General features: G+C 33.2%; 4 protein-coding genes across 14 annotated transcripts in view; 2 read left to right on the forward strand and 2 right to left on the reverse strand.

Moving 5' to 3' along the window:
* Positions 1-1,127: 1,127 nt before the first annotated feature.
* On the forward strand, positions 1,128-19,981 carry LOC148609587 (deubiquitinating protein VCPIP1-like). Of its 3 annotated transcripts, XM_088540464.1 has the most exons (18): positions 1,152-1,272; positions 1,558-1,749; positions 3,302-4,204; positions 5,067-5,195; positions 5,862-5,992; positions 6,892-7,003; positions 7,229-7,438; positions 8,659-8,746; positions 9,598-9,741; positions 10,397-10,530; positions 10,755-10,918; positions 12,235-12,381; positions 12,958-13,089; positions 13,410-13,773; positions 14,765-14,955; positions 15,390-15,680; positions 16,791-17,021; positions 17,692-19,981. In XM_088540464.1, exons 3-18 carry the CDS (start codon positions 3,340-3,342, stop codon positions 18,154-18,156), a joined length of 3,798 nt encoding a protein of 1,265 aa, XP_088396590.1. In that variant the 5' UTR covers positions 1,152-1,272; positions 1,558-1,749; positions 3,302-3,339; the 3' UTR covers positions 18,157-19,981. The 3 variants fall into 3 exon arrangements, with proteins under 3 accessions (XP_088396588.1, XP_088396589.1, XP_088396590.1); XM_088540462.1 differs by lacking the exon at positions 1,558-1,749 and having other exon boundaries at positions 1,128-1,272; XM_088540463.1 differs by lacking the exon at positions 1,558-1,749 and having other exon boundaries at positions 1,142-1,265.
* A 2,026-nt stretch (positions 19,982-22,007) lies between these two features.
* LOC148609588 (calumenin-like) lies at positions 22,008-48,625 on the reverse strand. Of its 4 annotated transcripts, none has more exons than XM_088540465.1 (12): positions 48,437-48,623; positions 44,362-44,617; positions 43,040-43,289; positions 38,013-38,075; positions 36,163-36,264; positions 35,643-35,773; positions 34,982-35,172; positions 34,553-34,722; positions 33,703-33,763; positions 32,850-33,043; positions 31,995-32,095; positions 22,008-22,118 (listed from the first exon to the last, which is right to left on the reverse strand). In XM_088540465.1, the coding sequence occupies exons 3-12, from the start codon at positions 43,046-43,048 to the stop codon at positions 22,031-22,033; spliced, it is 1,110 nt and encodes a 369-aa protein (XP_088396591.1). In that variant the 5' UTR covers positions 43,049-43,289; positions 44,362-44,617; positions 48,437-48,623; the 3' UTR covers positions 22,008-22,030. The 4 variants fall into 4 exon arrangements, with proteins under 4 accessions (XP_088396591.1, XP_088396593.1, XP_088396594.1 ...); XM_088540467.1 differs by lacking the exon at positions 22,008-22,118 and adding an exon at positions 28,783-29,001 and having other exon boundaries at positions 37,208-41,429; positions 48,437-48,625; XM_088540468.1 differs by lacking the exon at positions 22,008-22,118 and adding exons at positions 28,783-29,001; positions 37,208-37,270 and having other exon boundaries at positions 37,786-43,289; positions 48,437-48,625.
* Positions 46,267-53,414, forward strand: LOC148609589 (uncharacterized). 3 transcript variants are annotated; one of them, XM_088540470.1, is made up of 5 exons: positions 46,267-46,374; positions 49,523-49,843; positions 50,165-50,280; positions 51,457-51,643; positions 53,160-53,414. In XM_088540470.1, exons 1-5 carry the CDS (start codon positions 46,317-46,319, stop codon positions 53,243-53,245), a joined length of 768 nt encoding a protein of 255 aa, XP_088396596.1. In that variant the 5' UTR covers positions 46,267-46,316; the 3' UTR covers positions 53,246-53,414. The 3 variants fall into 3 exon arrangements, with proteins under 3 accessions (XP_088396596.1, XP_088396595.1, XP_088396597.1); XM_088540469.1 differs by lacking the exon at positions 46,267-46,374 and adding an exon at positions 47,596-47,725; XM_088540471.1 differs by lacking the exon at positions 46,267-46,374 and adding an exon at positions 47,596-47,725 and having other exon boundaries at positions 49,523-49,702.
* A 17,253-nt stretch (positions 53,415-70,667) lies between these two features.
* LOC148609590 (calumenin-like) overlaps positions 70,668-72,089 on the reverse strand; it is a 13,391-nt gene continuing 11,969 nt past the window's right edge. For all 4 annotated transcript variants that reach the window (XM_088540477.1, XM_088540475.1, XM_088540476.1 and 1 more), the window contains one exon: positions 70,668-72,089. This exon is cut by the window's right edge and continues 1,794 nt beyond it. The gene's annotated coding sequence lies outside the window, so the exon portion shown is untranslated.

Consider the following 72,089-nt stretch of genomic DNA (forward strand, 5'->3'; position numbering starts at 1 on the left):
GTTGCTACAAGATTGAATTCATCCCTATAGAAGTTTTATGTTATGGTCGTCATCATGAAATCGTTGATCGCTATGGTGTATCCATCTGCGCCATGAAAACTGAATTGTTCAACGTGTCATGGTTTTCCTTTCCTCTTTCGTCTACCCCGGACTTGACTTTTTATGAGCAACTCGGTGGGTGTATCTAGAAAAGCAGAGGACGCTTACCCTACTGGCGCACCTGGTCCATGCTCCAAGTTTATAGTGGAGTCATAGTTGCTCATTTGCTTTTGTTAATTTGTATATTTGATTTTAACAAATTTCATGTTCTTTGTACGTCTGTTTTCCATGACTGGCCTTTGTCCCTGGATAACATTCTTCTTATTACCGTTATAACCGCAGTTCCCTTCACTTCTCTTTGAAGCAAAAGCAGTTGAGATGTTAAAGAATTCTTACAATAAAAAAATCAAGTCTTCAATTCCAAAACTTGATACTTTGGAAAAGTCTGATCAAAATCAAGCAGAATCAGACACAGCTCTTGAGATTCAAGACATTGGTAAGGATATTGAATCGTCAGCAGATAAGTCGGACCGATTTCATTTAAATTGTAAATGTTTTAGGTCCTGATGTTTATGTTGATGTGTGAACTTGATTTTACCAGAGATCATGCATGTGACAATGAAATAAAATGTTTTATGGTGGTAAAATATGTTTTAATTTGACTGGTGTAATGCTCTGTTTAACTAAAAATTTGGATCCCCCTTGAAATATATGTGCAAAAAACTGACCCCCCCTCTTTGAAGTTCTAAAAAAAAACTGAACCCCCTTTTCCACTTACAGAAAAAAATGACCCCCTGGTTATATGTACTTGCTTTTTTTAAATTTTCAAATGAATGTCTACGGTTTGAATATTATTTGTAAATTATTATATAAAGGATGCCGAATCTAGAGGCATAACCTAAAAAAAAAAAAAACAAAGCTGTTATGCACGTGGCTAATTACAATATTCGTTATGTTTCGGCTAAGTTTACAACCAATGAAATGAACATCTCGTTAGCGAGAACACAGCGTTACTTTATATATTTATCGGGCATTTTTAAAGAACCCAAAGCTTTTCCGAGAGGAAATAATCGCCATTTTCGTGCGGAATATTTCTCTGTTTTCTTCCCCTTTCCCTATGATATCCCCTGAATATGATTGTGAAAGTAAAAATATCGTAAACATGTAGTCTGGGCTTTTTAAGTTCCCATTTCCAGTAAATTGATATTGTCATCAAAGCAAAAATGGTTTGTAGTAAGTTGAACTAAATTCATTTTTAGTTTAATTCCAATTGGTTAGTTACATTGATTTAAAAAAATAAATACATAATGAATTGGACAACCGAATAAATGATTTTTTTTTTGGTTTCATTCAAGTTATACAATGCATGTACATTTGTATGTATTTGACATACATGTATTTTACTTTCAGGCTTAACTGCATTAAATTAATTTAACTTCAGACTTTCCTAACAAGTAAATCTTATAGTAATATTGACCTGCTGATGGTATCAGTCTGTTTGTCCTTTTATTTATTTAGTTACTTTTCCCCTGAGTTTGTTTGGCCTTGGTCCATTCTTCAGTTCACCTTATATTTACATTTGAAAAGAAATGAAAAGGAAGACCATGTTAGAAATGCTTACACAATTCAAGCATCATGATCGGTTGCTGCATAAAGAATATCTTGGGTGCCAGCAGGGAGTGTTAAAATAAGTCCCCAGCCTGTGAATGTGTATGTTATTTTTTCATCTATTGTTCAAATAATTAAAATATGTTTTAAGTAATTTTAAATTACATGTACTTTGATGACAATAAGTTAAGGAAAACAATCCTGAAATTGTATTGAAATCATTTGACATTACTTGAATTGACACTCATGGACGAGTTTATGTTTGTGAGTAATTCTGGTGTGTGTAATCAATTTTGTTTCAGTTACCTCTCATGTGTGTCTATATAAACAACCCACTAAACATAGTTAAGTGACACACAGTCATATTTTGTAAGTGGTAATTACAAAAACTTCGACTTCAGAAAAGTTATGTGAGCGGTCTCTTTAGACTTTTCTTAGAATTTATTTATAGACAACACTTACTTTCAATTTTTGAATACTACACTATTTCACAGTGTCTAATACAAATGTGTATGAATGAAAGTCAAACTGAAAAAAATATAAATTTAAACATACCTACAAATGTATAAAGAAAATAAGAGCTTGCATACAGCATTCAGCTCATTTTCGATATATATGGTTACATGCACTTAAGTGTGATTTTAAGTTTTTCATAGATTTTGCAACACAAAAAAAAGTTTTATAAAATACACTTGTATTTCTCTTTCTTGTTGTCATGGTTATGCATAATCCCATTAAGTTAATAAGGTATTCTTACTTAAACCATATAACTGGAAATTTTATATACATGTACATTGTATATAGTACAAACGGGTTCAGGGCAAACAAAATATAGCGTGGACAGCCCCATAACCTCTGCTGATAGATAGTCATTATGCAGGAAGGAAACATACAATGTATATATGTAATGGGATTTCTTATTCAAAATGTAATATGAGGCAGGTGCTTATGAAACACTCCCTAAGAAATGATAAACAATTAAACATTGGGACTTGCCTCTTCTACTCTTAACTCTAGAGGAGCTGTCATGTCTTAAGTCTATTCACTTGTTGATCAATCCTAAGTTGTTCCTGCCTCTTGATTTGACATCAATTTGATCTCTGTATTTAATTTATTAATTTAACCAGGAATCTTCATGAGTTAAAGATGCTGACAGATGGTAGAGTTTTATTTGAATCACTTATTTCTAATAATTCCCCTTTGTAAAAAATATCATGGCCAATTTGAGAGTGTAATAAAGGGATGCAGAATTTCCATGTCACCAACAGGTTTAAGAAAATGATTTATGAAGCCACATTTTCCATTGAAAATTTCTAGTCTTGCAATTTATCATCATAGATTAATAAGAAAATTATTTTAGTAAGAACCTTAGAACTATAAGTGTATATCATAGATTGTTCGTATGTAACATGTAATAAACCTTATTGTATTGCTCTTACAATAAAAAAAGAAAATGATTTGCAAACTTTAAATGTAATAATCAAACAGTGTCAGTACATCATTTTTAGAAGAATAACAATAATTTGATGAATGCAGACTTCAAAGAAAGATACATGTAAATAATGAGTTACCACTTAGTATTTGAATATGAAACTTAATAAAAGTAGTTATGATGCAATTTTACGTTTTGTACAATCATTTTATTTTCCTTCAGATTTTGGTTAAAAGCTGTATGTGGAAGCACATATAAACATGGATCGGGGGCTGACAAGGAAACGTGAAGATTACAAAGTCCTTTGTGGAACCTGTCCAGATGAACAATGTAAAGCTAAATTATTTTTCCCTGCTTATGATAAAAGTATTGAATGTACAAGCTGTGGACAGCGTCATGAAAAGTCTATGCTACAGAACATAGCTGAAGTGACCAACCCTAGTGTTGCACTGCATAATATTCTAAAAAATGTTCTGCTTGGAAATCTAAAACCAAAGAAAGGACCAGACAATGTAAAAGTTCTTGGCTTGTCTAATTATGTGTGTAAACTTGTATCTCCTATTCTCACTAGTTATGGCATGTGTAAAAAAACAGGAAAAGCTCAGTTATTATCTGAACTAGGGCAGCCTCCTGTTTTTGACTGCGGTAAAATTCTTGGTGATAGGGCATTTGTAATTGAAGAAGATAACTTATCTATAACTGGCTACGGTAGAGATAAATCTGGTAGCCTCAGATACTTATCTGGAACTTTAGATGTCATCAAAGAAGTCAATGAGGGTGAAGAACGGCTTGTTGCTATCCATGCTGATGGAGATGGACATTGTTTGGTGCATGCTGTATCCAGGGCTCTAGTTGGGAGGGAGCTTTTTTGGCATGCTCTTCGAGTGAATTTACAGAATCATTTTAACCAAAATTTAGTAAAGTACAAAGACTTGTTCAAGGAGTTTGTTGACCGTGATGAATGGGATGATATCATTGCTGAATGCCACCCTGAGTTCTGCCCTAAAGAGGGAGAACCTTTAGGACTTCGAAACATCCATGTGTTTGGGCTAGCTAATGTTCTGAAGAGACCAATCATATTGTTAGATTCTATTGAAGGAATGCAGAGTAGTGGTGATTATTCAGGTCTGTATAAATATGGGATACTTATGGTAACATTGCTTCTCACAATAACTACATGTATATAAAATTTGCTTCAATATACATCGTCATAGTTATATAATGACATAAAGTTAACAATACTCTCAATCCTGACCTCTCAAAAGTACTAAACAGTTTTAAATATGTCTTAAAGTGAAACATTGTAAGAAATATGGTGACCTCTACTATTTATACATGTATTTGCATTGTACTTATCCACTGAGCACATACATTAAAACTATCAATCGCTATTGAGATTGAAATAGCTGTGTATAGCATGGAATATGGAAGGCAGGAATCATTTTATCTCATTCTGTGTGAAAGAAACAAGATGCAATCTATTGAAATCACAACAGTCAGTATACCAACAATATATACATACACTTACTACTGTCAACACTTATTTTTATTTCTCCACTCTTCACAGTGGAGACTTTGTGTGTCAAGTCATAGTGTTTCCACCAAAACATTGGATTCACCATTTCAAAATTTGCTTGTAGTTAAATTCTTCTGTTTACATGACTAAATATATTTAATGATTTTTAAGGTTAAAAGCATTTGAGTAAATACAGAAAAAATAAACGAAAAGTACAGGAATGAAGCAATTTCATCTCAGTTTTGAATTTGTTGGAGACACATTGAAGTCACAGTGGATGAAAATGGAGACTCCACTGTAAGGAGAAGAAATCAAATGAAAATAAAAAAAACATGTAGGTCGATGGTAGTGTACCTGTTAAACTTTTGAACAGTAAATTGGGAGATTTTCCTTTACTTCTTTCATGTGGTAGCTTTTTTACCTAGAAGCAATTTGTTTATGTAAACAAATTAATGAATGTTTTACTTTCAGCTGTATTTCTTCCTGGTTTAATAAAACCAGAAGATTGTAAGGGTAAAGATGGAAGTTTGAACAAACCACTGTGTATAGCATGGAGTAGTGAAGGCAGGAATCACTATATACCTCTGGTGGGAATCAAAGGTAAACTGAAATGTCAGCTACTGTCACCAGGGAAATATATGTACAAAATGTAGTCAAACACACGTGCATGTAATACATGTATAAAGATAAGATGTGAAGGGGTTGATATCCATGAAACAACCACTCCTGACATGAAGTCATGAAACAAATAAATTGAAGACTGAAGTCTTCAAAGTCACTAATCGTCAAATATTTTATGCCACTGATTTTGGCTTGCTTTCAACATCTGAAATGGCACAAATGGGATATGCTTTAAAATCGGGTGACTTCTGCTAGAATCTTGGTTCTCTTCATATGATTACTCTTTCGTAACTGTGATGACACAATGTTTTTCAATCAAAGCAACTACATGTAGTTACCAGGAAGTGTGGGTTTTCGTTCCACAAGTTTCTCTTGAATTTTTAGCGATCTTTGGGTCACTTATGATATTGAATGCTAACTGATCATTTCATCTTTCAATGTAAACTTCCAGTTTTCATACAAGAAAAAAACACATGTAGAACACATATGTATGATATTTAAGAGGTATATTTTGATCTCCTATGAAGCTAGAACTATAAACCCATGAATGTTAATATGGCACCCATCAGCAGTTTCTAGTTCAAGTTTACTACTTCAGTACCAAAATACATTCAAATAAGATCTTCTTTTTTTTCTCACTTTCAGGAAAACCAGTTCCAAAGCTGCCAAGATATATGATCCAGAGAACATGGGGCATGCCAAATACATTGTTAGATAAATACATCAGTCTTGATAAGATTGGTCACTGTATAATTGGTGGTGACAAATGTTTATCTGTGAGTACAATCTTGATGAGTTTGGTCATTGTACTATTGAAGTTGACAAATGTTTATCTGTAAGTACAGTCTTGATGATTTTGGTCATTGTACAATTGATGTTGACACATGTTTATCTGTGAGTACAGACTTGATGATTTTGGTCATTGTACTATTGATGTTGACACATATTTATCTGTGAGTACAGTCTTGATGAGTTTGGTCATTGTACTATTGATGTTGTCAAATGTTTGTCTGTGAGTACAGTCTTGATGAGTTTGGTCATTGTACTATTGATGTTGTCAAATGTTTGTCTGTGACTACAGTCTTGATGAGTTTGGTCATTGTACTATTGATGTTGTCAAATGTTTATCTGTGAGTACAGTCTTGATGAGTTTGGTCATTGTTTAATTGGTGATGACAAATGTTTATCTGTAAGTACAGTCTTTTGTAGTATAAGTAGTGACAAATGTTTATCTGTAAGTACAGTCATGATGAGTATACACATGTACATATAGTACATCTATGTGTATAAACAATGTGTATTTTGGTGAATGTATGGTACAGAAAAGCATCTAGCTGAATCTGAATGTGTATATTTGTCATTAATTAAAAGCTTATTAAAAATATATATTTGAGTAAAATAGATGTGGAATGATGATCATGAGTTATAAGTGCAGTTTTATTTTCAAAATAAGTAAATTTGTGTTTTAAATTTCTGATTTTCATGTAGTTGTTAAACTGCCAATTTTGGGGTTTTTAACAGCCTGCTTTATGGTATGGGTTTTGTCCATCTATGAAGACCATGGGGTCATCTGTAGAAGTTTAATTGTTTGCTGCTTGACATTTGTTGGATAATTGTCTTATTTGCAAATGTCACAACTCCTATTTTATATTTTTTTAATTTGCTTCAATTTCAGGATAAATATTTGAGGACCTTGGTATCAGCTATGGAAGATATTTTCTTTAAAAACTATGGAGTTAATTCCAAGCTTGTGGCTGATGTCCATCAGTTCATTTATAAAACATCAGGTTTGTTAAAAATCACCAAAAATATCAAGTTTTTTCCTTTTAAACTCATTCCATACTTGAGATTATGATATATTTTCAGAATAAAGACACTACATTGTCAGAACATTGTTGATTCATATGTCTATTGTTTTACTTGAGTGAACAGCATGCCTTTTCTAGTGTTGCTGACCCATGACTGAATTATTTTATGCATGTGATAGCTGTTGTATATTTTGTTTTGTACAGGCATTGTTGGTGTCCAGCCAGATGAAGTGCTTAAGACAACACAAAGAGCTGTAAGAGAGAAGAAACTGTATCGCTGCCTAACCTGTGATGGTGTTATGGAATACATATTGCCTCAGGAGTGGTTCCGTAGGAATGGCAGCCTATATAACTTAGCTATTCAAACTCATAAGGATCTGAAACCTGACAAAAAGTACAAGTTTCCCTTACAAGGTTTTATATTCTTATTCAATATTGTAACTTAGGGTTTTACTCAGGGACACTAGTGGTAGTACTTATTAGTACTGGGCCAGTAAAGAAAAAAAATGAACTAAAGCTTGAATAAAACTCCTATCTGAGATTTTGACAGTCAAACAAGAATAATAAGATAATTAGTACCATAATTTTCTTCCTATAAGTTGATGTGGAGTAAAAGTGGCTTCGCCAAATTTTGACCAAAATCAACGAAAAAAAACAGATAAGTCAAATTTGCCAGATAAGTCGAGGGTCAGACCTGCATCTTACGTCATCGATCTAAACCGTAGATGTCAGTGGAAGTTTTTCAAATCATATTATTCAAGTGAAGTAGCTTTAAATGATATCCTTAAATTTGTTAGTATTTTTAATAAAGCATATTTAGTAACTGAGTTTTATTAGTTTTATTAAATTCCGTGTCAGTACTCTGATATTGAAACCCAAAGATTGTAAACATGTCAAGCATGGGCACCCAGGTGTGAAATAAGTCTGGATAACAGGCCATAATTAAGACTGGTAATTAATAAACAATATAATCTGGTATTCTAAGCTACAATAACAAATTGCTACCTTTAAATCTGGTTGCAATTAGCCACTTAGATAACACTTAAATTGATTATAATTTGCGCCACAGATTTGCATATAAAAGGACCAATAACTCTGGACTGCATGATTTGATTAAAGAGTTTGTTTGTATATTTCAAAGAGTTTGATTTGCATTGACAACTTTTGTTTTCCTAAGTCAAAGAACATTTGAAGTTTACCCAATATTATGAATGAAAACATTCAATATAATGTAACCAATTATAATGAAATCCCTTGTAGATGAAATTTTTTCTCAGAAAAAATAATCCTATGTAAGTTGAAATGGATGATAAGTGGAGGCTGATATTTTGCTGAAAAAAATATCGACTTATAGTCTGAAAAATATGGTAGTTAATCACTTTATGTTATGGAAGATACAAATGTACAAATTCTAAAGTACGAAATCTTTAAACTCAAACATTTTTATGGTTCAAATTTGCAAGGGATCCTGACGATGTCAAAATGACAAAAATTATAAATTTCAATCAATGATAAAAAATAATGTGTAATTATTGTAATCCATAAATAGACTAAAATGATTTGAACCAAATCATTTTCATTTTTTATCAATGTCAGTTTTCTCCTGTTAACTTGTCGTCTTCATCTAATTTCAGGTGTTGTGTGTAGTTATGATGCAGAGAAAGATGTCCTTGTTCCTGACATGGCAAACAGTCAACTTAGTTATTGCTCCTTCTGTCAAGGGTTAGTCAATTTTACTGACCTGGTTGTATTTGTGCAAATTGACTTATAGAATGGTGAATGTTGGGCAGGCAGGAAAAATATTTTCATAACATTTTTCTCAGCATCTATAAATCACATCCACTTCAGTATGGGGTCCTATATTGTCGGGTATGATTTCAGGTCTGTTGCTCTTCTACTTTCTGTTTATGGCAAACTTGTCATTTCTGTCTGACCCATTTTTAAGTTTTAAGTATCAGTTCATATCAGAATTCTACATTCTGCACCATCCGTTATTGGTTTCTGTCCTATGACATTGTTGTTGAAATTGATCGGCAGGAAAATTCATTTACTCATATTGATTTATAGGTACAAAATGCAAGTAGGTCAAAAATGAAGGTTACTATTGTTAAAAACCAATTTGGATATTTGAAAAAAGAGTTATTGCAACATTACTCAATAAATTTCATTAAACACGTTCAGGTAAGAACTTGAGTGACAAAGAAAATAGTTAATGAATATAAGGTCAGTAGGTCAGAGGGCAAGGTCATCATTACTAAAAGTAGATTTTTGTGAGATTTGTCTTTTTAGCAGACTTAAAATTTCTGTAATGAGACTACAATTCTATGAAGTTATCTAGCTAACAATTTTGGCAATAAGATTTCTATTTCTATATTCTCCTTAAAAAATTCTAAATGTTACTACAAATGATTTTTTATTTGTCTTGTAGCTGATATCTTATTAGAAAATTGTTATTTTTGTTTCTCCTGAAATGATATCTTCTAAGTATCCCCCTCAAAATGCATCTATTAAATTATCAAACACACATATCTATTTAGATCTTCATCCTGATATACATGTAATTGTTTCCATAGTAACCATGTCAGACTAGTGAATGGAGATGGTACAGTTAAGTATGAGAATGGAGACAGAACAACCACACCAGCTCCTGGAGGAAAGTGTACCTGTGGGTTTAAACATTACTGGGATGGCAAGGAATATGACAATCTTCCAGAGATGTCAGTAAACCATATTTTTTTTTCATTAACCAGTATGAAGCAACTTAAATCTACCTCTGCTTCATCTAGTGTATAACTTTTAATAAATCACCTAAAACCAGATAAATAATGATACACAAAAAAGTCATGCTACTAAAATGAATTGCATAATGGAAGGCATGCCTATGTAGATAAATACTGTAAATTGCTATTTTTGCATTAAGATCTGTAATATGAAAAAAGAAGTTTACAATATTTTTCTTTGTTGAAAATTATAATTCTGTTTTAGACAAAGATCATTAATTCAAAAGTGTGCAAAAGTAGATTGATTGCTAAAACTGAGAACAAAATATGGCACAAAATTTTCCCAGTTTTCAGTAGTTAAATATAATTTAGGGAAAAGACCATGATACAATGACCCCATCATCAAAGCCTTGATCAAGAGACAACTTTATATAGCCTGTATGAGACACTACATAGAACAAAAACTGTGAGAATTGTGTGATAAAGGGACATTTGGCTATTTTTTTCTATGATTATTATGAGTGGAATAATTTAAATAATATAAACACTTGAGTAACAAATGAAGTAACTATAACTTGATGGTAATGATAGCAGTTTTCCTCTGACATACTCTTATTTTCAAGATTTAATTAGATCTGTAAATGTATTTCAGCTTCCCTATCAGTATGGAATGGAATGGTCAGGTAGTAGCTGAGAAAGTGGTTTGGTTCCAACATGAGACGGATGATTCTTTGAATAGTAATGTATTTGAAGTGGCACAGAAAATGGTACAAAAACATTTCCCAGGTAAACCAATACAGGTGTATAAGCAACAAAGGCAATATTGTACTTTATGTTCCTCACAACATCCTGTTCATAACATATATAATATTTTTTCTTTCTCCAGAGAATAAATTTATTATTACATCATGGTCTTCACTCTTGGCATAGACTAGTCATCTGTTTCCCCTTTCCTTTAAAATGATTGCATTGTGTTTGTTAGTGGGAATGATGTAGAATTTTGATTGTAGGAGAGTTTGGTAGTGAGAGGCTGGTACAACAGGTTGTAAATACTATCCTACGTCGTACAGCTGCTCAGAAAAAAGACAAAGAATCATCTGTTGTCAATCCATACAGTGATGACCAGGATTGGTCAGCTGAGACTGCTTCTAAAATTATCCTTACAGGGCATGCTGTAAGTCATAGTTAGTTCATACATTATTCTTTCAGGGCATGCTGTAAGTCATAGTGTAGTTCATACATTATTCTTTCAGGGCATGCTGTAAGTCATAGTGTAGTTCAAAGCTCAAAGTTAGTTAGGAAATAGTTGATGAGCATGCATGGAGCATGCTCAATATACATTTCCACCAGGAAAGTTGTTTTGTTTTAACCAAACTCTACCTCACAAAAATATATGGCACACATGCTCATCAACTTATCATAAAAAGGTCTTCTATCTTCTCACACTATGCTGGAATTAATAGTATAGTTATATACAATAACAGTGCACTGACTTGACGTAATACTGATATACGGACGAGGCTTAGAACCATAGGAAAATATGAGGCTGTGACAAGCATTTTCGCATGTTCAAGCCAAATTAGTGTGTCTAAGTTTTTGTCATGTCATTGCACTGTTATTGTCTATAATCCATCAAAATTTTAAAAGTAAAATGATGTATTAACAACTTTTTCTTTCATCCAGTTATTAAAAAAAAAAGACTTTTTAAGCAAGAAAAAAAATTTTTATTTGAAGTGGACCACATCCTGGCAACTTCAAAACAATGTAACATTTGTGTTTTCATAACAGTCAGTGACCATCACAGTTAACTGATTTTTTTCAAAGCTGTAAACTTTGCAGCGCTTATAAATAAAAATTACATATTTAGGTCAGGAATATGAAAATAAAACAAAACTGATACCCTACACTTCAGCAAAACAGCAGTAAACAGATTATTTAAGAAACTTTTTCAACGGGAGTTTCTTATGCTTGTAAATATATGGTCTATGAGTTTTGACTGCTTGAATAGAATGGTTGCAGTATAAATAAAATTATCCTCTTGGAGTATGTTAATATACTTGTGAAGTAATAGTTATACATTTACTATAAGTTTTGCTGAAGGTACAAGTTAGACAGCATGCTGTATGTCATTAAAGTTGTAGTCATGATCAGATGTGTCTTACCGAACCCATTGAAAACATATCTCCCATTGACATCAACTACTGCCAATAGGTCTTAAAGTGATATTAAGGGTAACTGCATTTAGAGCCATAAGCAAAGTTAATGCATAGTCATGTTTTAAATGAATAACTACCTATACCCAGCTTCATGCTTTGAGGTATAGTTAGTACTGTAAGAATAATGGAAATAATAGCAGTTGATGTTACAACATATTTTAAAAATGATAGAAAAAAGAACTTTTAAAAGTGTTAAGACTTTTCTTTTCTGCAAATACTTTATATAGTGGGAGTCATGGTTTTATGATATTATTCTGTCTTTCTTAATTTACAGCACAAATCCTTACACAAGGAAGAACTGTATAAAAGTGAGAAAGAGAAGGAAGTAAAGAAAAGGATAACCTCCGAGGCTTCTAAACAGCAACAGAAGAAGACAACAGAAATGTCTAAAACCTCAGTACAAAAATCTAGTCCTAAAAAGGTCAGAGAACTACATGTTGTATGCCTCATTTTGGGCATCTTATCCATATGCTGATAAAGGCCAATTTATTTTGAATGCATATAGCTTTAAAAGTTTTGTTTGTTATGTACAGAATGCACTTTATTTTTATTGAGCATGACTTTTAAATAAAAATTGGATAAGGAAAATCCATTTACTCTAAAAAAAAAAAAAACTAAAAAAAAAAACAAAAGAACAAGAAGAGATAGTAGCTACTGTTGGTTACAATATTTATTTTCATCTTGTGGTTATACAATACTGTGAAAGTATTATTGTTCGTTTTGTACCAGTTTTCGTGATTTTCGTAAATCACGAAATTTGGTTCCCAACGGAAAGTAAAATTTCCATTTGTTTGCATGATAGAGTTGTCAATTCTACGAATTCAGGAATCAATGAAGGGATAAGTTTTCCCTAAATCTCGAAAATTGGTACCCACAGATAAAAGTACTTTCACAGTACATGAAAGTTATTTGAATAGTTTTTTGAATGAAACAATTGTTAAATTTAGAGATGTAATATTTCATAGTTAGTAAGTAAAATAATAATGCTTTCTTTTAGTCTAAATCAGTTGACTCTGGTGTCCAGCCAAAAACTACTCCCTCCGGCGATGTTCACATGACAACGTCCATGTCCTCCCCAAGACATTCTGGTGAGAAAAAAATTAGAATCGCAACATCTGATGGTCGACAGGTACGCAGTTATAAAAAAAGTTATTGAGCTATTTCAAATATTAAAATGGATGTTGAACTTGTAGGAATAATTGACCAAAAGAGGCAAAAAACTCATTTCTTATAAAAGTGTATGGATCCCTATGGCCAAAAAGTGGCCTGAAATAACCATTTACTTCAGCTTTGTGTAAATTGCTTAATTGTATAAAACTAATTTTTGTAATGACGAACATCTTAGGATTGTAAGAATTCAAAGCCTACAGTAATGATATTTGTAGTTATGCAACAAGTATTTGTACTTTAATGTTTTAATATTCTATTTTGATGCTTTTGAATTCACAGATGATGTTGACACTTCCAGGGGAGGTAACTTTTGATAGACTAAGAACATTGATATCAGAACAAACCACTGTCCCTCCAGAAAGACAAAAACTAAGGACAGGATTTCCTCCTAAGGAATTAAAACAACCTGAAAATAATGATGAAATTGTTCCACTTAATCATGGAGATAAAATTAGTGTTGAAATTATTCCTGATAGAACTGTTCCCATGGAAACAGATAGTAAGGTTCCAAGTGGGGATTTTCATAAGGTTAGTGAGGTTTCCCATGGGAATAGGAGTGCACGTTCATGGAGCAGTTTTGACGAGGATGCAGTAGGAAATACTGAAGATGTTTTATTGCGGGCTCTAAAAGGTGCTGAAGGAGGTTAGTCTGCAAGTTTAATCTTATTTCAAATAAACTGGTGTATAATCAAAGTTAAGATATCACATGCTGAGATCAAAATGGTCTTTTGTTAAGAATTATTGGATGATAAGTTATTGAGTGTGAAAATACTTAAAAAAGTATCTGAGTGTGATAAAAATTACTGAAGGGATGATTGCACAGCTATGAAAAATTCAGTTCTTATCAGAAAGCCTATGATATTGAACACTTGCATTTTTTCATCGAAAAGTACTGTTCAGTCTAAGACTAATCAGGCGAGTGTTGGGCTGTTTCTGAATACAGGAGTGAAAACTTCTAGGGTGATAATTCTGACAATGAAATACCAAATTTATTTGACTTTAAATTGTTAGTAATACACTATTTCTATAATCAAATAGTGTTATTGCATGATTTGCATTAGTGCGATATGGAATTTTATTGCTTTCTATGAGAAAATTAAATTGCTATACAATAAACAAACTTAGTATGTAGAAAATGATAAATTGCCATGATATCAACTGTAAATATTTATTTCTCACAGTTGATGAGAAGTCTTCATGCTTTAGGATTTCAGCTTTTTCATTAGGCTGCAAAATAATTTAAGTTTGTATTAATTTGCTAGCCATGGATTTTAAATCCTCTCATGCTAACTACCAATATACCTGTATGGATGAGATTTTTTACCTGCACCACCAATGATGAAAGCAGGTCTAGTACCCACTCTATTCAGTTCATCCACTCTTCATACTTCAGTCTACTTAAAGAGGTAGAACTTGGAATCAGTGATATGTTTGTATCATATTCAATTTCATCAAAGCCTTTCAAGTTTTCCTTTGATCTAGATCTACCTTCTTTAATGTGAGTTCTTAGTGTAATTTTAAAACCTGCATTGATGACCACATGTATTAGCAATCATCATGAATCATTTTTTTTTAATATTTGTTCTTTTACAGTAAAACAAAGACAATCTAACTTACTTTCTGCATGATTTCAGCTGCTGATAGCCTAGATTCCTCTATTGCCAGCCTTGCCATTATGTCCACTGTGTCAGGACGTGACCTTTGGACTTATGTACAGACTATGCCACACTTGTTCTCTGTTGGAGGTCTGTTCTATAAACAGGTGGAAAGGGATGTAGGTTTAATAGATGGGAAACATTGTCAGTTGCCTGTTTTACCAGGCAAGGTAAGAGATTGCCTGTTCTATATTACTTATGAAGTCAGCAATTCTCGTTTAAAAATCAGGTAAGAGATTTCCTGTTCTATATTACTTCTGAAGTCTGCAATTCTCTTTTAAAAATCTTCTATTTATTGTGAATTATCTTTTTGCCCATGTAGGTTCTGAATAGACTAGTTAGCTGCACTGACAGAAAATCTCAACCGCAGTGAAACTTGTCAAAACTGACGGAAGATTTTTGTTCATTTGATCTGATATTTGAGTTTCACAGTTCACAATTTGTATGAAGGTAATTAAGGGCAACAGTAAATGATTGGTTCATACAGGGTATGGTTTAGACACTTGTATACAAATAATTATCAGTAGGGAAATTGCTTTACATGATATTGCAAGCATGTCTAGTAATATACCCATGAAAGCTAATTATTTTTTATATAATTCAGGTTTTTAGGTACAGTGCAAAGGAAGACCGTTTAGAATTATGTTTAGAGCCACATGGTCATTTCCCTGTGGAACCGAGATTAGAACAGAAAGTTAAAGACATGGCTGCCTCAGGTCAGTTGTCAGAGGCTAGGTTTGGTAGCAGTGGAGCCATTGGTAGAGAAGGGTCAAGGTTATTGGCCTTTACAGGTCAAGGCCATTCTTTACGACCTGCTGAGGTGGAGAAAATGCCAGGTGATATTCCAGAACCTACTGGTCATCACCACCATCACCATCAAGTCCGAAAACTTCAGGTTGGCTTGAAATGATTATTCTACAATAGTTCATGTAGTTTACTTTCTGAAAAAGTTTATGCTTTGATAAGCAGGAATGGTGTTCTTCTGCTTTAAAATGGAATTCTTCCTTTCCAAATCCTGATTTGACCGTTGTGTTTCACTTTTTGTCTTATGTTTACTTCAGATTTGTGAATTTCCACTTTTTATGTTGGCTTTGTAAAATCTTATCTGGATAAAGACTATGGAATATGGATTATTGTCCTTTTTGGGTATGCCTTTCTAGTTCCATGGGGAAGCAATATTCTCAATTATTTAATGCATGTCCTTAAAATTTTAATTCTTTTACACTTCGTTATGTATTTATGTTAAAGTTAATTACTTCAAAAATGTAGAAAAATTAGTAGGTGTTTAAGTGTATCAGCAGCCGGGACCTAAAGGCCAAATGAGCCTATGCCTCCACTTTGCACCTGTCTTTTGATGTAAATTATCCATTCTTCTATAATTGTTCATAAACTTTCACCTTTCAGTCAAGTGTATGAAAAATCTTTGACCATTTTTAACCACAAAAAGTAGGAATGATGTATGGAAAAGTTTCTAAATGCAAAGCACTTTTCCATTTGATAAAACAAGATGGCTACCAGAAGATATCTAAACTTCTAATTGGCCAATTATCAAAGATCTATACCTCTATAAGCAATGTACAAATATTTTGAAACTTGATAGAATTGTTGACCTTTATGCCTTAGAAAAATAATCCACTTTTTATACAGAATAACTTAAAACTTCAGCATCCCTTAAAAGTTGTAATTGAAACCCCGCAATGAAATACTTTGTAGTATGTATTTCTTGATCTGCTCATCCAATGGTAACAGAAATTGGTAGAAATAGTAAAAGGAAGGACATAAACATGTAATTGACTATTGGTTAAATTATATATATATGGGACCACATTTTTGTCCTTATCTTTAAAAAAAGGTTTGTAGATCTTGGCGCTAATGATGCATGGAGAGACTTTTTGTTCCATTTAATCCAATTATAATTATGGTTACCAGATTTTAATTTTCCAGGTAAATGATTCAAGCTCTATTTACTTTCTAGTTACTAAATCCTGTCTTAAAACTTTTATAGAATCTGTGTGACCCAGACCGTCATGAAGAGTCCATCAGTGAGGAATCAGAAGAAATCCTGGATGAGATGACCCCTGTAGTTCCACCTGTGTACCAGAAACTTGGACCTGGATACAGTGTTATCAATTCTGATACTGATAACCAATCAAATCAGAACTTACAAATGTTCAAAGATTTGGCTCAGAATATAGAACAAACAATGAATGAAGAAATTGCATCCATTGATAAAGAGGTTAACTTCTATTATTTTTATTCAACCCCAAAAATATAAATTGAAGATACTTAGTTTTCATGCAATAACTTACTCAGTGGATCTGTACGAAATTTCAACAAATGGATTTTTTTTTACCTGAAGGGAGATGTTGAGATTATTTTTGTGGGTTTTTTATGGGGTTTCAGCCAACAGGACAGAAATGTTTTGTCAGACAAGTTTTAACATGGTTTGTTTAGAAATATGCTTTATAGTGGAAGACTTCAGTTGTGTAAAAATTTTGATTATGTAATATAAGTAATCAATTGAGGAGAAAAACTTTTTTTTCTGGGGTCAAGGTGTTATATATTTTTGTTTAATTTTGTTAGTAGCAGGAGCAGTTTTTGTAAAATTGTTTCTTATATACAGGAATCAAATGTGGATAGAGAAGTTAATTTTTAGTTGTGAAGAGAAAAAAAACAATGATACAAGAAATTGTTATGAAAAATAATTAAGAGATCACAAGCTATTCCCATTTATTGAAGCTAAGTAAAAAGGATTGTCCAGGCATACCTTATTTATGCCTGTACACTCCTTTTTACTTAGCCTTAATAACCGATCAAGAATGTACTAGACTGTTATATGAATAATGGTTAATCAACTTTATTATGCAAGATTTCTACACGTTTTATTGAATTTTTATATTTTGAAGATGGAGCGGATAGATAGTGAGGAACGGAAGAGATCAAGCCACAGTAGTGGTGGAGTTATGTCCCATACTCCTTCTGTTACATCAATATCTGATGCAGTGTTTGAATCAGATGCTGATAAAGACACTCCATCAAAATGTGCTATTGACTCCACAGAAAGTGATAAAATGGAGATAAGTGCTGTAACTGATGGTGATAACTGTGATAAAAATAGATCGGATTGTGCAACTGCTGGTTGTGAAATAATATCTGTTGAAGCAGACCCCATTGACACATTTGATTGTGAAATGACACAAAGCACTGAGAAACAAGCAGATACTGAAGGAGATATTACCCAATCAGAAACACTGATACGAACAAATGTAGATAATTCCAATGAAAACTGTACCGCCAAAGATTCAACTATCAAAAGAAATATTTTAGATTCTTCTGACACTGTGTCTGCAAACAACATGGATATGTCATAGTCTTACTTATAATGTATTTGTCTTGAATATCTCTGCACTCTTCTTTTTCTTAGACATTTCCTGCAAAGGGAAATGATTTCTACACTAGATAGTCCGGTTCCCTGCCTAAAAAGGAGAAACAGTAACGTTTGTTCTTTAAGATATATTGTTTTGAACTTTTATTATAACTTTTTGTTGTTTTTTGTTATTTTGTGAGTTACTTCCCTTTGAATGAAATATCTAAGAAACAGTGTGAAACTTGTAACTGGAAAACTACTATTGGTGGATTGGTATCTTTTCACTAAAAATATAATGTAAATTATATGGAATGCGATAATTTTTTTTCTGTGGTATGGGCTTTATATGTTTACACTGGTATGCAACTTATATTGTGATTATATAATGCCACTCATAGATAATTTAACTGATATGTTTTAGACCAGCTTGACATTTTGTAGACTATAGTCTGCGTTTAATTTATACTGAAATCAATGTCACTCCCCATTCAAAATTTTGGTTCTATGTATGTTCCATTTCCATCCACATTTTATGTTCATACATGTTTATAGTACCTGTAAGTATTTATATTTAAGAATAGAAAACTTGCTGTAATTCTGAAATGTTCTAATACCTCATAGGCTTATGATATACACATAATTAATCTTTATTTATTTTAAAGTTTTGATAGATTTTCTTAGTTCATTATACATCTTTGTTCATGATTGTAGACATTCTAATTTTACAGAAAATTTGATATTTAATTTGCTGGCAGTTATAGGTTTAAAGGAGAAGACTATGATACTTGTGCATGTCATAAATATTAATCTAATCTGTCAAATGTTCATGAAAATTGAATAGAAAAAAAATAATTTTCTTTTTTTACTAATAAATCCCAATTTATAATAAAGTGATTTGAATTTCCTACACCTGTTGGCACCACCATGATCAACCTTTGCATTTTGTGTTGTGGAAGAATTCTTCAGATATGCATGGTTTTCAATGGTTATTCAAATGATTAATTCTTTTTCCCTTGAAAAATTGAAATATTTATTGAAATCCACTTTCACATTCATATTGTGTGTACATTCCTATCCTTAATAAATGTAGCAAAACTTAGAAATTCTATGTTAGTGAATTAAATATTGACTACATTTATTCACTACATCTATCTGTTCTGTCAAAAACACTCTTGTAGAGCGTTATCAATGAAACAGAATTTATATGATGCATGTCGAGTAGTGTTTATAAGGTAAACCCAGTCTTCATTTGATAAATTACCAATGTTGAAAAGTGGTAGCTGAAATATAAAAAATAAATAATTGTACACATTATTTTAAATTTTGTCATTTGATTAGGTTGTGAAAAAATATGATAAAATATTGCAACATAATAAATATGATGAACTACTATCTTGAAGTAAGGTAATATTCCACTTTTTCACAGTTTATATTAGTGAAAACTACATCATGTGTGCAATGCTGTAAGAGAAGCAGTGAGGTCCAACACAAACAAAAACAAAACCTTGTAACGTCTTATTTCAATGCTTTATACTCCAGTTTTATGTTTTTTTTAATTAGCATGTGAAAACTGAATAATGTGTAGATGATAGTTCGTCTGAAGGCAATTTGTACACATATTTAATTTGCCTTCCATTTTTTACGTGTTCTACATGGTTTACAATATATTGTATAAAGTTGTTATCAATGAATTCAATACTTTTTCTTGTTTTGTTCAGTTACATTGTTGGATATTGTATTCAGTATTGAGTTATTTATGTTCAAACTAAATTATGACTTCATGCTTTAGTGATGAATGAATTTACACAAATTAAAATTATAATCAGTCATATATATTGTATGTATAGTGTTTCCCGATCTATGGTTTTTAGTGGTTAGGTACTCGTTATAACATTTTATGAGGGTGACTTCATGATGTTAGAATTAGATGTTTTTTTATATTGAAATTGTGAATTTTCTCTAGTTTCTGCTCAATTTCCACATCTCCTGGTGAAATTCACATGAAATTAACATGAAATTAACATGATTTTCATGTGAAATTAGCTAAACACGAATTTCATGTGAACATTTTGTGTGAAGTTCACATGAAGGCTCCATTTGCTCAAATTTCACGTGAACTCTGTCACTTAGTTTATTTGCTCAATTTAGGTGAAAATCATGTGAAATAATTTTGCCTGTGTAGAGACTGTTTGTTCTCTGTAGAAAATTGGATTGACTTGAATTCATTATACTCGGCGTCACATAAATAACATACTGTTAAAATTTGAATAAAAATATTTTCTACGACTTTATTGACACCAACCGTCGTTTAAATTGTCTTAAATGACTTGCTCATTCGTTTAGCCAAACAGCTTCTCAAAAACAAGTCGCTTATTAGCTTAAATCATGTGTAACAAATCCTTACGGGAAAATCCCATACTAATATCCGCCATGTTGGTTTTTACGGGACGATTTGTTTACAAACGAAGTTCGTAAGTTCCCGTCGAACTCCGGTGACAATCGTCTGCTTGATCAACTTCTCGGTATTGTACGTTGTTTGTGTAAAATAAATCCGAGATATCCGAAATAACGCCGAAGTGCATTCTGGGTTCTTCGGTTTTTGGACAAACCATTTAAATGTAAACATCTCCTAGCAACCCGATCACTGTAAACATGGCCGACTTTTTACTATGTAAATATTGGCACCTAGAATTAAAATCTGACCGGAATTTAACGATTCAGTGTTTAGGGAGAAGCCGTTTGGCTAAACGAATGAGCAAGTCATTTAAGACAATTTAAATGACGGTAGGTGTCAATAAAGTCGTAGAAAATATTTTTATTCAAATTTTAACAGTATGTTATTTATGTGACACCGAGTATAGTGTCAGGAGAAATGTTTGTTTTTATAACGCCTTACATAAAGAACTCAAATATTTTGAAGTTGACTATAATGAGCTACATAGAAAGTTTAAATGTTAATTAGGGGACAAACTCTTTCAACACATTTCATGTCAAACTACATTTTTACACTCTCAATGGTTAAAATTTTCACTTTCAAATGCTCATCAAGCCTTGCATCACAATGATGTTGGAGAAACTTCCTTAATCCTTAAGATTTTAATGCAAAAAAAACCCATGTCAATTTGATATTAAGGTTAATGAGTTTAATGTAAATCATTTTCATATGACCACAAATTTGGGTGGTATAATGGTATCATGTGGTCCTTGTCATCATCATCCAAAGTCACTTCATGACTGGACAATTACTTGATTGTAAATGTATAGATTTTTATGAAATTATATGGCATAATGCCATAACACATAAAGAAGCTTGGGATTATTTTTGGGGAGTTGTGACTCAAACCGTTTAGGAATAAAGGGTCAGTAACAAACATGTTCAAGATGTCCAGACGTTAACTTTAGTAAATGTAAATGTATCTCTTTGGTATTGTACCACAAGGTGTCATACCATAAAAAAGACTGGGATTAATTATTGGGGTTGTGACTTAAACCATTTAGGAATAAGGGACCAAAATCCAGCATTTCCATGTTGTCTAGACTATAACTTGATTAAATGTTAATGAATCGCTTTGAAAATGTACCACACGAGGAAGACCTGGACCAATTTTTGGAGTTGTGACTTGAAGTAATAAGGAATGAGGGCCCTGAAACCAGCTTTTACCTGATTTACAGACAATAAGTTGACTGAAAGTGACTGGAGCTCTTTTATAACAGAATAAACTTGTAAGGATGTCCTGCCAGATATTGTGGTTGCATTTTGTTTCTAATCATTAAATGTAAAACAAAATTCAAATAAAATAACAAATAACAACTCCCGTAAAATCTTAGTTGAACATAGATTAAAAACAGAACACTTTTATAATATTCGTCAAATGAAGTTATCCATTGTTTTCTCTAGATCTGAATTCTATTATTTTCATTTTCCTAAGTGACATGGTCTTCTGTGCAAGCACTCTCCCCAAATCTCTGTAAAATAAGTATTGGAATGTTACTATCCACATAAGAAGACAGCGGCTTTTGCAAACCAACAAAGTAGATTCAGTAAACTTGGAATTAAAACAATAAACTGAAATAAGAAATGTCGGCACTTTGAAGTCAACTAGGTAGATGCGGCATTCCAGGAATCGACGATTTATATTTCGGCAAATTCAAACGTATCCTGTATGCATCTATCCATTCCGACATAAGAAATTCGATTACTACATGCATAGAAATATTCATGAATGTCAAACGAAGATGGAACAGAAGAAAATTCCAATTTGATATTCATTTTGATACTCGTATGCGTTCCTTATAATATAATCCGATAACGAATATCAAACTGGATATAGAATAGACTGAAACACCGGTTTGACATTCAGTTTGATATTATTCATTCAATATATTACCTGGCATCAATATCAAACGAATGTCGACAATTTGATATTCAAATTCATTCTTTATTTAATATAATATATCCCGGAAAGGAATAAGAATATCGAAGAGACTTAAATTTCCAGTTTGATATTCAATTCCGTTCTGTATTCATTGTATAACCCGGACATCAAGAAAACAAAAAAAAAACAAAAAAACAAAAAAAACAAAAAAGACTTAAATTTCCAGTTTGATATTCAATTCCATTCTGTATTCATTGTATAACCCGGACATCAAGAAAACAAAACAAAAAGAAAAAAAAAAAGAAAAAAGAAAAACGGAGATAAATAAACAAATGTACACAATTTTCATTATGAGGAAGAAAAACCCATATTGTTTCTATAACTGCAAATTTGTAAACAATCAGATCAGGGAAATTTAAGTAAAAACATTTGCTACAAAAATCGTTGAAAGTGCGTATCCGACACTTTTGCTACAATCCGAATACTTTTAGTCAAAGAAAAGCCCGTTTTCAAAACCGCAATCCATGGCTTTTCACGTTCTGTGTTCCACCAGGACACATCATGATGATCTCCCAATAGCGCAAGAAAATGGAACCTTTTGGATAACGAAATTAACCTACGAATTTTAAACCTTACGTAGCCAAATACGATATTCTTGTATGTAATGTCTGTAGCCCAAATGAGACGGAATCGTACGGGTATTATACCCCACGCAACGAAGTTGCAAAGGGTATAATATTCTTGACCCGTCCGTCAGTCCATCATCAGTTTTCTGGATTTTTTTCTAAACACTCGCAGATATTGACATGATTTTTTATGTAAAAGTTCACCATGATAAGTTACAGGTCAAGTTTAACTTTCGTTCCGCTCTGTTGATTTTTACCGAAATTACGGACCTTGAACTTAGCAAAATTTAAAGAAATAACAGTTTTCCGGACTTTTCCTCTGAACGTTTGCAGATATTGACATGATGTTTAGTACAGAAATTCAACATGATAAGTTACATTTCAAGTTTGTAGTTGGTTCCGCTCCGATGATTTTTACCAAAATTACGGGCCCTTTAACTTAGCTAAATTCACAAAAATAACTGTCCTTCAGACTTTTTTCTAAACGCTTGATTATGACATGATTTTTGGTATATAAGTTCACTATGATAAGTTACAGGTCAAGTGTATGTTTTGTTCCGCTACGATGATATCTACTTTGGATTAACTAAAAACTCGAAAAAATCGCAGTCTGGAGTTTGATACTACCATTCTGAGTAACAGAATTAAGTTAGAAGATAAAGGTCTAAAGCCTAAAAAAAACCACTCTTATTCCGTTTTATCGGGGTCATTCTACATGTATTTCTCTTACGAACAAATTTACTTGAGTATCCAACATGTGGAAGTGTGGGGTATGTGAGCGCGCTCATTAAGGTTCTTTAATTTTTATTTAAGAAAATGTCGGTGTCACTGCTGATGAACCAATGACCGCATCTCTGATACTTTCACCAGTCCAGTTGTTAGATTTATCTTACCCGATTTATATAATAGATTATTAAATGGAAAATAGCAAAATAAAAACACTAAAAACTGAGGCTTTATTCCTTGTATTGCACATGATAAACCTCTCAGTGCTTGATTTGGCTTTTTATTTCGATTTTGTGGTCTTGAGTACTTCTAGTATACACTATTTTTTCGATTAAGATCTTCCGATGTATTTGGTTCTGATGCTGCCGATGAGAGTTTACTGCTTAAAGCACGTGTACAGCACCCTGAAATTTCCAACACTTATATCATTAATAAAGATGTTGCTTATTGAATGAAATATCAGACTTGGATTATTTATAAGGGTTGTGATCTGAACCATTTAAGAATTAGGAACTGAGAGGGAAAACGAGTGTTTCTTGTTCTCAAACAATGGCAAAGAAGTACAAGTGCCTTCAAAATCTTGTTTAACATTTAATCACAATTTAAATTGAGAGAGCTGTGTCAAGTTTGAAAGTTATGTCTACACATGTACCTGTTACAACTGATCAGGATTTAATATCTGCGGTCGAATTAGGCTGCGTTGGCTATGCTTTTTGTTTTGTCTTGTATAGTTTTCTTACTTCTTACATCCCTTTTCTTATTTATTTTTTTATTCTTCCTTATCAAAATAAATGTGCGCCATTTGTCCGTAAACGTTATTTAATAGTACTTATTTTACGGTCGACTTATTTTATTTATACTAAGATATTCTAAAACTACATGTGGAATTACAGACTACATAATACACGCTGCCCTAGACTCAAACGACACTTAAGCAAAAAAAAAAAACCGTTAACCATTTACTTTGTCTGCTAGATCTTACCAGATTCATTATACACTGTCTATTTCAATTGCTTTCATATTACAGTACAAACCATAATTAAATGAAATTTATCAATGTGAACGACGGCGTCATGCAGTACCGATATTTGAAGTATTTTATTTTACTAAAAAGATTTGAGTATATATTCTTAGCACGAAAACGGCAATTACACCAAGTATAGGAAAGTTCTAGTCTATTAATTTATTATTTTAACTGTCTCTGCATCAGAATTACATATCAAATTTTATTAAGAGAAACAATACTTGAATGATGAACCTGCGGATAAATTCATCATCTTTAAGTATGCATGTTGAGTAGATTGACTATCTTCAAAATCTGATTGGAACAATCAAATCATTTAATCAACCTTCTACAACAAAACTATTGTCCAAAGCTATTTGAAATTTTCATTTACTCTATCCTTTTGTCCTCAAAATAGAACAAAGAATGCAATTTACAGCATACAACAAGTTGTTTATAATACTAATTATTCATGTGAGTTGGAGATACTCGTGTATCAAATATAGTATTTTTGTACGTTCAGTCAGGGGCAGCAAATATAAACTCTTGAAATGGTAAAATCTATATGTTGTCATTGTTAAACTTATTGAAAAGCTAGAACTTCTTTAAATACGCAACATTAAAATGTTCCTATCTGAAGATCAATTACTTCTCATACCATTATTCATTAACTGAGAGAAGAATGAAAACCAATTTTTACTATTTACATACTGTGATGGTCTTCTGATTTTCGCTTGTTGTAACGCAACCAAAACTTTGGGATTTGAAAACGAGTTAAAAGAGTAATGTAATTTTTATGGAAGTCTATTTCTGTCATCGTGATAAATAAATGTCGCGAAAAATTATCTCGAAAAGTCGTGATAATTTGGGTATTTTGTCGACATAAATGACAATTTTATCTCAAAAAGTCACAATAATTTTTCGCAATGGTTAAGAAAATTATGATGACCGTTCGATATAATTACATGAATTATCGCGACTTTAAGGGAACCGACGACAACTTGTGCCTTTGACATAAAATATTTTCACGATAAATTATGACAACTGTATACTAATACAACGACTTTATGTGCTAATTATCATGACAAATCGTGATATATTATCTCAACTGGTCGTAAAAGTTATGATGTCTAAGATATCAGTCGACATAAACTATCGCAATCTGAGAATTTAAAGTTGTGAAAATGCCAAGTAGTGTCAACAACAAAACATGCGAGTTGCAATATATCATGTTGACTTTTTCGTGAATTAACTTGGCTTATTGACTTTTTTTCGTGGTAAGTTACGATACCTTATCACGAAATTTCGCGTTCGTCGAAATATTACGCCAATAATTCAAGTTATTTCTATGGAAGTCTATTTCAGTCATCGTGATAAGTAAAAGTCGCGAAAGATTATCTCGATAAGTTGTGATAATTGGGATATTTTGTCGACATAAATGACAATTTCATCTCAAAAAGTCACGATAATTTTTCGTGATAGTTAAGATAATTATGTCGACCGTTCGAGTTAATTATCACGACTTATAGAGAGTCATGCCAATATATAGCTTCGACATAGATATTTTCGCAATAGCTTTTTACCAATATCACGACCTTAGAGCAAAATGGAGACAAGTTATCCCAACTTGTCGTGAACGTATTGATATCTATCGACATAAACTATCGCAATTTTATAGTTTAAAGTTATGATAATGCCAAGTAGTGTCAGCTAAAAATTTTTGCATTGTGATAAATCATGTTGACTTTTTTTGTGAAATAACTTGAATTGTTGTCATATTATTTCGACGAACGCGAAATTTCGCGATAATTGATCGTTACTTACCACGAAAAACTAGCTTTTGTCGAGATATTAGGTCAATAAGTCAAGTTAATTCACGAAAAAGTCAACATTATATATCGCAATTCACATGTTTTGTTGTTGACACTAGTTGGCATTTTCACAACTTTAAATTCTCATATTGCGATAGTTTATGTCGACAGATATCATAACTTTTACGACCTGTTGAGATAATATATCACGATTTGTCATAATTAGCACATAAAGTCGTCGTATTAGTATAAAGTTGTCATAATCAGGCGCGTAGCTGCCGTTAGGCAAAAAAGCTTTTGCCTGTACATAATTTTTCCAATTTTTTTTTGGAGATGAAATACATCCAGGAGAGGCATAAATGATGCTCTAAAACGCTATCTCCGCGGAGCTTCGGGGGGGGGGGCTTCGCCCCCTGGACATGCTGGGGGCCTTAAACAGCCCCAGACCACCTGCCGTAATTTTGCCTACAATTCAATTTGGCCTCAGCTACGCGCCTGATAATTTATCGTGAAAATATTTTATGTCAAAGGCACAAATTGTCGTCGGTTCCCTTAAAGTCGCGATAATTCATGTAATTACATCGGACCGTCGACATAATTATCTTAACTATTGAGAAAAATTATCTTGTCTTTTTGAGATAAAATTGTCATTTATGTCGACAAAATACCCAAATTATCACGACTTTTCGAGATAATTTTTTGCGACTTTTATTTATCACGCGACAGAAATAGTCTTCTATATATTTCACAAAAAATGTCAATGTGATTTATCACAATGTATACATTTTGCAGCTGACACTACTTGGCATTTTCATAACTTTAAACTATAAAATTGCGATAGTTTATGTCGACAGATTTCAATACATTCACGACAAGTTGAGATACCTTGTCTCCATTTTGTCACAATAATTAGCTGTAATGTTATGATTTCGGTAAAAAGCTATCGCGAAAATATTTATGTCGAGGCTACATATTGGCATAACTCTCTATAAGTCGTGATAATTAAATCGAACGGTCGACATAAATATCTTAACTATCACGAAAAATTATCGTGACTTTTTGAGATGAAATTGTTATTTATGTCGACCAAATACACCAATTATCACGACTTGTCGAGATAATTTTTCGCGACTTTTATTTATCTTGATGACAGAAATAGACTTCCATAAATTTTATTGTCCGATTGTACAATACGTTGCATCCGCGTTGTTAAAAATTTTCTCAAATAAAGTTCTATAAGTTTATCCACAGTCGTTGTATTAGATAGAGTTCGGTATAGAGATATCACTCATTGTCGTGGGTTGAGATCCACCCTGTGTCCTGAATGCCACGAGTTCCCTTCCTTTCTCCCTCTCTCGGTACTAACAAAGCGTCTGTTTATATACAAACATACAACAATAGAGATAAATGTTCATTAGATTACGAAGAAAAGTTACTAATGATTCACTGTAATTGTTTCTAAATTGCGATATACACATCACGAGATGCTTAGTTGGAAATTTTTTTTATTGAAGATCTTCGTCATTGACCATTAATCAAAATAATGTAGACAATTGAAAACTTATAATGTTAGATATAGTCTTATATAGATAATTCAACACACAGTAGCTGTAGGTAATGTCTGAAATGATGTAAACCAATATTCGAGATAGTTACACTGTTGGTTAAAGTTACCGTTCATAATAGTTAAGAAAGAAGAAAACAACAACTTTTATAAAAGGATAAATTCACATGAGTCATCGTATTAACCGTAAAAAACTCTGGAAATGTGTACAAGAATTAAAGATCATGAACACCATGAATAATTTAAAACAACATATCCTGGCCTGGGTTTCATAAACAAATCTCAAGTTGAGAATTTCCTCAAATCCTTGAATTTTTCCTCAAATCTTCGATTTCAAGAGATTTGATTGTTCAGAATTTGAGTTGAGGGCGGATTTGAGGAAAATCTCAAAATGAGATTTTTTTTATAAAACTAGACCCTGATCTTGGTCAAATTATGGGTAACCACTGTCAAAGAAGAAAAGAAAAGCAAAAATGAAAATATGGAAAACAAGCACTATCTTTAAATAAAGATAATCGACGCAGTAAAATTTTGCTCTTTTTACTTATAAATTTTACATTCCATTCAAGAAAATAACACATGGCACGCAATTTCAATTTTCGATACATTTTTTTTTTTCGAACGCCACTAAGTTATCAGTATTTGGCCAATCAGGAAACAGAATTGCGATCAGGTGATTTGCGTTTCCATAGAAGAGCGTGCCTAAGGTCACAGGGTAACAAGCGAAACTATACCGACTGCGCCTGAAAAATCATAATTTGAACGTAGACAATTGTCAAGAAATAGACTACCTGTAAATTAAACAAAATATTGATTCAATTTAACAAAAAAGACATTATTTTTGTTCTGCAGATTGTTCAAAATACTATTCGGTTCATATTGTATTTCTAGATAGTCCAACGTCAAGACACAATTACATTACTGATGATCGAGTCCATACTATTCCTTGACAGTTTTTCCATGAGAATAAGCTAAGAATAATTTAACATACAAAAATGTTTATACAATACAGAAGCCAACAGACTACTTAGAATATACATAAATGTTTCGACATTGTATCTTATATTGTGTGACTTGAAGCAAAAAATTTTTCAAATTTGTCGTTTAACATTTCTGGTGGCACTTTATCGTAATGACAAAATACTCGGAATGTTTAAATATTATGATACTGTTTTCGGTGATTCAGTGTTTTTTCTCAGACAAAATGTTTGTGACTTTATTCAAATTACTTGGAATGAGCAAACTTTGTTATGCAGCTTGACCACACGGATTTGTTAAATTCTGCTGCAAAATGTACCACAAAACCTCTTTCAAAATTTTAACTTCTATACTCACAAGTGTCAAAGATTGTCTACAACACTTGTTACCCCCGTAGTGGTATTAATTCAAAGTGGATCCTGAAAAATCTTTTGGAGACAATCAGTTCAAGACTATTATCAGAATATAATAGCATTTTACTTGCTGACCTATTCCTTCACTCTTATGACTTTATAGCTGATCTGATCAGAAAGAAAGAATATAGTTTGGCTAGATCTTTCAATCTCAGTTTCCGCTATATAGATGACGTATTATCTTTAAAAAATCCTAATTTCGGGGATTTGATACATCGCATCTACCCAAAAGAACTTGAGATAAAGGATACTACAGACACTGTGAAGTCAGCCTCATATCTTGACCTACACTTAGAAATCAATTATAAAGGAAAACTATTGACCAAACTTTGCGACAAACGTGATGACTTTTTATTCAGAATTGTTAACTTTCCTTTCATCTGTGGCAACATCCCTTCGGCTCCTGCGTATGGAGTGTTCATATCACAACTCATACGTTATGCCAGAGCTTGCCGAAACTATGCAGACTTTTTGTATCGCGCTAGAACTCTAAAAAATAGGCTTCTGGAACCGGGTTGTGTTGCAACAAGATTGAAGTCATCACTGCAGAAATTTTATGGTCGTCATCATGAACTCGTGGATCGTTATGGTGTATCCATCTGCACCATGAAAACCGATTTATTCAACGGGTCATAGTTTTCCTTTCCTCGTTTGTCTACCCCGAACTTGACTTTTTATGAGCAACTCGGCGGGTGTTTCTAGAAAAGAAGAGGACGCTTACCCTACCGGTGCACCTGGTCCATGCTCCCAGTTTTTAGTGGAGTCCGATATGCTCATTTGCATTTGTTACTTTGTTATGATTTTAGTTACTTTGTGCTCTCTACTAATTCATAGTAGCTAGTAGCCACTGTTTAATGTACCATCACTAAAATCTGACCGCAAACCATAGTGGTGCACCGTGTTGGGAAAGATGCCACGTTCCTCGCACGTTAAAGAACCCTACTGTGGTATTCTCCCGGAGTAGGAACCATACGGCTCCGCCACAGGAGGCTAAATTGCCCAACCCTACCCACCTCTCCCTATTTCAAATGGCAATCAAAATTTGTCGACCCCATTGTCCTTGTGTCCTTTCCCTTTTTCATTTCATCATCATTTCATGTTCATTTTGTCATCCATTTCATGTTCATCGTCTGAATATAGCTGAAATACTGCTGCTCGGACGATAAACCCCAACAATCAATCAATCAATCAATCAATCTGACTTAGAGACGGCTTTTTGGACCAAGGTTATAAAAAAAATGGACTGCCTAAAAAGTTTTTATTTCCGATATTCAGTTTATCGAGATTTTAGTTGATGGATTTGCAGAATTTCAACAAATTGATTTTTGTAGTTTTTACTTGTATATTATTATTTCCATCTAGAACTTGACGCGTTTTACCCACAAAGTTGAAGACTTACTTTGATGTTTATTTACACTTGCTTTTGTATTTTGTTCCTTTTATTTTCCCTTGTTTGTTGTTCATGTCAATGTTCTGTTGACTGTGTTGTCTACTGAATTTACCGATTTTGACCGGTGGCAATGTTATGCAGCCTGTTTGTGTTGAAATATGTTGCCAATAATGAATCGTAATACTTCAGCCGTTACGAAGTCAAGACTTTTGCAATATGTATGATTTTAGATACGTGATGTTCTTTGTTGTGTATGTCTGTTTTCCATGTCTGGTCTTTGTCCCTGGATTGCATTCTTTTAATTACCGCTATAACCTTGGTTCTCTTGATTACTCTTCTAAACTTGGCCAATCGTCTTTTTCGATTCGATCCAATACAAAATAAGTTTTAAGCTTTTCGTGTACATGTACAGCTACTCGTAAAGTATGATGATGACCCAATGACATACGTAAAAGAATATTGTTACATTTAATTTCAGTTTATAATTTTCGTGTGTATGCATTGCTTCGAATTATGAAATATATATCTATCAACACAAACCATATCGTAGGTAAGGGTAACTATTTAAATATGCTTTTAATTATTATGTATAGTTGTTTACAAGAAGCAATATATCGATAGTTTTCAAATTATCCTCGAATGCTTTGGCTAAAATTTTGTTCACTTTATGATAGTTGATAATGGAAGTTTTGCAACCATCAAGACTACATAGATGTATAAACGGATTTAATTTAAATAAGACACTTATAAATGGTTACAACACAGTATTTTGCTCCAATATCTTCTTTGCTTTTCACGCAACTAACCTTAAATGCTACTAGAACAATTAAAATATCTTAGGTACAAAACATCTATGGAACCTAAATACCAAATATTTACAAGTTTGTATTGGTTATCAAAGAATTATATAACATATAAGAAATTCAATATTTTTTGCTGGACTATTCACACTCACAATTCATTATGCCATGTCAGAGCCTGACCGAAGTTTAATGCCTGACTTCCAACAAATATATCATAATGTTCTAGAACTTCATCTTTAGTAAGTTTACCGTCCTGTGACAAAGAAAAGAGAAAAAAACAATTTAAAAAAACAAAACAAAAAAAAAAACCATTCAGAATATGTTTTTTTTCGTATTTTTTTCAAGATAATTTGAAATGTTCAATGCGTAACAAATGTATTTTACAGCTTTGAGATAACAACCATCTTCGTTACAAAAAAGTGATGTGTAAAGTTAGTTGTAAGTTATTACGTCATAGTAGTTCAAAAAATGATGACGTCATAACTTGCGACTAATTTCACAATTAAGATTTTTTATGAAAGGACCGCTGGAGTGTTTATTATTTTAAGATATCGCTAAACATGGGCAACGGTTGATTTATTCAAAAATAAAATATTAGCAAAAACCATTTTCTTAAAATGCGTTCTTTATTTTGTGGCAACAGGATTACATATTATGCTGCTTCAGTAAATAATCCATGAGGAGTAATACAGTTTGTAAAATTAGAAACAAAGAGTCTATACATTTTGAAATAAATATCTGAATCTATAAACCATACTGAATATATGTGAAACTACATCGCTTATAAGGATACATTATTTTGCAAGATTGAGAAAAAAATAAATTGGTGACAAATGAAGTACAAGATAGTATACCAATCAATTTCAACCATTTGAAAAGGTGGAAATACTAATATATTTTAAGCGATTCGGCAGCTTGTATAATGTTTTGGTAAAATTTGTCTGTGTACACAGGTATGACTACTAGTATGTTACAATTTTTGCTCATAAATTATTCTTATTACAAACCTTATTGGTATCAGATTCATAAATGAGATGTTTTGCCTCAGCATCAATGTTATCATATGAAGGAATCATCCATTCTTTAACTTCGTCATGGTCTAATTTTCCATCATGATTTTTATCATGAACTGAATAAAATTTGTCCATTTCCATTTCAACCCATTTCGGCTTTTCCCTGTCTTGATTTGGCCACATGTCAACTACAAATATCGAAAGGTAAAAAAATGTATAGAAGAAAAAGGGATAAAAATGTAAAAATATCCTTTATTGTGTTATTTCTGATATTCCTTTCAGTATGGCCCCCTCCTTATAATTCAGTTCAAAAAGTATTAATTGAATTGTTTCCTCAGAGTCGAGACAAATCGGGACCAAACATTGATCACCAAAACGACAGCGGCTTTTGTAGAAGATGTCTAATGTACATGCTTCATCATTAACCTATTTTACACTTTCATTTATAGCTTACTATTACATTTGGATAAGTACTAAATATGGAGTGGGGTGATTATACTTGTAAGCCATGAAATCATTCAAACTGTACAATTAGTAGAATATAAAAAGACATATTAAAAATTTACAAGGTCATTTACTTTTTTAAAACGATGTTTTATCTGCTTTAAGTAATTAATGGCTTCATCGGATATAATCATCAGCAAGTCAAACATTCTCTGTCACTTTATGTTACTAGTTACAGAGGAAAAGTCTCCGACTGCCTATTTTCTTTAATTAAACACAAAGACAATAATACTAGCATTAATAATAATAATAATAATACAAATAACCATTTCTTATAAAAAATTAAAACTTTTATGAAGTTGTACAACTTATGTTATTTATATGATAAAAGTATCTTGCATACCAATATACTCTTCTAGACTGATGAATCCATCTGCATCTTTGTCCATATCTTCAATGATTTCCTACAAAAACGCAGTATATTTATACATAATTATGTAATGATTAATACAATTGTTTATTGTATTCAAAACGCAAAAATTAACAAATTTAACGTCATTGTAGGTTTTCACGCCTAAAAGAGCCTTCGTCTCTTGTTTAAAGTAAAATTATTGGTAATTTTTATTCATTCCTGGCAAGGTAAGAAACACGAGCCAAATGAGTAAAAAATAAAAGCACAAATTTCTCTAATTGCAGTTATAGAGTTCTGAAATAAATCAAATATATTCAATATATGAAGTTTTCATATCACAACTCATACTCTATGCCTGAACTTGCCGTAACTATGCAGGCTTTTTGTATCACGATAGACTTCTAACAATTAGCTTATGAAGTTACAAGATTAAAGTCATCACTACAGAAGTTTTATGGTTGTCATCATGAGCTCGTGGATCGTTACGGTGTATTCATCTTCACCATGAAAACCAATTTGTTCAATGTGTCATAGTTTTCCTTTCCTCTTTCGTCTACCCCGGACTTAATTTTTATGAGCAAATCGGCGGGTGTTTTTAGAAAAGCAGAGGACGCTTACCCTACCGGTGCACCTGGTTCATGCTCTCAGTGGAGTCCGAGTTGCTCATTTGCTTTTGTGACTTTATATGTATTATTTTGGTTATTTTATGTTCTTTGTTGTTTGTGTCTGTTTTCCATGTCTGGTCTTTGTACCGGGATTACATTCTTTAGATTTCCGGTGAAATCTTAGTTCTCTTGATTACTTTTTCACAAAGAACATTGATACTAATCAGATTCAATACATGAGCTACAATATCTTCTAAATGTTCCGCCTCCTCGGGATGTGTAAAATCAGCGAATTCCGTTCGGTCTAGTTTTCCATCTTTATTTTTGTCAGCAGCTATCCATCTCCTTTCATCACGATTGATTTTATCTTTGTTCGGAAAATTGGGAGAGTTCTTATCAATATGGTCTGAAAATAAAAATACGAAATCGAGCATACAGTAGAACTATTGGTCCTTCAAATTTTCAAATAAAACATTGTCCATCAAATGCAGATTTTCATCCTCACTTTAAATGATGTAATTCGCGAAACTGATTCTTAACGTGGACGGCAATACTTTTATGGATCTTAATCCTGAAATGGATCACTTTAAAGTTATGCTCTTATCCAAGCAGAAAGTATTAATAAACAACCAACATTATGCTTCTTTACAGACGTCCATGCCTACCATCTTCGAACCCGTACATTGATTTTTTATAGGAACGCCAAGTGAGAAATCCGTTCACAACATTTTTTTCTTTCCACATCACGTCATCGGAATTTCTGATGTAACGTTTCTGGACGTACTGTATCCAATCTCGAAGTTCTTCCCGAGTAATCTCACCATCATTGTTTTGATCTATCTTATCAAATATGAACCTAAAATATGTTATAATCTAAAATGTAGATGGGATATTACCTCCAGGATTCCAATTTGCTGGTTTATGTAGCTGGAAGTATGAAATTATTAAAAAGGACTAATGAAGCAGACCTCATTTTTCGATATGGAGCAAAAGCTGATTAAACAGATTTGAATAAAAAATAGGAGGGAATACAGAAAAAGAACGCAGATGGATTGGTCAAGTCATCAAAATGTACTATGTTCATATCTCGACCAAAATCAAAACAAAAATAAAGGAAAGAGTACCAGGGCAGACCGAAAGAAAAATGACAACATATCATCAAAAGAAAGAACAACATAGTTACAGCATTAGTCCAAGTTGAAATAACTTGGGAAAACTGGCGATGGCCCGGTGACGATAGGGTATATAAAAATAAAATGGTAAATTCAAAACGTTCCAAACAAACAAACAAACACAAAAAAAAAAAACAACAATTGTTATATTTACCCAAGTCTTTCCTTGCTTTCATTGGATGTAAGTTTAGCGAACGCTTTAGCCTCATCTGTTCCAAGGAATACTTCATGATCATACTTCTTGTCATGCTCTACATTTTTTTCGTGTATGTAGTCGTTTATTTTCTAAAAAGTCACCAACATACAATTTACATACACAGACAGTCATATATTACATTATGCCTTTATTATGTCATAATTATCAACAAAGCAGTACGAATGTTATTATATCGGCAGCAAATATATCGTTCTATTTATAAATATGGCCTGCTATATAAATTCGAAAGGATGCTTTTAAGCCTTACAACGAAAGATTCTTAAAAAGCAACAAAAACAAACGACCTTGAAACTCATTAAACGACGAGCACTAACTCAACATAAAGCAATTGTAAAAGTGAGTTCATTTTAATGTACTTTCAAACATGCGTGTGAACTTTACATGGTACGTAACATTTTGTCAATTTTACTAAATATTTGTTCCAAGTCAACTAATGAGGATGATACATTTATCTCACCTGATCATGAATGGTTTTATGGTCTTCGCCAGTTTTTTTACCCTCTAAATAGTTCGTTACACTAATCAATCCCAGTAATAAAAATATACTGGAAGCTGCCATCTTGGTAGTGCATGTTAAATGAATTATATATAAAAAAATTTGTAAAATGTATAAGATATAAACCATTTAGAAACACAGAATAAATTCCGCCGAATGAAAGAACTTTGAAATCCTACCCGAGAGTTCCTGGTTTTGCAATTTCTGGCGATGATTATTTTTTTTTTACATACTTCAAATCAAAACAAATGTAATATGAACTCCTCAGAATGAAATGCCTTCCACTATCTTAAGTAGTATACTTTGGAAGAATCATGCAAATTATGTAAAATGTGATATACCTAAAAATAAAAGGCCACATAATTTTCTATATGATGAAATATTTAATTATTTTTGCTGTATTTAAATGTCTCTTAAGGATAAATCACCCCTAATTTTGAATTATACAGTACATTCTATATAATTTATATCTCCTACGAACGAGGGTTATATATAAAACCGCATGTTTCTGTTTGCAATGACATTTTAAACAAAATGAAACCATATTGGGATCCACAAAATACACATGGATGATTTAGGGTTCTTTTATTGATAAGGCAGATTGGAATCTGTTACAAATAAATTAATTGACCCTGTAATACAATAAAATACTTTAAGTACAGAGAAAAGAAAGATAACTCTATTTTTAAAAAAAAGAACATATTCTGTCAACCTGTACAATATTGTTAGAATAAAATATAGATCATGTTTTCATGTATTTGTCTGTCTCTAAGACTCTTGCGTCTACATGTATGAATTATAATTATTCATGATTGACATAAATCTCATACCAATATAATTTTGTAACTTTTGACATAATAGTATTCTGTACAGATCTCTTATACTCTATTAATTGTATGCAACATGTAAGATTTAAAATAACAGCAAAACATAAGTTTGCCAAACATTGCCACAAATGGTATGTTAACACAAAAAATTATAATAAAAAACACAACTTACTGCTTACCTCTCAAATAGATGAAAAGGTCAGATTAACTGTCTGGTATAATACAGTATGACACATACAAAACTTGAAGCAAATATATGTTTCATAACTGATGTGTTCATGGAACAATAATAACATTCATTACAAACACCAAACACGATGTAAATGAAAGAAAACATGCTATATAAGAAATGCTCAAAAGCTTCTACTCATTCAGTTCCTTTTACAAGGATATCATGGTGTTCCGTACACATGACATTTATAAGGAATTTTTCATCTGTCTATTAGTTTATCATACTGCATTAAAACATTTGGCACCTAAGCATAATACGAAAGAGAAAGTTTTTTTTATTCCTTAGAAACAAGTTCCAATGTGCATTGACATTTATATACTATATAACATGGTTTAATACCACCAAACCTTCAAATTTATAAAATTACTACAAGTATGTGACGGAGGCGCTATCTACGTGTAAGTCCAATTATAAGCAAGAATTAACGTTACAGAACAAGTAAAATCATTCATATTGCAGTTAAGTTTGCTAAGAGTAAATAATGAGTATGTTTATGTTAGAATTTTATTTAACGTTTCAACTAACCTTTAATGCAGATTTTAGCTTGCTGAAATTTCCAGTCGATATATATCTATAGTATTTAAGAATTTACTCTTCAGAACCGTCAGTTAATATGCTGAATGGTCAGTGTATACAATACGCCAGATTTAAAATGTATGTAAAATATCTACATTTTGCCTGACAAAGCAAGCAACCTCTGTCATTATATAATAGTATTAGTTGAGCTATATAATATTCATGAAGGTACTTACAACTCTTTTTACAGATGACGATAAATGAAGTTTGGTGTAGAATACATTAACCACGATTTTGATCTGACAAAGAAACACCGTTTAACATTTAAAACCAATACCCATGTAGTTCGCAGGTAAGTCCGTGGGTATTAAATACCCGTGTAGGTGGCAGATAGGTCTGAGGGTATTAAATACCCGTGTATGTGGCAGGAAAGTCCGTGGGTATTAGATACCTGTGTAGATGGCAGAATAACTAAATTGAGCAAATCAATCATTTGCCTCGTGTTTTAATAAAACGAAACAAAATGAAAACTAAAAGAGCGCACAACAAAATGTTGCATTCATAAAATGCAGTATATATTAGCATTTAAGGTAAGAAAGTTTTTCTGTTACAAACTCGTTTTAATCAAATAAATATTTGTTCAGAAAGATGAATTCGTTTCAAATCTGACCATTAATGCAGTAACGTGTAAACGTGTTGTTTTTAATATAAATAATAAAGAAAATCGCACAAATAAAGGGGGCAATGATGCTCTAGATATTCATGGACATACATGATCAATTATGATAGGTATCTGAGCGCTATAATAGATTCATGACCACGATTATATGAAACCAATATTGGAAAATATTCACATCCGATTTAAATGGGAATTTTACTTATGTATTGTTTTCACTACACCAATTCAAGCAAAAAATGGTGATTGCTGTAAAAAAGAATTTACTTTGAACGAAAAAAGCCTTTAAAGATAAATCACACTTTAAACGCATTGTATGACACAAACTATTATATCGTCTTCGTGACGTCGCTTTTGGCGCAGAATTCGCGATTTATCTCCCTTTGACAGTTGAAGCAATATGACGTCGAGGTTCAGATCTGCTTTGAGAAAATCTTTTTTAAATGTCAGGCGTCCGTCCGTGTGTCCGTCTGTCCTACACAAACTCACCAATACAATTCACAATGGATTCCAAGGAAACCTATACAAAATGTTACTAATATATAGACTATAGAATTTGAAAAAAATATAATCAGCACTAGTTTTTCTAAACGCGACAAGTCGTTGAACTGAGGAATATTAAAGATAGTTCCATGTTATTGCAAATTAAACACAATTTGCCAGTTCATTTTACTAAGGTAAAAATGTAGATATAGTTTCACGCAGAGTATCTAATCCAGGCGCGGATTCATAGGGGAGAACCCACCGAATGCCCCTCCTCTGAAATTCGTGGATATATTTTTTGCATGAAATCATGACTATTTATAAATTCTGTCCCACAAATGGCCTTGCTTCGCTTCGCTCGGCCTTCAAGCTTTTTTACTAGCCAAGTTGAATTCTAGATATGAGTGATTGTCGTCCATTAGCATAAAATATCTTTGCTGTATCAGAGTAGGAACACCAGAAAAAAATATAGCCTAACAACCAGTATGTATATTTACCAACAAGTGTGGCCTGTCAATTTATTTTCTCGATCAAGCTTCTTCGGAAAATCAAAACGAATCTAAATTCTTTATTACAGGAAAAAGGGGTCATGTTTCTAATAATTTCAAAAGGTGGGTCATGAACTTTTCTCCTCCTTTGCAGGGGACTTTGTTCTCCTACTTAATCAAACTATGGTAAGAAATAAGGAAAGGATTTGCCATTAAAATAATAGGAATACCTACATCTAATTAGGGGGCAACCATTTGATTTATATGAGGGGGAAGGCTGGGATCAAAGTTTTTGTCCTGCTTTTTTTTAATTTTTGAAAACTTTTTTTTCAGTACAGAGGGCCGAAATATTTTTATAATGTAAACGAAAAATATTAGGAAAATTATCTATAGTTCCTGATTTTTAATTTCTTGAAAATTGCAATCCTGCCTTTTTATTTCCAATTTGATACAAAGTACGCTACAAGAAGACACAAGAATCCATACAAACAAAGTTTTATAGCTGGATCTGCTACATGTACAACCGAACCTCTTTCACAACTTTTAACTTCTATACGCACAACTGTCAAAGAAGGTCTGACGTCCTACCACAACACTTGTTACTCCCGTAGTGGTATTAATTCAATGTGGATACTGAAAGATCTTTTGGAGACAATCAGTTCAAGACTATTATCTGAATATAATAGCATTAAAACCTATGATTTTTCAACACTGTATAATTCTATTCTCTATACTCAGCTAAAATCCCGACTTTAAAAACATTACATCGTTGTTTTTCCAAAAAAGATGGTACACCTAGATACAAATATATAGTTCTTGGTAGAGATTCCTCATACTTTGTAAGAAATAATTCCCAATCATCATCCAAATATACAGAGGAAGATGCTTACAGAATGCTGGAATTTTTAATCGACAACATATTAGTCCAGTGTGGTGGACGTTTTTTTCAACAAACGGTCGGCATTCCAATGGGGACAAATTGTGCTCCTTTACTTTCTGACCTATTCCTCCACTCTTATGAGACTGACTTTATAGCTGATCCGATCAGAAAGAAAGAATATCGTTTGGCTAGATCCTTCAATTTCAGTTTCCGCTATATAGATGACGTATTATCTTTAAACAATTCTAATTTCGGGGATTTAACACCTCGCATCTACCCAAAAGAACTTGAGATAAAGGATACTACAGACACTGTGAAGTCAGCCTCATATCTTGACCTATACTCAGAAATCGATGGTAAAGGAAAACAAATGACCAAATTTTACGACAAACGTGATAACTTTTCATTCAGAATTGTCAACTTTCCTTTCATCTGTGGCAACATCCCTTCGGCTCCTGCGTATGGAGTGTTCATATCACAACTCATACGTTATGCCAGAGCTTGCCAAAACTACGCATACTTTTTGTATCGCGCTAGAACTCTAACAAATAGGCCTCTGGAACAGGGTTATGTTGCTACAAGATTGAAGTCATCACTTCAGAAGCTTTATGGTCGTCATCATGAATTCGTGGATCGTTATGGTGTATCCATCTGCACCATGAAAACTGATTTATTCAACGGGTCATAGTTTTCCTTTCGTCGTTGGTCTACCCCGGACTTGACTTTTTATTTGCAACTCGGCGGGTGTTTCTAGAAAAGCAGAGGAGGCTTACCCTACCGGTGCACCTGGTCCATGCTCCCAGTTTTTTGTGGGATCCGAGTTGTTCATTTGCTTTTGTTACTTTGTATGTATGAGTTTAGTTACTTTATGTTCTTTGTTGTGTATGTTTTCCATGTCTGGTCTTTGTCCCTGTATTATATCTTTTGATTACCGCTATAACATTGGTTCCCTTGATTACTCTTGTACAAGTACAAATGGTAGGTATTTGTGCACTCTCTTAAATGTAAAAATACTTCACCTGTCGTGCGATATTCTCTACCTTTTGTTCAGTAAAATATTACTACTAACTGTTGAATTGCTCCATGCACATTTGTAAATGTTGAACTTAGATCTCTAAGTCATTCGCTATTAAAGTATACATATAGCATTGTGTTTACTTAAATTTTTAAATATGAATACGAATTAAAACAATTTTAGGATCATGCAACCATAATAGTTTTATGTATATATAGCCTTTTGTTGAATCTTCTGTCTACATTCCAATTTCTTTCCAGTCTTAATTCTTTTGTCTTTCGGTTTTTTTTTAGTCAAGTCTTTGTATTGCCATTTTGATATTATATATCTTCATTCTGTTTCGGAATTTGTGAAGACGTCTCGTCTCTGACTATAACGTAACGTTATTCAAAATAATGTTTGGAATAAGAAACGTCCAATAACGAAACAAAATTGTGCAGAAATGGTACATAAATATGAATTACTTTCTTATTTGATAGGAGACCCCCATTTTTTAAAGATTTCATTCCATCAGCTAATGGATACATTTTCATACGGCAAGTTTGAAAAAATCTTAATGTGAGAAGTATTTCAGATTACTGTGAATATGGTTCAAAAGTTAGTCTTTCTTTTCGCAAGAGACAATGAAAGGTTCTTTTTAGGATGATAAAACTCATTTTTTTTGTTTTTAATGTTTTAAGAATGGGGAAAAGAAAATTCCCAATAGCTACTGGTGTATGACGTGTTATTCGTAAAATATTAATCAGAACAGATACGTCTGAATTGAATTCGGAACATGACAAAAAGTCCCGATTTTACGATTTTTTTAACTACTATATCTTCATTAAAAGCACCGTGATCTATATTTTTAGAAGCTTATTTAAAAGCCTTTATATTTAAGAACATTTCACGAGATTCCTAACGTCAGATATGGTAAGTGGGATTTGTCTTTAATATAATAAAGGTCCTGATTCTGATGTATTGCTGACCGATCTTATAGTAATATGCATTAGTAAGCATCAACAAAGAAAAATGAATCTGCATGTATAAAAACATATATTGTGATTTTAGCCTATGTTTGGACAATATAAATGTTTGATAAGAGTTGGGAGAAGCAGGTTTCGGCTACCTACTTTTGTACACAAATCCTGATTTAAATTGATACTCGTACTCATAGCATGTTACTGAATCCAATTGTGGAACCTATTGCTGTATTAATTTTTGTTTCTGTGCATCAATTTAGTTGTCTTCGCGTTCAGAAGACTTAAATCGATATACATCTGAACATTTGCACTTAAACAACCACACAAATTAATTAAAAGATTACATACCTCTTTATGTGCTAAACTCATAAAACTGTTTAAAGTAAATGGTTTTGCCTTCCCAACGAGACCACTCATAACCAATTATAAATGTTTTGGTGAACTCAGCATTGATATCTCTTAAAGTTTTGTTGTAGTTGCAAAGCATGATTTAAGAAAAGTCTTTTTTTTTAAACAGAATAGTATTTTTTTTCCAAATTGTTGTATACAAAACATGCTAAAAGAATAACGCTTACATTACATTTCTTATCTAAGTATCAGATAAGCTGGTATTTATAACATTTCTGAAAAGTGGTTTGTGCCCAATGTATCTGAAGATATTTGTGTCTAATTAAACAAAACGTAAAATTTAGTGGTTAACTTAGTTACTTATCACTTGAATGCTGAGCAAATGTGTTCGTAAAGTTATACAAACAATACCTGTTGCATTTGGTTAAGATCTGGAGTGGCTGGCTAGTGATGAATTGTTTCCAAAACGTAATAATGTTGAATTGTTACATCTGTTCGTTGAAAATTGGCTATTAAGAATATACCAACACCTCAAACAGTCCCATGTACACATGTGTCTAGAGACAATATAAACAGTCAATGTGATCATTGAACAATTGAGATGAAAGCAGTCTGTCAAAATTGCAGCTTAAGCTTCAATTCTGCATTTCAATCCAAATATCTGAAGATAGAAAAAGATGAATAAAAATGTAAAGCGTATCACTTGTGATTATCGCAAGAGAAGAGTACAGCTCATAACAAAATCATCATCATCATAATTACAAATTTCTTTATATAGCAATAGAACATAACCAGACTAGAGAGAAAGTGAAGGAGAAAATGAGACAGATGTCATTTCTGCATATTTGTCTTGCAAATGTAAACCCAAACCAAAGAAAAGAAGAAAATAGACTTTTTAAAAAGATTACCATTGCTAACCACAAAAAGACACCGTCTAGTTCTTACCATGAAAGCAAATTGCAGTCAAGTCAATTGAATTTTATGATGACAAACGATAGACCAAAACAAAAAAACCCTACCATTTGAGTTTTCGTCAGGTAAAAGTTCCAGTTGAATAATAAAAAAAAAACACCAAGAAAAGAGAGATTATTGTAATCTATGCTTTTGAAAAAAAAAGTTTATGTAAATGTGCAATAGCAAGTTTCTGAAGTTTCTAAGTACACACGAAAAACTACTTACAGGAATACCTATTATATTTCATTTAGCTTAAAGAAACCCCGTTCTTTTAATATGAGTTGAAAGGTCATCTATGCTTACCTCATCAAACAAAAATGTATTTGAAAATACCCAATACATCTACAAAATGGCTGATGTAGTAATATTTTATATGAATTTTGAGTACTGGTAAAGGTGTTGAGAGATTGGCCAGTAATGAATGGTTTTGAATACTTTTTAGATTTTGTCAGCTCCTGAAAATTACCAGCATTGATATCTCTAAAAGTTTTGTTGTAGTTGCAAAGCATGATTTAAGAAAAGTCTTTTTTTAAAAACAGAATAGTATCTTTTCCAAATTGTTGTACACAAAACATACTAAAAGAATAACGTTTACATTACATTTCTTATCTAAGTATCAGATGAGCTAGTATTTATGACATTTCTGAAAAGTGGTTTGTGCCTAATGTATCAGAAGAAATTTGTGTCAAATGAAACAAAACGTAAAATGTAGTGGTTAACGTAGTTACTTATCACTTGAATGCTGAGCAAATGTGTTAGACAACTTATACAAACATTACCTGTTGCATTTGGAACACTGGTTAAGATCTGGAGTGTCTGGCTAATGATGAACTGTTTCCAAAACGTAATAATGTTGAATTGTTACATCTGTTCGTTGAAAATTGGCTATTAAGAATATACCAACACCTCAAACAGTCCCATGTACACATGACTAGAGACAATATAAACAGTCAATGTGATCATTGAACAATTGAGATGAAAGCAGTCTGTCAAAATTGCAGCTTAAGCTTCAATTCTGCATTTCAATCCAAATATCTGAAGATAGAAAAAGATGAATAAAAATGTAAAGCGTATCACTTGTGATTATCGCAAGAGAAGAGTACAGCTCATAACAAAATCATCATTATCATAATTACAAATTTCTTTATATAGCAATAGAACATAACCAGCCTAGAGAGAAAGTGAAGGAGAAAATGAGACAGATGTCATTTCTGCATATTTGTCTTGCAAATGTAAACCCAAACCAAAGAAAAGAAGAAAATAGACTTTTTAAAAAGATTACCATTGCTAACTGCAAAAAGACACCGTCTAGTTTTTACCATGCAAACAAATGACAGTCAAGTCAATTGAATTTTTATGATGACAAACGATAGAACAAAAAAAAAATAAATAAAAAACCTACCCATTTGAGTTTTCGTCAGGTAAAAGTCCCAGTTCAATAATAAAAAAAAACACCAAGAAAAGAGAGATTATTGTAATTGATGTTTTCAGAGAAAAAACAGGTTTTGAAAATGTACAATGGCATGTTTCTCATATTTCTAGGTACATAAGAAAAACGACTAACAGGAATACCAATTATATTTTGATAACATCAAGAGACCTGGTTCTTTTGATATGTGCTGAAAGGTGCCATATTGCTTGCCTCATCAAACAAAAAATGTATTTGATAAAACCCAATTCATTTTCAAAATGTCTGCCTTAATAATATTTTGTATAAATTTTGAATACTTGTAAATATGTTGAAAGACTGTTCAGCAACGAATGCATATATGAGAGAGAGAGGGTTATATTTATAAAAAGTGTACACCCCCCTGCTCCCCAAATTCTTGATGTCTACTATCAATACGTCTATTGACCAATCTAAATGAAAACAGACTCTGATAGGATACAGCCACATGCCACTTCTGAATTTCATACTTAATTCCTAGAAAAGAAGAAAATGGACCAATTGAAAAGCTTCTCAATGCTGACTGCACGAAGACAGCCAGCGACTAGTTCTAACAACGAAATCTAATGACAGTAATACAAATTTTAATTGAATTGTATGATGTCAAACGAATGAACAAAAAGAACTCATTTGAGTTTTCTTTCAGAAATAGTTCCCATTGAATAAAAAAAAAAAACACTGAGATAAAGAATTCATTGTAATTGGTGTTTTCCTATATAAATGTACAATGTCATGTTTCTGCAATTTCTAAGGCCACAAGAAAAAACTTCTTAGAGGAGGAGTATCTATCATATTTCAATTAGCTTATGGAAACCCCATTCTGAAATATTGTTGCTGGGGCGTTAAACCGCAACAATCAATCAATCATATGAAATGGTGGAAGGTGATTTATTGCTTATCTGATCAAGCAAAAAAATGTGTGTGATAATACCCAATACATCTTCAAAATGGCTAACTTAGTAATATTCAGTATGAATTTTGAATGCTTGCAAAGGTGCTGAGAGATTGGTCAGCAATTAATGGTTTTGAGTACTTTTATAAGGTAGTCAGTTGTTGAAACTAACCAACATTGGTAACTCCTAATTTTGCACAATAGCATTTATTTCAAATCTTTGTTATATTAACAAACAGAATAACGTTAAAATTACATTTCTTATTCAAGCATGCCTCAGTTTCTTATGTTAAGTCGTTACATGATTGATCTAATCAATTTCATTGGTGTGAAAATAGAAATAGAAAAAAAACAGTACATGCGCATTTCCAAACTAGAATTTAGAACAGATTGCAATGGATGTCAAGCTAAAAATCATAACTCTTGTAGTATTTCTGACATCTGGAAGCGCAGGTAATACAATCTTGCTCAGTTGATCCATTGGTAAATGTTTTGCCTTACATGAAGAATGGGAAAAACGTTTGCAGACAACCACGTGTTAATATGTAAAACAATATACAGCTTGTATTCCTGAGGTTGTTGGGTTCATAATATATTGTTGAAAATTGACTTAAAACATTTTAGGAGCCTTCTTGAATCAAACGGGGAATTTTGTGGCATTTCAACAGGTAGATGGGAATAGATTAAAATGGGTTTGTCGTAAAACAACTTTCGTTTTCTAAACAGTCTCAACAGGAAGTCACGTCATGTCTCGCCATTGATGTGAACTATTCCACTACTGAGCACTCAAAATCGAAACAACGGAAAATTTTGACCGGAAAAATCTTACAAAAACATACCTTCTAGCTCTTTGCATACCTTTTTGCTTAGCATGGTATTGATATGTGCAAAACAGATACATGTATACTGCATATCAGATTGTCCACTTGTAAAAACAAATAAAGCATTTATGCATATTTCAAGAGAAATTTATAGTATAAGGAGATGTTTGTTCTTGTCGGGCTATATCCGTCACCTTAATTATGCAATCCATATATTCATATGTATATACCACAGGCACTGATGCCTTAAACAATGATTGTGTGATGGTGAAAACAAAAAATATCTCTAGAAGGGATAAGTACGTCACATGTTTTCAAGATGTACAAAAAGAATACAAAACTTCACAATTTGTTTCTTGTATTATCAAAATTTTCAACAAGTTTGTAAAGTAACCTATTTCATTTAAATGAAAATCATCCCTCAACAAAACTCTTTTCATATTGAACATGTGTTTGCACATGGCGTACGGCTTTTGCAAGTCTACTGTGTGTCCGTCTCGTTTAAATGAACTATACGATACTCATTAAGGCTTGAAACAATGACAAGACTGTACATTAAAGACTTACACTATTCATGAAAAAACGATTATATGGTAGAGGAGACAGACACACATACTCACAACGATTACGAATTGCTCATGGCGGTTCTGTAAACATTGAATGCATATCATTAATGTTCGTTTGTTTTGACAATCCAAATGTTGACTTTAAAAATATAAAAACAAAACATTATTGCCAAAAATTGTAATAAAAACATTTTGTAATGCTTAAAATGAAAAAAAAAATTCAAATATTATAAATTACTAGCAATCTTGCTTGGTTTTTCACTAAATACTGTTCGGAAGATTTTAGTTCAAAAGTCATGTAAAAGTCCGAGAATCTCCTCTTTCTATGGGCTGATGTCATCAAAATGAAAAATGAAATAGGTTTCATTGGCGTGAAGCTTTTTCTGTTGCTTAAAGCAAATGAATGTTTAGCTGGGGGTATGTAAAACATTAACAACATCTCATTTTCAATTTCAAACCGTGTTTTATTCACTCAAAGAAACAAAGAGAAAATTCCAGAACATTTGAAGTTCCGTACAACGATGGCCACACATACATATACTGAAACATTAACTCAGCATGGAAAAAAAGCCAACACCTTTTACTTTTTACCTGGGACAATTGGTTTTATATTATAACAATAGCAAAAATCTTGAACGACATTTATGCTTTAAAAGTTTGGTACGGTAATCATAGTAAGAAGGTAACTACCGCAGACAAACTATTTTTATTTCATAAATGAGCTATTCCAGGAAGTTATTTAACAACTCTGCAAGTAGTTGATTAATTCCACCTTACCTTTTTTTCAACACGGGTCTATTTTGAGAAACAGACCCACATTTGTTACAATTAATACAACAATAGTTCAAAATTTTGTCAAATGAGATCATTTTTGGGTTCAGAACTCGTTTTGAAACTATAAACCACAGCTGAATTTGTTATGCTTTATACTTTTGGTAAACATGACAAGAGATATTGCGAAATTAGATTTTTTTAAAGACAAAATATTTTCAGTTAAATTGTAAAGCATTGATAAGGAAAACTATCATACCAAGAAAAACATAAGCCATCGGATATATTGTTTCCAGAAAGTTAACTGTAATAGTGTAAAAAAATAAATTCTTATTTTAAATTAAATTTTATTCTTACCAGAGTATACTGTTTGAAACTGGAAAACAAAATTCTCCATTTTAAACTTTAAACTTCTTCTAAGCTTAAGGAAAAATTAATAATAACCTCCAGTTGGCAAACATTTCAAATTGTATGTACATTCTATTGATTATAAAATACCAGATAAAGGAATAATATATCACGAAAAGAAGTAGGTATAGGTGGAACATTTAAAAAGCAAGGTCAATATTTGAACGTTTCGTATCTACGTATCTAGTAATTAAACAATCTGTCATATGAATTGCAATATACAAAAAGATATCCACGTGACATTTATATGATATATTATACCAATAACATACAAAAACCTTCTGTTTTCCCCGCTGAAATTTCGAGACCATGTTTCGAAAATCTAAAAATAGAGAATAGATCTGTTTCCTAACTGTCAGTTATGTAAATGAAATAAGTTCAGTGGACATTACCCAAGTGGCATCCCTGAAAATGAATGTTTGATAAATAGCAAACATTTAAGAACATGTATTTCCTACGTTATTGAATTGTAGTAACCAATATTGTAGCAATTAGAAAAAAATCAAGAAGACTACAAATTTTTAGGGGTTTTGTGTGTTTCAAACATACATTCTACGAACATCGGTCACCCTGAAGAAAAAGTATTAAATACTTTCGATGAAGATTTATTGCATTGCTTGCATGTAATTCATATTTATAATCTCAATATATTTGCAATTGTTTACATCTTGAAGGGAAATTATTTCTTGGAACACAAAAGATAAAAAGGACAAGATACACAGCGTATATTTTAATTGTATATGAAACTTAAAGCTGGAAAAATAAAACAAAATAAGCTATATCATTTACGTGAATCCATATTTAAAACGTTACATTTCAGTTGTATAACTTTTCGTTTTGCTTGTACTAATTGGTTTATATCAATGTTTTCTTTAAAGATTGAACATGTTTAAAATTGTATCGCTTTTCAAATATCAAAATTACACATCATTGTGTCATTATATTAAAACGCGTAATTTGCATATTCATAGTTGGTATGGCCCACTTGAAATGAACTTTACATTATGAAAATTTTGGATTTTTTGCTAATTTCAGACGACTGTACTGGGGAGAAGCCAAAATGGCAACTACAGTCTGACGTAATAGTAAAAGGCAAAGATGTCGAAATTAAATGTATTGTTGACCAGCTAAATCCCGCGTGTACTAGAAAATGGACGCGAGGCCAAGAAAGTAAACTTGTGATGTTCGACGGTCAGCCTACAAGATCTGTCAAAGGCAAATATTCCGAACGACACAATGCCGATGGTTTTATTATAGTGATAAAGAACATTAGTGAAGAAGATCTTAAGACAAAATATACATGTGTCTATGGTTTTCTAGAAGATCATGGGATTATTCCATCTAACGAATTTATAGGCATGTAGTATATATCTGTAGATGTATTAAATGTGCTAATTAATTACAAGCGATCTTTAAACAAATTTCGAAACGTGGAAGGTGTGAAGAGTAAGGGCTTGTTTACAGCACGATGTATAAAGTATACTTTCTCATCAATTATATGAATGTTTTTGAGAATCTCAGCAAAATCATTGTAAAACACATTAATGAGAAGCATTAGAAAAGCTTTGTTCAAATTTCTTATACTCGGTCAAAGAAAGCTAAACTTTTTCCTAAACTTTATCATTAAAAACATACACTTTTATTCTGTTTTCAAATACATTTTCTTTTGTCTTTCAGTGCTACCAACCAAAAGCAGTGTAAATCAATCTGTTAGTTTGACGTCCACAGAAGTGAGGATATCGATCAATTTTTCGAGTATATATCCACTTCCAAATTGCGACTTTTTTCTAGGGGTGAGGAAACTCTGTAATATTTAAGTATTTGAACAGGTCAAATTGATATGCAGTACAAAATTAAAAGAAAAAGCAAAGTGGCTTGGACTCTTTTAACGTTATTATTCTTGTTCTGTTATGGCGGGTGTTTCGGTAAGTTATAAACTGTAGAATATCAAGAATAAATTCTTGCGTAAAACAAATATTTTATCATGAGTGTAACATAACCATGGCGTCAAAAAGGACCCATAAATGTAAATATAAATCAACTGGTCATTCCTACAAAAGATATTGATCTGAAATTTTGCATTTAGTGTAATGGAAATTTGTTCTAAATGATTGTTTGGTAAATGCTTCATGAGACCACATGATATTGAAAATGTATTAGCCATTTTTAGACTTTGATAAATATCAAAATATTTAAAGAGTCTAACCTGACACACCATTAGAGTCAAATGTCAAACATTTACTGTAGAGCAATCAATAAGGTCACAGTTACAGACTCGGGAGTTTGTTTTTTCCATACATTCACCTTTGTAAAATACATGTCCCAGTCGGTATAAAGCGACGTTAATAAATTACTGAGCAAGGGCCGTATTTGAGAGCTGAATTACGTTATATACAGTAACTACTGAGTCATCCAAAGGCTTGAAGAAAAAGCAATACAAATTTTTCAGTAGACTAGCTACAAGCCCTCTCTTTATATTAAAGAATATATGAAAAATTTATTGATTGCATGTATCCCTCTGATAGCAAATCTACAAATTAATTCGGGAGCAGAAATTAGTAGTGGTGTTATCAGAGAGGTTAATGACATTGATTTTCTATGTCATATTTTAAATAAAGAGGGACTTGTAGCAAGTCTAGTTCTACAGTTTTTGTTTGCCTTCACGAGTGTGTCACATTGTTATAATACAATGCAGTTACAGTTATTTTCAACAGTATATTTTGCCTATTATTCCTAAAATTATATTTTGAGAGAGAGCATCCGCTTGACAAGAGTTGTTCACACTTGGTTGCTTACTTTATTTTGGTTTAATTTACATAATTGAAGAAAAACGTTGTATATATGCCATAACTTGTTTCGATCTAATAAATATTTATTTTTAACACAGAATTACACTTAACTCTTTATGTACTGTTTATCATTTAAAATCTAACTTCTGACAAGAAATGCATGTTTGATTTTTGTTGCAGGGTAGCAAATTAGAATTTTATATGAAATATCAAAAGACAGGCCATGACTACCAGGTTCTTTACTCTATAGATAAAATTATTTCTATAAATGAACAGTGCATTCAGTTAGAGGTTGCGTGCAAATTGGTCCGCTATGAAGAGCTATGGGAAGGAATTAGGATAGCTCGAAGTAATCCTATGTGCAAAGGTATTTTCTAATTTACTTTATTTGCAAACGTTTTCGTCCTTTCCAGAAAACAATGTAAAAATACTTGAAATATTGACCAAAATGATATGTACGTTCAGTGAATAGAAATTAAACAAGTTAGGGAAATGATAAATAAAATGCCTCGTAGGGCGCAGCTAAATATGACGGCAGTGGTCGAACCCTGAACAGATGGAAGGTATGAACAAACCATTCAAACTTGATATAGCTCTGAATTTTGATTATGATTGAATATTTGACACACGATAAGAGTTTTACCAAAATCACTTTTTTGGGCAACTTTCCTGAATGGTTCAAGTCAAACACTCCAACAAAATCTTCCTTTGACGGTATGACACTTCAAATTTCCATTCCCTTTACTCAACTTATCATCAAGAAATCTGAAAAAAATATGCCTCCTGTGCAGCCCCTGATTCTTATTTGGCTCAAGTTACAACCCCTCACACAAATCTCAGTCTTTTTGTGGTATTGCAGTTTGTAATACAGTTTAAATGAAATCCATTCACTTTTACTCAAGTTGCCATCCAGAAATCAGAGAAAAAACAACTTTTATTTCTGGTCCCTTTCTGATCTCTTATCCTAACTTGGCGCAAGTAAAAATCCTCAAAATGAATGCCAGCCTTCCTGTTTTAGTATGTCACCTTGTACTAAAAACTTATATGGAATCCATTCGTTTTTTTAATTAAATCATTGTAAACTTTGTGACCACTTATTCTTACTCGGCTCGAGCCACAACCCCAAAATTCAATGTCAGCCTTCATTTGATGGCCAGGCATCTTATAGTAAAACTTTTACTCAAACAATTGTTCGAACGTACGAAAAATGTAAGATTTAAACCCTTTTCTGGTCCCTAATTTCGAAAAGGTTCCAGTTTTTACCCTCATAATCAACCCTAGTCTTCTTATGGTGGAATGGCACTTTGTAATTTAGAGAGATCCATTCAATAATAGTCAGGTTATCATCTGGACATAAGAAAATGCTTGTTGCTTGCCCCCTTTTTAGCCCCTTGTTTAAAAAAGTTCAAGTCTGAACCCCAAAAGTCAGTCAATCCCAGTCTGACTATTGTGGTTTAAAATATTGTCGAACAATATTATATGCTTTATATAGTTAAAATCTATGAAATGTTTTTTTTTTGCCCCTTTTTGGTCCCTTATTATAAAACTGTTGGGCTATAGCCCTAAAAATTTTCTTTGTAGTTAGGAACCTTGTCATAAGATTTTATATATATCAACCGACCAATACTCAACTAATCACCGGAAAACCAAGTGTCTACGGACGTCGACGACAACGCGGAATACGACAACAGCACCATACCTTAAAACGACCGCACATTTTTAGGTCATGTAAAAGCGATAGTGGTTGTAGTTTTGTCATAAACTCTAGAAAGCAAATCCTATCAGCAGAACTATGAATAGTCCCTTATACTGATACACTCTTTCCCTCAAAAGACCCCAATAGATTGAAAAAAAATACATACATTTTATTGTTGTCATTTTAGGAATTGGAAGTAAACAACTCTATGCCAGGTTGGAGGTGTTTGTATTTTTAGCAGTTATATCCACAATTTTGAAATACGAAATATAGTTTTAAGAGCAATAGTAATGTATAGAGATAATTTTAAATTTTACAAGCAATGAACAATAATTCTGGTGCCTAATATTTCGATTTAGCGACTGTGGGTATGAGGCCGATCAAACTGAAATAATGGACTGCTTCCAAAATTGGAAAACAAAGATTAAATGAGGTCAATTAAGTTTCATTTTTATTCCTTTCATTTGTGGCAACATCACTACAGCACCTACGTATGGAGTGTTCATATCACAACTCATACGTTATGTCAGAGCTTGCCGAAATAACGCAGACTTTTTTGTATCGCCCTAGAATTCTAAGAATTAGGCTTCTGGAATAGGGTTATGTTGCTACAAGAATAAAGTCATCACTACAGAAGTTGTATGGTCGTCATCATGAACTCGTGGATTGTTATGGTGTATCCATCTGCGCCTTGAAAATTGATTCAACGTGTCATAGTTTTCCTTTCGTTTGTCTACCCCGAACTTGACTTTAGATGAGCAATTCGGCGGGTGTTTCTAGAAAAGCAGAGGACGCTTACCCTACCGGTGTACCTGGTCCATGCTCCCTTTTTTTTAGTGGAGTTCGAGTTGCTCATTTGCTTTTGTTACTTTATATGTATGATTTTAGTTACTTCATGTTCTTTGTTGTGTATGTCTGTTTTTCCATGTCTGGTCTTTGTCCCTGGATTACATTCTTTTGATTACCGCTATAACATTGGTTCCTTTGATTATTCTTATAGGTATTTAAGGAATGATTATTATATTTTTCGGTGATAGCAGGTGATAGAGATATTTAAGACATTTTTTTTTCAATTGATACCTTCCTATGTATTTAGTTTTAATGCTACTCCTTGAGACAATAGTACATCATACGAAAACTTACAATATTAATATACGAAAACTTACAATATTAATATTTTGGTGTTTAACGAGCACTTGGTCGAAATTAAACCACTGATGGACAAAATCACATAGAGTATTCGAACAGCTCAGTAATCAGACTTGTCTGACCAAAATTAAATCATAGATTTTTTTTTACCGAAAATCATTGTCATATAATGCAACGCGCTGAAACACCGAAGCGTCATTCACTGTATTGGTCTTGATAGAACTTATCGGTGCTGGATTTGGCTTCCTTCGATAATCTTGGTTTTTATTCTTTTTCAAATCGTTTCTATGGCACATATGGGTAATATTTATTTTATCATCTTAAAACACACTGTAAAATACGTAATGAGAAAACAAAATAAATTATAAGAAGCTCTAAACATCATAAAAAACCTAGAATTTCTAGGTCCGGAAGTGATTCCATAACAAGCACAGCCTTTGACCCTACTGGCCAGTTTCAATTTTTTAATCGCAAGTCCGAGTTGCTCATTTACCTTTGTTACTTTGTATGTATGATTTTAGTTACTTTATGTTCTTTGTTTTGTATGTCTGTTTTCCATTTCTGGTCTTTGTCCATGTATTGCATTCTTTTGATTACTAGCAACCCGGTAGCTTGCAACTATCCTAATTTTGAGCTTCTTGAAAAAAATGCTTGCTTTGAACCACAAGGTTCAGAATTAAACAGGAATTTCTAAACTTCAGTGTCGAAAACTACTACTTCTGGACTTCCCAAGTCTTCTACGTTTGTTACTTCGGTCTATTAATCATCTCGATCTTGTCATCCCGATGGTCAACTCGGAAAGACGTGAACCAAATGTACAATTTGATTGGTTGTTTTTACGGTCTTGACTATCATTACGGATCTAGCACGACCGCCCCTTAGTAGATGTCTGTTAGTAGTTGGAGGTAGCGAAGCCCAGCTTTTGCGATACTTGACCGAAGAACTCAGTCCGAGTGTGTCCTACTAGCGTCTGTGTTGCTCTGTTGCCCACGTGGGTCCGAGAGCGTTTCCCAACTCTAACTGTTTGGGTTTTTAACGACCTTGAATAACAATACAGGCCTCTCACGGTCGATATTAGTGGGTAAGTAGAACCGACTGGTGTTGGTGGCGGAGCCCAGCCTTTGGGATACCTGACCGAACAACTCGGTCAGAGTATGTCCCACTAGCGACTGAGCTGTTGTGTTGACGCTCTGGCCTACTCCCAGACCCGACGTAGGGCCGAGATCTTTTCCCCATTCTAACTGTTTGGGAGTACGTCAACTTGTAGAGTGAAATTTGCAATGAATTACCGCTTTAATATATGCCAAAAAACGCGCATCTCACCGAAATGCCCAGAAACTGAGTAAGCGTACATAACAACCGCAAGTGTAAGGCGATGATTTCCCATGATGTTTCCGACTCTAAACAAAACAAAAGGATGTTGTATGATAAATTTGAGCATTTTAATAATACGTTTACAATAATTGATATTATTGTTATTATCGGTATATGTTTTATTCAAAGAATGTTCTGCAGTATACATAGTATCATAGTCGTCGTTGTTATGAGCCAAAATATCGTTCCAATATCTGGTGGTGTTATTAAACTTTTCTACTAAATGTTTGAAAGGGTCTTTCTTGCCATAAATTGTTATTCGTAACAATACAGAAAGAGATCCACAATAAGTGTTGCACAATTTGTCCCACAGGAATTCCAATAATTCAATTGACAATGAACGGTAGGGCCTAAGCGAAGGAAATTGTTGTCTAACAGGAAATTATCGTAGTTTTTTTACATGTTTTTCATGATAAGGATATTTTACCAAATTATACATACTTTTTAAAACTTGTTTGAAGTTTCGACAACATTGCATACGTTGTACTATGTATGTTTAAGCTCGACAAGAAACAACTTCTAAACTTATAGTAACTATTTGGAAATTTAAGCACCTGAAAGGTTTAGAAGTGATGACATAATATTTGGAGGCTTTAACTCGAAATATGAAAATGATATGTAGCAAACTTGGCTTAAAAAACAGTTGAATACCGGTAATAGTAATTTGATACTTACGTTTTTAGTATAGAATAAAGTTTCCATGAAATAGTTCTATGTATGGAAACAAAGAGGTACTGATCGTTTTTATGTTTCAATGTTTAATTCAACATTGTCAAATTTCCTTTCATCTGTGGCAACATCCATTCAGAACCTGCGTATGGAGTGTTCATATCACAACGTTCTGCCAGAGATTGTCGAAACTACGCAGACTTTTTGTATCGCGCTAGACTTCAAACAAGTAGGCTTCTGGAACAGGGTTATGTTGCTACAAGATTGAAGTCATCACTAAAGAAGTTTTATGGTCGTCATCATGAACTCGTGAATCGTTACGATGTATCCATCTGCGCCATGAAAACGGATTTGTTCAACGTGCCATAGTTTTCCTAATCTCTTTCGACTACCTCGAAGATAACTTTTTATGAACAGCTCGGCGGGTGTCTCTGGAAAAGCAACGAACGCTTACCCTACCGGTGCATCTGGTTCATGCTCCCAGTTTTTTTTTTGTTAATTTGTATGTATTATTTTAGTTACTTAATGTTTTATTTGTTGTGTATATCTGTTTTCCATGTCTGGTCTTTGTCCCTGGATTGCATTCTTTTGATTAACGCTTGGTTCCTTTGATAACTCTTTGAATCCATTTATCAGCACGTTAACAGATTCCTGGATCTAGAAGTAGATGTTTCCTAAAATAACCTAATGCCGAGTTTTGGCAATGAGCATGCCTGTCAATCACTTTATTCAAGTAATAAAATGATACACCACACTGTACGTCAGAAAAGAATGAAAATAAGTTTAAAATATTAAGTTCTTTTTCCTCAGAAAATGGAATTTTGTCTTGGTTTTACAACCCTCTTCAGAACTACGGACTTTTGTGTGTATTTTTATTTACTCCAATTGCAACATTTTAAACTTCTTTTAATATGTCCGGACTGTATGATATTCCTTCTACCTGAACACAGGACAACTAAGTGAAATCAAAGATTGAAGTTTTCAAAGTCGCTAATCGTCAAGTATTCTCTGCCACTGATTTTAGCCTACTTTCAACATCCGAAATGGCACGAATGCAATAGGCTCTAAAATCGGGTGACTTCCGCTAGAATCTTGGTTCCATTGATATGATTACTCTTTCGTAACCGATTACCCGGGTGATTTCATACAAAACAACTGGTTACCAGGAATCAGATTAAACAACTGACAATGGCTATATATATATATATATATATATATATATAGAGAGAGAGAGAGAGAGAGAGAGAGAGAGAGAGAGAGAGAGAGAGAGAGATATCGGGGCCCTGATAATGTATATAACCTGTATAGCCAATTGTAACGAGCCTCTGTGTAAAAATCTGAAACTTGCTAAAATTACATAAATGCAATGATAATCGATCATTTTATCGTTTAATCTTAACTTCCCGTTCTCACACAAGCAAAAACACACAGAGACATGTGTATGAATTTTTTTAAAGGGGTACATTTTAGCGATCTTTGGGTCGCTTATGATATTGACCAGGGAAAACCAGATTAGGAACCAGATTAAACAACTGGCATGAATATTATAGATACCAAGGCCCTACTAAATTAAATGTATGTGACCTATATAATATTTTAAAGAACCCCTGTGCCTGAATAGGAAACTAGATAATATTCAATGCTAACCGATCATTTCATGTAAACTTTCCGTTCTCATACATGCAAAAACACACGTAGATCACACGTGTATGATATTTAAGGGGTACATTTTATCTCGTATGAAGTACGAACTATGACCCTATGGCGGTAGACACGGCACAGGTCTGCAGCATAACGTGGAGCAGTAATATATTTAAAATGCAAATCATATGCGAATATAAAGTTCTGAAAATACGAGTGCAAGAAGTCTCTAACACTAGCAACTTAAAAAGAAGAATGCAATAAAAGGTAATCAATTTCCTCTCTCTCTCTCTCTCTCTCTCTCTCTCTCTCTTTCTCTCTCTCTCTGTGTGTGTGTGTGTGTGTGTGTGTGTGTGTGTGTGATTCGAGTCATTTTCTTCTCTCTTTTTATGTTTTTTTTTGTGATTCGAGTTCTTATGATCAGTTGAAATTGCTTGCATAAACTATTCTAGGTTACAACAAGATACGGCCGGATTTGTGATATTCATTATTTCTATACTTCAGTATTGTATAAAGCTTATGAATTTTAATAGGGTTATGAAACGGGAATATTTCTCTCATTTCTTTATTCTTTTCTTTTGTGTATTAATGGTTTTAATAGTTGTTCATCGTGCGTTGCTTATCATCGATTTATTCTAGTATTATGCACTTAGTTTGCCAATCACAATCATGTACATTAATTGTAATAACAGAATTGGTCTAATATTGGTATCTCTTCTTAATGTCTTGCTAACCTCAAGTTTGATTGGGTTTAAAGGATGAATGTACATGAAGTTTATTTCCATACGTATGCTGGTGTTGATGACTTTGGCCAATCAAAAAAGCCAACTGATTATGATCTAATTTACGATTTGTATAAACTTTACTATCTATGTACATATTTCATGAATTTGTAGTGGAGTCCGAGTTGCTCATTTGCTTTTGTTACTTTGTATGTATGAGTTTAATTACTTTATGTTCTTTGTTGTGTATGTCTATTTTTCATTTCTGGTCTTTGTCCTTGGATAACATTCTTTTGATTACCGCTATAAACTTGGTTCCCTTGATTACTCTTGAATTAATTAACTAGTGTATTCAATGAAGAGTAATAACACAATACCGAACTGATAAAATCAGTAGTCAGAAGGAATAATCTAAAGGAAAATATGTATAATTAATAGCAATATCAGGACAAAAACTGGAAAGTTGGAAAAACAACACAATGGTCCTGACTTGGTACAGGCATTTCAAAATGAAAGGTGGGTTAAATACAGATTCTCCGTCAGTCTCGAGCGGATTAAAAGATTTATTTCACTCGCTTCTTCGGTGGACTTTGTAGATAACTGGGAAATATAAAATGGTATGAAAACTCGCGCAGAAATTTGATCACCGCCCGGTGGTTACAAAATCACGTGCTTTTTTAATCACCGGCTTAGAATGGGAGAAATATAAATTCTCCTTTAGTCTCGAGGGGATTACAGGATTGCTTCACTCTCGATATTAAAGTTCAGATTTTAAACCACGAGTTTTAGCGAGTGGATTAAAATCTAAAATCTAAAACTTAACTATCGAGAGTGGAAAAATCCTTTAATTCCCGAAAGAAATGAGTAGAATCAGTTTCTCCCATGAATAAAACCATAAAAAATAAATTAAACAATACCCTAAATTCTCCCAAAATCAACTACATGTACGTCATCAGAGACCTACTGTCAAGTCATCAAGTCATTGCGTCATCGATATCACTACCATTATGATTAGTTGATACACTACCAACTAATCTTTTAAAATATGAATAACATTCGTAGATCACGTATTTAATTGATCAACAATAAGAATAACAACTGTAAAGATGGCAAACATGGTAACCAAGCTAGCACACACACGTAATAGAAATGTTTTAGAAACGTTTCCTTAAAAAGACTGAAATTTTTTTTTAGAAATATTTTTAAAACGTAAAAATGTATGTTTGTAGAAATGTTATAATAACGTTTTCAACAACCATTCACCATAATATTATAATAATGTTTTTCAATGACATTTTTTTAAACAAACTAAATTATGAATATTTTAATGCAAAAATCGCATGCACATACAACAGGTTTAACATGAGATAGAAAATTTGTAGAGTTCTCTATATTTTGTTGATGTAGCAACAAACTAAACGAAATGTCCAAGATAGGCTTTGTCAGTTCACTTATTCATCTTTAGGCATCTCAAGCAGCATCCATTTCCGTTCTTTGGTTTCCTAAAAAAAAGATGATTAATGGTATAGTCACGATATACAAATCTACAGTAGTTATAAATAAAACTAATGGAAAAGATTATACATACCATCAATTACATATTACTTGATTTTTTTTTGCAACAGGTTATTGTCAATCATGGCAATAATATTGTCTGCTAGATTAAAACATGCTGTTTTGTATCAAGATTTTATTTGCACTTTGAAAAACCATGAATTGAGATTTTAAGCTGAAATTAAGGGGAGCAGAGCTATGTACACCTTTCAAATGTATTGTCCTCTTCAAACAGGGAGTGGATATACATGGACCCAAACTCCATTCGGGTGTTCTATAATTAAAACTTTATTGAAGTTCAACAAAAACATAGGTGGATCCAAGAGGAGCCAAGGGTCCCCCTCATCTTTGAAAGAAATAATTTGATTTTATAGAAAATCAATGGTACTACCAATAGTGATCCCCTCAAACGCCATATTTCCCCACCTTTTCGGAGTTTCTGGATCGATCTGCTACTGATGTATGTAAAACAATGATTGCATATTGCGGTCAAATGAATGAACAGATACACTAAAAGACTTACAAATGCCATGATCACTTGTCATGGTCCAATTAGATTCTCATCACTCTATAAAACTTGCCTGGAAAACAATTAATCGTCTTGGTTTATTGGGAACATTAAATCTTTAGGTATGAACTTCTTTTGTAATCCTTATTTCCTGCAAAAGAGAGAGATCATGTGTATTTCTTATAAAAAATAAATTAAAAATGAGAAGTATTATATAATCAAAACTGTGAACTTAATTAACTCGATCCAAACCCAACCCCCCGGAGAGGGTAAAAGTCAATAAACAAAACAAAACAAAACAAAAAAAAAAAAAAATTTACTAACATAGATATGCAAAAAACCATAATATTCAAAACCAAGAACCCATTTATGACAATATGTGTAGTGTAAATGTTTCGACGTTCTGTCAATTTGGCTTTCCATACATGCAGCACATGAAGTAATGTTATAAATTCGAAAAATAACTTGCAAAGTTTCAAATGTCCTAGTCAGATTTAATGCCAAATATCAGCCTAATTGCTCATAATCACAATATTCATACAACTATCGTAACGATGAAAAATGGTTTAAAAATACATCTACAATGCAAAACTGCTGGAAAATACACACTTAAAATGATTGTAAACTGTTGACAACAAACGCCTTTTTTCATTCAGGAAATAGTTGTTCTCTTTGACACATACCTTAAAAGTACCAAGTTTGTTCAGGAATTAACGTAAAGTTTGAATGTAAACATTGGCAAGACTATTTACCGGGTTAATACATGTATATAGGACGTTCTTTGTGACGCTCAAAATATACCTATTTATACACACTATTTACACTATTATCTTATTATTTCTATGGAGATGCCATCATCTACATATCATCGATGTTGGTTTTTTAAAAGACAAGGAACAGTAAACTGGAATGAAATAATTGTAAATCAAATATGCATGACAAATTAAGAAGACTAGTATTACATGTCCATGTATAATGCATTGTATAATACATGTATCCTTGTACGGTTATTTATAAATTTTTTAAATAATGATGTAATTATATACAGACTTTTTTTGTCTTAAAGTGCTAGATAATCAGAATTTTAATTTCATGGCCTATTTATTTTTTATTCTATATTTGATATTCATGAGAAAATTGTTTTTTTTTAATATGTAATTTAAAATAGTTTAGAAACATTTTCTAAATTCGTTTTAAAACGTTTTTATAAAAGATAATATATTAAAATGTATTTTCTTACATTTCTACAACTATTTATTGAACATTTCAGAAAACCGTATTAAAACCATATCTGGGGATGTTTTAACCTGTTTCAAAGGAACATAATGGAAACATCACAAGAAAATATTTGTTCGTAACATATAAGAAACATCTTTATAACATATCCAAATAATGTTTAAAAAATAGATCCAAAACCATTATAGTGACATGTATTTTAAACATTTCAAAAAATTTCAATAAGCAGTTCTGAAAACCTTTTTTCAAACGTAAACGGTAAAATGTTTTAAAAACGTTATCAAAACATTTTGAAAATAATCATATTGACCAAACTTTACGACAAACGTGATGACTTTTCATTCAGAATTGTCAACTTTCCTTTCATCTGTGGCAACATCCCTCCGGATCCTGCGTATGGAGTGTTCACATCACAACTCATACGTTATGCCAGAGCTTGCCGAAACTACGCAGACTTGTTGTATCGCGCTAGAACTCTAACAAATAGGCTTCTGGAACAGAGTTATGTTGCTACAAGATTAAAGACATCACTACAGAAGTTTTATGGCCATTATCATGAACTCGTGGATCGTTATGGTGTATCCATCAGCACCATGAAAACTGATTTATTCAACGGATCATAGTTTTCCTTCCCTCGTTTGTCTACCCCGGACTTGACTTTTTATGAGCAACTCGGCGGGTAATTCTAGAAAAGCAGAGGACGCTTACCCTACCGGTGCATCTGGTCCATGCTCCCAGTTTTTGGTGGAGTCCGAGTTGCTCATTTACTTTTGTTACTTTGTATGTATGATTTTAGTTACTTTATGTTCTTTGTTGTGTATGTCTGTTTTCCATGTCTGGTCTTTGTCCCAGGATTACATTCTTTTGATTACCGCTATAACCTTGGTTCCCTTGATTACTCTGTACATGGTTACATTATTAAATGACCGGATAACTGCGTCCATCTAGCTTTTCAATCAAACAGAATAAATAATTTAGTATAAATGCACATGAAAGATTTATGAAGCATATATGGACACGATGAGTATGAACAGATTTTCCCTCTATGTACATGTCCCATAACATTCCAACATGACGTCCTTCAAAGCTCTTAAGACCACAGTCATGGTAAAAAAGTGATAATCACATGACCAAAATTCGTGCAACGCGTAGGATGTGTTTTTTTTCAAAATTATGAAGGAACTAATCTTATTAGAATTGAAATAAATCAAGGAAACTCCATAGTTTAGTTAAAACATATTTTAATAGAAATAAACAAAATGGATCAAACACAAGTAAAATAACATACTTTTGAAGTCTTCTCCTGAAATTATAATAATTACAATAAAGTATAGGTATACGAATTTAATAGTGTTATTTAAGTTTAACAAAGTAAAGGCGGGACAGTTAAAATATAACATTAGGTGATGCGTACTAATTCAGCTTAAGAAATAAGGAATCTTTTAGTGCATTTAACGAAGAAATATACACGGTCCAACACAACCTGATGTTGTTTTTTTCTGATAGATTTTCTGCAAGACCAAAAAGTAGATATAAATCTATATTGCAAAATTCAAGAACCCACTGTAGGTCGCTCATAAGTTTGGTTTTTTTCACTGTTATAAAGATGGCATACAAAAAGTAATGGTGAGCAGGCTCGTATATAAGACCAAATAGGCACAGAATACTTTATATAATATTAACTTTATACAAATCAAAGTTTAGAAAGGACGAAGAATGACGAAGTTGAGTTATCAATTTATTTTAAATTTCTCGGGTCCTAGCAAAAATGTTTAGGAACGGTTAATTTATCACTGGTGTTCAGTAAACACGATTTAAATTTTTGGGTGATTGAATCTCTTTTAATGCTCCGTCTAGTTTATTCCACTCGACTTTTGTTGATGAAAAAAAAGAATTCACCAGTAACCGATAACCTACAGAGTAGAGCAATGATATCTTCAACATTCCAAAGCGGACATTCTGTAGTAGATTAAATGGTCGGTGGAGTTAGATCATGTAAATAATCTGGAGCCATTTTATAATATATTTTATGAAATAAATTTAATTTCTTACGTTTTCATCGATCTTCTAGTTTTTTCCATCCAGTTTCGCGATATACTTGCCCAGATTTGGTGAATATCGGTAAGCCAGTTATTATATTCTAGCAACTTCGAGATGTAAAGTTTCTAGCTTTTGAGTGTTTACTATCCCACAATTATTCCAGACTTCTAAAGCATATTCAAATAAAGGTCGGATATGCACTGGTCGTTATTTAACCCATGGCTATCGCTCGGTATAAAACAATGCGACAAAAATGGCGAGCCCGTGGTAAAGCAATGATAAAATTGAGTTTCCGAGACTTGTTTCTTAATCCATGTTTTGTTTTCGTTTCGTTTTGTTTGTTTTGTTTTTAAAATTGTTTTTCTGTGCACTGTTTTCTATTTATTATACTTGTAATGAATTATATGTATGGCATAAGTATAACCCATGAATCCTTTTCGCTTCTTCATATCGAATTGTCTGTTATCCCAACATCAAGATGTGTATGATATTATAAAAAAAAGGGTATATGCCAACTGATACGATAACATAAGAAAACTTTATTCTCATTCGGCATGTCATACAAACACAAGCTCCAAGGAATTTTTGACCGAATATAAAAATAATTAATATATGTTCAGAGTAGTATACATGATGGGTTCAGGTCGCATTTCTCGGAAGGTGCGCCCCAATGCGCATGCGCATGGCGTGACATCCGGTGGTCGAGGACAGGAAGTGATCTTTGGGTGTGACCCGAAGTGACCATTTACCACTGACCACTGACCCTTCTGACCCTTTTGACCCTTATCACCCACGCTATAGTGTATTAGTCCGACGCGGACGAGTTCAAAACGGGACCCGCCTCCTCATTAGCGTCGTCCTATGGATTGGAATCGTTAATTATATAAAAAACATTCTTTCATTAGCGTCGTCCTATAGATTTAAATGTGTTAATTACGACCAATGAAATTCAAATGTGTTAATTGCGACCAATGGATTTCAAACGTGTGAGATCCAATCGCGTGCGGTCGCGGGGAGGATAAACACTCCGGGCATTTTCGAAATCGTCATTCTCTTGCAGACTTTCAGAAGAGAAAATGTAAGAATGTTAACCTCGAAGTTAGCTTTTGGCGCATGGTTTCCTCCGGGGTTTGGGTTCATTGTAGTGTTTGTTTGTGTTGAACCAAGCCTCGAAGTAAGTTTGCATACTTGCAACCAGGGACCCTCGTGGGTAAGGTTCAGTATTGACGTTTTTTAGTTTTCTGTTGTAGAATGAATTCTCAAAAGAGACTCAGCCTGACTAAAACTACGTGAAACTGGTGAAAACAACATCTACCGAAAAAGTGATACCGTATCTCGTTAGAAAGTGATATCTTATCCGAAGAAATGAGCTTCCAAGGCTTTTGATGTTTTTTGCCAGACCTTAATGGAACTGAAAAAGGACGATCTGGTGAGCGTGTTGGCCCACCCAGAAGAAGACATGGAAATATGTTATCCGCAGTATTTAAAATTCAATTTAGATGGAGGCGTTCACCTCGAAGTGGACGGTGGAATCGTTCAACTGATCCAAGATCCGTTGTCAATGAACTTTCCCCTCGATCGGTGGAAGGTGTTGGAAAATAACGTAGATGAAATTTTCAGTGTAGTGGAATGTATAAAGAACAATCGATTAGGTTACATGAGCGAACATTTAGGGGCAAACGTCTACGTCACGACCGGAAACGATAGTTGGTGTATGGATATGAGACGTTACTGGATATCACCCGACAACCTGAGACACCCCAGTGAGCATGGAATCAGTTTGACATTCGAACACTATGATACATTGTTGGACGTGATGAAAATCATTCCGGACCTAGTTCCGGGTTTAAAGGAGACACTTCCGTGTTATATGACACATCAAAACGTAGAAGATGTCGTGTGTTGATTTGAATGTAATCCGGATGGATTGTTGTAATGTTATGAGTAAATGTATTATTTTCGTCTCGGGTTTTATGAATAAAAACGCCATGATACATTTTCGATACTTTATTGACAAAATCGACAACTATATCTGTAGCTTCTTCGGGGTCGTCCAGGGTCCTGGTTACGTGCGTCATGGGTCGTCCTGCACATTTGTGTATGAGGTAAAATATACGATGTTGTCCACACGCGATAGAATCTTCTTTTTGTACTCGAACTGCGTTGTACGTCCAACTACTGCAATGTTTGTTCATAAAATTCAGGTAGGCGTGTTGAAAGGATGGTCTTCCCGTCGGGTCGTAGTATTCTCCTCTCGAATTGGCGTCTACGTATATGGCTACCCAGTGTGTGCCGGGGAGATTATCCGGATCCGTTTTTCCCACTAAAGCAAAGGGAACGTTTATGTCTGGTGAAGACTGCACTTTATTTTTGCTCCTTGGTTTTACATGACTTCTGGTGGTGTTCATTGTATATCCCGTATAGCTTCTGCTATTTTTGATGAAACATCCTCTCATTTTTTGCAACTTTCTTGATTTATTAAGGTCATCGATTCTTATGCGAGGATGCACGGTGCTCCGCTCTGGTTTCCACTTGTATTTGATATTCTGACGTTGTACGTTTTACGTTTTTAATACAGCTTCACGATCTTTGTTCCGAAATCTTCTCTATACAGTTTCATTTATAAGTGTCACATCTGTTTTATTGGCTTTTTTCATTCCTCCAGCTGGGCTACCACGAGGTCTTTTGGGGTCTCATTTTCTTTTGTCAGTTCATTCTTTGATTTGCAATGTACCCTACCTGTCGTCCATTGCACGTGTATGGCACCACGACTTGTGATCTCTTCTAAATGAATCCCTCGACAGGGAACTATCTTGCAAATCTTTATTGCTCCGGGTGCGTCCATCTCATTTGCGAGTCAACCAAGAAGTGTCCACATATCCTTTTTCATCTCTATTTATACTTTTCCTTATCTAAGAACACATCCTGAAATTCCCATGGGAAAATGTTGCTTCTCAATCTCAAGTTGTCTAGAGTGTCCTGTTTCATTTCGATCAATAAATATCCGTGGGGTTTGGCAGTGGCATACTCGTACGATTTCACAAAGTATTTTGTCTTATTGGGGAACATTTGTTGGGCCATGGTCATGGCCTGTGATACGTCTCTATGATTTTTAAAAAGAACCAGGTAATGAGCATTCAGACTGATGGTTCTGTGATACTTGGTTTTGTTGAACAGATTCTGAACCAGCAACATAACACCTATATTTTTATAGTGAGAATATTTCGTGAAGAGATGCAAGATAGATTCGGTGACCGAATTCATCATATTGTCTAGAATAAGCAAATATTTCTCTCTGGGATCCAAGGTGTCAAGGTCGGGGAGTCTTTGTACAAAGTCGACATCCTGCATGGTTCCATAAATGGTCTGGTACACGTCGTAGCACCACGTTATCCGATCGGGTCTAGGCATCATCATGTGCTTTACGTTTTGAACGAATCGGCGTACAAACATCGTTTTTCCACTTCCGGTGGGTCCTCCTATGATGCTGGTAAAGGGATGGGCAAAGGGGATGAAGTGGTCATCGAAGTATCCTTTGGGAACGTTTTGAGTTTCATCCTGGATCGATTGGTCTCGTGGTAGACCAGCTGGAGGAAAGAAAAAAGCCAATAAAACAGATGTGACACTTATAAATGAAACTGTATAGAGAGGATTTCGGAACAAAGATCGTGTAGCTGTATTAAGAACGTAAAACAGTGCATGATGAACACGACAGACATTGACGCCATAGTGAAAAAGCACCCGGTCACCAAACACGTATTTGAAGGGATGTATGCGAGGAACAGATTCCCCAGAGACATAAACGTTCCCTTTGCTTTAGTTGGAAACACAGATCTGGATAATCTCCCCGGCACACACTTTGTAGTCGTATACGAAGACGCCAATTCGAGAGGAGAATACTACGACCCAACAGTAAGACCACCCTTTCAACACGCCTACCTGAATTTTATGTACAAACATTGCAGTAGTTGGGCGTACAACGCAGTTCGAGTACAAGAAGAAGATTCTATCGTGTGTGGACAACATTGTATATTTTACCTCATACACAGGTGTGCAGGACGACCCATGACGCACGTGTCAAGGACCCTGGACGACAAAAAACAATAAACGGCAACTTCTACGTTTTGATGTGTCATATAACACGGAAGTGTCTTCTTTAAACCCGGAACTAGGTCCGGAATTGACTTTCATCACGTCCAACAATGTATCATAGTGTTCGAATGTCAAACTGATTCCATGCTCACTAGGGTGTCTCAGGTTGTCGGATGATATCCAGTAACGTCTCATATCCATACACCAACTATCGTTTCCGGTCGTGACGTAGACGTTTACCCCCCCCCCCCACCCCTTAAATGTTCGCTTATGTAACCAAATCGATTGTTCTTTATACATTCCACTACACTGGAAATTTCATTTACGTTATTTTCCAACACCTTCCACCGACCGAGGGGAAAGTTCATTGTCAACGGATCTTGGATCAGTTGAACGATTCCACCGTCCACTTCGAGGTGAACGCCTCCATCTAAATTGAATTTTAAATACTGCGGATAACATATTTCCATGTCTTCTTCTGGGTGGGCCAACACGCTCACCAGATCGTCCCTTTTCAGTTCCATTAAGGTCTGGCAAAATACATCAAAAGCCTTGGGTCCTCTTCTGGGCAGGAGTTCCAGTAAGGTTCTCGCCCTCGCCGCTCTGGTCGGTTGATTCACGATGTATTCGCTCATTTCTTCGGATAAGATATCACTTTCTAACGAGATACGGTATCACTTTTTCGGTAGGTGTTGTTTTCACCAGTTTCACGTAGTTTTTAGTCAGGCTGAGTCTCTTTTGGGAATTCATTCTACAACAGAAAACAAAAAACGTCAATACTGAACCTTACCCACGAGGGTCCCTGGTTGCAAGTATGCAAACTTACTTCGAGGTTTGGTTCAACACAAACAAACACTACAATGAACCCAAACCCCGGAGGAAACCATGCGCCAATAGCTAACTTCGAGGTAAATATTCTTACCTTTTCTCTTCTGAAAGTCCGCAAGAGAATGACGATTTCGTCCGGAGTGTTTATCCTCCCCGCGACCGCACGCGACTGGATCTCGCACGTTTGAATTTCATTGGTCGCAATTAACACATTTAAATCTATAGGAAGACGCTAATGAATGAGTGGTTTTATGTAATGAACAATTCCAATCCATAGGACGACGCTAATGAGGACGCGGGTCCGTTTTGAACTCGTCCGCGTCGAACTAATACATGATAGCGTGGGGTGGTAAGGGTCAAAAGGGTCAGAAGGGTCAGAATGGTCATTGTCCAGAATGCTCAGTGGTCAACAGGGGTCACTTCTGGTCCTTGGCTACCGAATGTGATGTCATGTGCATGCGCATTGAGGTGCACCTCCCTGCACCACCCGAGAAATGCGATCTGAACCCATCATGTATACTACTGTTCAGTGAGGACTGAGTTTTGAACTTTGATGGAGGGACTTTCCTCAAATTTGTCCCCACTGCAAGTACTTGAAATTTATCAGGATTTGCCTGCATTTTATTAAACCGAAACCAAGGATCAAATATTTTGTCAAAACAATCAGATAATTGTATTTAATATATGAAACTTTTCAGAAAAGTATATATCTGAAAACTAGGCATAGTATAAACAGCATTAAATAGCAAGCGGACATGTCAGAGAACACACATAATAACTCAAATCTAGAAACCAAATGATTTAATGATATTTTTAGAGAAAAAAAATAATAAAAATAATCCCGGTCCCAAGGGTCTGTGTTTTGTGGCATGGCACCTATTGGTACACTATCATATCGAACGATACATTTATAGGACAGCATGATGCCAACCGTAATGTTATTTATTTATTTATTTACTTATTTATTGCGGTGGTATTAAATAAGCAACAAAAATCTTCGACATTTTTAATATAAATCGAACTCTTTCGGTCTGGAACTTCAAGTGCACATTTAAAACCGTGACACGACATTGTTAATAAGGTGCTTTTAGGTGAAATTTCAATTCTTAATTTTTTTTGGGGGTGGGATTAAAAAAGGACACTGTTTTATGTAGCTTATTCAGTGTCATTAGTACATTGGACTGGACAATCGTTTACCAAGTATTTATTGATGACAAAGGGTTGCCTATCTGTTAGGTCGATCAGTACATACTAGAAATTGATTTTTAGTTGTGTTTAATTGTGTAATATTTTTCCACAGTGGCCAGACTTTAAAGGGGGAAGAGGGTTTGAGCACGCCTAAGTACTTTAATCCAGCCACATTTTTGCGCCTGTCCCAGGTCACGGATTTCTGGCCTCTGTATGTCTTGTTTCCTTTTCACCTTTTGTTTATATTTTTTTTATGTTACTTGAGAATATAGGGCCAACTATTTCGCTGTGCCTGTGTATGGTGATGTTTTTGGGGCCGACTGCAGTCTGCCCTGTGGTGTGGGGGTTTCCTCGTTGTTCATTGAAGACATATAATTTCCTAATTCAATGTGATCATTATGTTTGTTTCAGGATAACCTAATTAGTCAAATACTAAGTTTATAATCAATTCATAGAGCGTTTTGATCATATCCATTCCAAACAAAACAGGATGATAGTTGGTCCAATTTTTTTGGCACTGTCAGGTTTGAATATGATCCTATTTTTATTTTTCTGACAAGAAGTTGTTGTATTGATAAACTCTTCTTTCATCAAGCTAGGACACTGCCTGTGTGTTATAAATATACTCATCCATTTGTCCTTCATTTGTGTTAAAATTGGTCATTTCCTTCTATTAAACAAAGATACAATAAGATGATAAAATGAGCAGTTTATTCCAGTAAAAAAATAACATGGCAAACATTAGAACTACAGATCCTACTATTGTTTATTTACTACTAGTATTGTATAAATGCACAAGAAATATCTTTGTCCAACAGAAAACGGAGGTAAAATATGGATGACAACTACATAATGCCAAATAAAAACTTCAGATCTAAACAAAATACAGTAGTATACTACTGCCTCCATATCTACTAAGGCTTACTATCATTTTATATATGGTTCTATACTACTGACTCCATTAATTACTAAGGCTTACTATCAACTCATATCTGGTTCAAAATACTGCTAACAGAACAGTTAACTATATAATTACCGGTTACATTCATATCAGCTATCTTGACAATTAAGGCACATTTATTTTCAAAGCAAAGAAGACATAGTACCTTTAATACAACATGATAAGCCTTATCTAATCCTATGCTTATGTGCATTTATACAATATCATTTCTACTATACTATACATTTTTATCAATTACTTGATTTGTATAAAATTTAATTGAACACTGCTGCAGTTTGAAAATTTTGGGTAAAAATGAACAGTACACTACAGTCCATCTTTTTTTGGGGGGGATTATCTATTTTCCTTTGACAACTTGTTTTGAGTAATAATAATCAATGCTTAAAGCTATATTATTTCTTCAATAAACTGGAATTTTTTCTATAGGCTGGTTTACCAGGTCTCAATAATAACCTTGCTATCAACTTAATTAGTTATAATCACAGATTTTTCCTAACTTTCCATGGCCCAACCACTACTTCAACAAAACAAACACAGTAACTATACACCACAAAGTTATGATATGGACATTACCAGGAATATTGGCACATTAAAATAACACAATCAATGGCTTAACAAAATACTCATCTAATTTAAATTAAATCTTCAATGTTGTTGCCCCTATATGTCTACTCATGTCCCACAATGATCTCAAATACCAAAGGATTTTATGTCTGAAAACATTGAAATCATACCAAAATATGATTGAGATTTTCAAATGGTGCTAGAGTTCTTTTTTTATCATTTAAAATTAATTTTGTGATTAATACCCATCTCAAAGTGCCCTGCTTACAACTATACCTTAGCATTTATATGACATCAAAATATACTTTATTATGGCATCACAAACATCATAATATATTTCAATGATGTCAAACAAAATAGGGAAATTGTCTCAAAACGTGAATAGAATTACATATATTGTTGTTTACTGTAACAACCTCATACTTATAACAGTAACGGCTGTATTGTAAGATCATTTAGAATAAGACATTATAGGGGAGAGACATGGAAAATTTATTTTTAATTAAATTAACAAAATAATAGTAACATGTTTTAACTTCTTTCCATCAACACTGCTATATTGTAACTGTAACATGTAAAAATGCCCCCCAA

Source organism: Perna viridis, chromosome 8, assembly GCF_037379345.1.
Source record: "Perna viridis isolate PV_CMFRI_1.1 ecotype Kerala chromosome 8, ASM3737934v1, whole genome shotgun sequence".
In the NCBI taxonomy this organism is placed as follows: Eukaryota; Metazoa; Mollusca; class Bivalvia; order Mytilida; family Mytilidae; genus Perna; species Perna viridis.

Coding starts and splice junctions, on each gene's coding strand:
- LOC148609587 (XM_088540462.1), top strand. CDS start 3,340: ATGGATCGGGGGCTGACAAGGAAACGTGAAGATTACAAAGTCCTTTGT. Junction 10,531..10,754: donor GGTACAAAAACATTTCCCAG/GTAAACCAATAC, acceptor TTTTGATTGTAG/GAGAGTTTGGTAGTGAGAGG. Junction 13,090..13,409: donor CAACATCTGATGGTCGACAG/GTACGCAGTTAT, acceptor TTGAATTCACAG/ATGATGTTGACACTTCCAGG.
- LOC148609588 (XM_088540465.1), bottom strand. Junction 36,265..38,012: donor CGTCATCTGTAAAAAGAGTT/GTAAGTACCTTC, acceptor TGCACTACCAAG/ATGGCAGCTTCCAGTATATT. Junction 34,723..34,981: donor AATGTACGGGTTCGAAGATG/GTAGGCATGGAC, acceptor TTTTATTTTCAG/ACCATATTGATAAGAACTCT.
- LOC148609589 (XM_088540469.1), top strand. CDS start 47,653: ATGAAAAATGAAATAGGTTTCATTGGCGTGAAGCTTTTTCTGTTGCTT. Junction 47,726..49,522: donor AAATGAATGTTTAGCTGGGG/GTATGTAAAACA, acceptor TGCTAATTTCAG/ACGACTGTACTGGGGAGAAG. Junction 49,844..50,164: donor TCCATCTAACGAATTTATAG/GCATGTAGTATA, acceptor TTTGTCTTTCAG/TGCTACCAACCAAAAGCAGT.